The sequence below is a fragment of the Phoenix dactylifera genome, unplaced genomic scaffold, assembly GCF_009389715.1.
Source record: "Phoenix dactylifera cultivar Barhee BC4 unplaced genomic scaffold, palm_55x_up_171113_PBpolish2nd_filt_p 000551F, whole genome shotgun sequence".
Taxonomy (NCBI): Eukaryota; Viridiplantae; Streptophyta; class Magnoliopsida; order Arecales; family Arecaceae; genus Phoenix; species Phoenix dactylifera.
Genome location: NW_024067959.1, coordinates 279,156 through 343,170, shown reverse-complemented (window position 1 = coordinate 343,170; position 64,015 = coordinate 279,156). Strand labels below are relative to the sequence as shown.

At 37.6% G+C, this 64,015-nt stretch overlaps 1 protein-coding gene across 1 annotated transcript; it reads right to left on the bottom strand.

Annotated features, from left to right (window-relative positions):
- Positions 1–3,323: 3,323 nt before the first annotated feature.
- On the bottom strand, positions 3,324–18,744 carry LOC120106512 (cAMP-dependent protein kinase regulatory subunit-like). Its single transcript, XM_039119440.1, has 4 exons — positions 18,687–18,744; positions 18,509–18,601; positions 17,131–17,198; positions 3,324–3,482 (listed from the first exon to the last, which is right to left on the bottom strand). The coding sequence occupies exons 1-4, from the start codon at positions 18,700–18,702 to the stop codon at positions 3,339–3,341; spliced, it is 321 nt and encodes a 106-aa protein (XP_038975368.1). The 5' UTR covers positions 18,703–18,744; the 3' UTR covers positions 3,324–3,338.
- Between the last annotated feature and the right edge of the window lie 45,271 nt (positions 18,745–64,015).

Genomic DNA, 64,015 nt, shown 5'->3' with positions numbered 1-64,015 from the left:
CTATAAAACAATGTTCAAGAAATATCAATATTGCTCAGAAAATAAGAAAAAAGCTTCCAAGATATACTTGGAAGGGTATTTATACATGAAATCAAGTAGCTTTTGCAAATAAGATGATCAGAGTTATATCAGAGAGCTCTAGTAACCAAATTTCAAGGAAGTTCCTTGTTGATCATTGCCATATAAATAGCCAAATTAACATCAACTAGAATATCTTTTGCTTGTCTAGATATTTCTAGATGCAATTTGCCAACATATTTCGTTAGTGGTTTTATAGTTGCAATCATGGTATGCTGATCCGGCCCGTACCAGCTAATTCAGCTCGTACCGAACCGGTCCAGTGGCTTACCATTACGGGGGAGGGAGGGAGAAGCAGCTGCCGCGGACGCTTGCGGAGGGCCGCGAGGGGCCAGCGGTGGCCGAGGCCACAGCCGCGTTCCCTGTTTCGAAAAAAACAGAGGACGCAGCTGCGGAAAAAAATTTGGAGATTTTTAAGTACGGCCCCTACTTCAAAAGAAACAGGGGATGCGGCCACGGCCTAGGCCATCCCCCCCCCCCCCGGCGGCCCTCCGCTGGAGTCCGCGGCCTCTCCTTCAACCTCCCTCCCCCGCTCGCTCGCTGTTTCTCTTCTCCTTCTCCAGCTTCAGCTAGGCTCTCCCAGTACGGATCCGGTACCGAACACGCTGAACTGGTCCGATCGCCGACCGGTACGGCTTCGATACCGATTCAGCATGCCTTGGTTGCAACATTCATTGCATGTAGGGAGGGGAGCTTCTAAGGAATGAGCTTGACTTGGCTGTCTCACTGCAAGCAACAACCTATCTTCTGATTGGCATGTCAGGCCATATATATATAGATAGTCAAGACTCAAGCCACCCCAACTAGAGATTATGTACTTCAACCTTGGTTTTCATGTGGTCCTCTATAACATGACTTGATGGTCACCCATCTTGCAACCATAAGGATGAAAACATGGCAAGAAACTAGTTGCCATCTAAGATAAGACAACCGAGCCCACCCAAGAATAACTCTTTAATATTTTCAGAACGCTCAAACTTATATAACTCATGCATGTATCTATGACTATTTGTGTTTATGCATCACAGAAAGATGGTTATAAAGGAGATTAGATTGACCGAGTGGATACGTTGTCGCATGCAATAACCTATTGACAAGAAAAAATACAGACATCTGCTGGGCATTTGCCAAAACATGTTTAAAAAATAGATTATTACATGCAAGAGAAATCTATAGTTGCAAGCTAGCATCGTTCTGCAATAAAAGTGCAACACATAATGTGATCAAGAAAACTAAATCTAATAGGTTTTATCAAGACAATATAGGAAAATGGATTGTTTGATTAGGTAGTTATCTCAAGTGAGGAATGAGAAGTGAAGGAGGATTCAGAAATCCAACCCAAAATTTATGTGATTAGGCACTAGATATATGATCTAAAGAAAAACACTTTAAAATTCAAGGAGCATTGTTTTGAATAGCAATAGTTCTATTGCTAGCATAATGTTAAAAAGCATTTGATATTGCAATAATACAATGAGTCCAACAAGGAAGATAGTGTTATATAAGGGACAGGATATAATCCTATATAAAAAACCAAATAAGATAAATGGTATTTTGCCCATGTACATAGTAAATACAGTTGTATGGTCCTCGATAAGATGTGCGAACCTCTAATACTTACATGAAGTACCATGAGTCCCTATAAAGCAAAATGAAGCTTCTTAATAGACTCTACAAAGGTTCACCATACCGGTTGGTAGCGTACCGTACTAGTACCAAACCAGTATGCACTCTCGAACTGTACTGACACTCGATATACCTCGCCGTCTCGTACCGTACCACGTAACGACACTATAATAGAATGGTACCAGTATGGGGTCCAATACCGAAATGGCAAAACTTGCTCTACTTCATGAAACACTGAACTATGTGCAAAGCATTCACTCATTGCTTCTTCAATTGCAAGTTGGGAACCATAATAAACCTTTTAGACAGTACTTTCAAGACCAGAATATAGGTACTTGGAGCAGCAAGAGTAAACTGGAAATCAAGCAAGCTTAACAACCTTCATAACACTTAACCCCAAGTTTAGAGCAGGATACAACATATTACTGTCACTCTATGAAAAAACCAAGTCTTCACAAAACTTCAAAGAAGCTGACCACAAAACTCTGATATGTAAGATTAATGGATTTCACATATCTCTTATTTCATAAATCCTGCTACCTCCAAACATTCTAACCACCAAAAACAAATTAAATAATATGTCACCATTTATTGATGAGTTGGAGGAGAGAGTGGTTTTACTAAAAATTGGGAAAGAAGGTGCCAGTTAATGACAAGGAGGTACTTTTGAAAGCATTAACCTCATGTTGCATAGGAAATGCCTTTAAACATCTAGAGATGAGAGATGGGAAGAATAGGGATATGTAGAGAAGTGCATTAAGAGGGGTCATTTTGAGCAAAAGTTGATTTATGTCCTAGATGTGATAGTGTCTTCTGAGGAGAGCAACAATGAAGAATGAGATCCTTTAGATGTTGGGATTGGATTGCTTCACTAGAGCCAGAACAAGAGCATTGACGGTGGAAACTCCAATCTCCAGAACCTCCAAAGAATTTGATTAAGATTGTTTATAACAAGGGCCGATTTATTGTTGTGAGAAAAAATTAATCAATTGTTGCACAAAAGGAGACCGGCAAGGTAGAAGTCTTCTTAGCACAAGAGTGGCATGTGGTGGAAAATATTGCACATATACTATTTTGAGGTCCACCTGTACAAAAATGTAGACCATCCCTAATCCATTCTGCATCACATTACCTACTTGATACCCATATCACTTGGACAATTGTATCGTGTATGTGCAAGATTGTTGCTTATTAAAAATATAACAAGTGGTTTTGTTTGTCAACACATGCACTTTACCTCATTCCTCGTCAACTCCACATAGAGGCAATTAAACATTTTAAAGGATTTTCACAATTTTATTTCACTTTTTAGCTTCATTACTTATTCAACTAACTTCCTTTATCTGTAATATTAGATTCTCAGTCACCATGTTTAATATCTGAAGTCAGACTTATCATCTCCAAGCACCCCCTCTTACAATTGTTTGCATCTCTTTCCCTTTCATTTTCCTAAAACACAGAGTTTACCTTTACCCTGTAATTGTCCATGTTAGTCACCTTTTCTAAGAGACTGTATTATAGGGCTCCTTGTTCCTACTCTAATATTTCTCCTCATTTACGAAGAATCATTCATTAAAAGGAACAAGAGGAGGGTCAAAAAAAGCAGCTCCTTCAAATGGAAGGATCTGCAATACTTAATGACAGAAAAGAAGCCTTAAATATAGGCGAAAAATGCATTGACAGGTCAAAGTTATACCATAGCCAAAATAATCATACTGTTTCAGTAGGAACTCTGGCCGATGCCCTTCCTCTGCATTAACAGATCCAGAAACCTCAGCCTGTTAAGCATGAATATAGAATTCAACAAAGAGTAAAATATAATGACAACACAATACTGGTAGTTGCATAGATAAAATTGTAAAATGAAGGAGAACCAAGAAAAATGAATTTGTTAATTATCAAAAAGAACAAAAAAAATCTAACTTTATATCAGCTATATATTTACTGATAATGTTGCATAAATGCATTTGCCACTTTCTGTACAAACAGAAGAAAATTCACAAATGTCAATTATCAATATAAGAAACTTCATTTCATGCCCTAGACAATATATATTTTCCTAACTCAAAGAATGAAATAAGATGCCAAAACTAGGTACATCATTCGTACAAACTTGAAAATAACTTCAAGACTAACTTGAAAGAAACATGTAACATCACCTTATCACGTAAATTGGAATAAGATAGCGGGTAATTATCATTGGATTCTTGGAACAAAATTAAATTTTTATAAACAGAATTAATCTCCTCGTTTTAAGATAAAAGCAAGCCTATGTAAGTTGGTTAATGTAACAACAAGATAGTCATATATCACTAAATATAATATGATACAGGTAGCTTTAAAAATTTATGATAAGTTAATAACCTGTAGAAACTAGTTTCTTACAGCCTCAAACAAGTGCTTCAATCTGAATAATTGTTAATATCTGGCCTATAACCTTAAAATATGACAAAAGAGAAAGGACAATGCATGTGCAACAACATACAAGATCAATACGCAGATTAACTGCCAACAAATTTTCGCCAGATGTGGTCTCATGGAGTCATAACGTGCATTTGACATTTTCTAGGCTTCCAAGAGAATTATGAACATGACTTCTGGGCAACAAAGAGTAAAGTCTTGGACCTGAGCTATGACTTTACAATTTCTCCCTTCTAGAATCCATGAACTCACGACCTGTTCAGGTTGGTTTCATAACGAGGTGATGGCATGATACTCTTTAACCCATTAATGAGGTCAGTTTATTCTTCTTTCTGTACATATTTGAGTGTATGTACCTAAGATCCATTAGAACATAATGGATAACTCAGTCAGTCCAGGCAATTGATGGATTATTGATAGTCATATCTAAGGTCGAGAGTCCTAATCAAAAACAACTACCAAATACATATGACTATGAGAGGTTGGCAACTGATGCAGGAGCAAAGCTTGCAAATTAAATTTTTGATTTTAGTCTATAATTTTAATTTAGCTGCTGTAGTTGACTGTCATTTAATGAATCTGGTTTCACTGACTTTTGGTATGCTCTGTGCGCTTAGGAAGTTGTAAACTAGGATGTATTTTGCATTTATTATGAAGCTTGACCAATAAGCCATGTAATCACTATAAGTACATCTGTAGGGATGAATGATCTTTTTGAGTTCCTGTAATTATTCTCAGCAAGTTCCTGCTTCTGGAGTGAGTGATTCCTCTTACAAAACAATTGGTTGGCTTGTCGTATGGATGATTCCGCGATTAGCAAAGTTGAGTGGTGACATGCCTGAATGAGTGAATTCCAGATTATCTTCTGTCTCCCTGGTTCAGATTTTAGTCTAGCCATCCATGCAGACTTTCATCCTGCATCGAACTGGTATAAGCAGATTTCACTACCACTAGAATTTGCTGCAGAAGCAGAATTTAAACTCTGTTTCTGACCAGATCTTACCTGTTCTCAGAACTTCTTGTGAATGCTATATATCATTGGAAAGCTGTGCAAATTTAGTTTCCAGCAAAAAAGATGGTTCATCAATTGCAGTTTTCTGCAGGGAGATATATGAGAAATATCAAAGGAGTGTCACTCTTCCAGCAATTCCAGATCAGCAGTTTCTTTGTTATTGGGTCTCCAGATGCCTCCTGGCACCGAAGGAACTCAGAGGAAGCTAATTTGAGGGATGAAATTGCTCAGTTGTGTCAGTCCAATGAGGGCCCTTCATCAATGATGAATGAATTGCTATGAAGATTTCCAACTTCTTCAACCCAAACCAAAGGAGCAATTTCTCAAGGCTCTGGAACTGAAATTGGGTTAAAGAAGTGATTTTTCAAGTTCCTAAGCATTTCAGAGTCAGAGGATAGGTGGTCTATGGAGTGGTTGGCTAGAGCTCTTGAAGGGGCAAACAGAAGCATTCAAGTTAGTGTTTCTGATTTTGAAGGAAAACTCAATCCAGATGAGTATTGTGACCAAGTAGCAGCCTTGGAAGCATTCTTGGAGTGAAAGGATCTTTCAGATGAAAAAAGCGTACAATGTTGCAACAAAGTTGAAGGGATGTGCTCTGGTTTGGCAGTAGCAGTATCAGCAAAACAGAGATAGGAGAGGAATTGCAAGGGTCAACCAACAGGTTGAGATGAAATTGAAACTTGATGACAAATTTCTTCCTCTTGACAGATCTCAAGCAATTTATTAGAAGTTTTGCTAACTGTACCAGTGAAATGATCAAACTGTAGTATACAAAACAATTTACAAATTTCTGAGTTGTTTAAATTTAAAATTATGATGATGACCAGCTTATGACTCAGTATACAAGTGGTTTGAAGTCTAGCCTTCGAGGGGAGCTTATGATGCCATTCTATTCATTCCCTGAAGAGGTTATTAGATGGTACTCAAGGTAGAGGAGAAACTTAAATGCAACTCTTTCAAGAAGGGTGAAAGTAATTTGAAAAGTATGAAGAACATGGCAGCACAACAAGCAAAGAAAAATTCAGCAACCACTGCTGAACATCCAGTCACGTGTCACATGATGAGGGAGGAGATAAGGAGCATAGAAAATCTGATTCCTCATTAAAAGATAAATGTTTCAGGCAAAGTTCGCTATCTCGGTACCCGGAACCCCATACCGGTGCCACACTAGCACAATGTCGATACGGTACAGTATGAGATTTTTTTGCTATACCGAGTGTCGATACGGCACCCATACCGAGTACCAGTATGGTACGCCTCGTACTGTCCGATTCGGGCCGGTACGGCATACCATGATTTAGGTGTGGAGAAACAACCATCCCAATCCATACAAAGAATCATGATTTAAGAAGGGCAGAAAATTATGGTGCCACAACATGTGGATTAAATTCCGCATTGTCAGGTACGAGGATCAATTTTGTTTTGATCTTTTGTCTATGGATGCTTGTCAAACTCTTCTTGGAAGGCCATGGCAGTTGGCTCAAAAAGTGCAGCATGATGGGGACACAATACTTACACTAGTCAGAAATGGAATGAAATATGTCTTGAGTCCTTTAAGAGATCTTCCTACTTATGCTCATCCTAAAAGCCAATTCAGACTGCTGTCTAGTAAAGCTTTCAAGCACCCTTGCAAGGAGGAACAGATGGCATATGCTGTTTGGATAAAGTCAAGAAGGTGCAAACGCAAAAGAAGTTTTCAGAGCTGATGGACAGATTTAATGGCCTGGCTCCTCAAGAACTATCAACTAGTTTTGACTCCTTAGAAGGCATACAACATTAATATTTAAATTGACTTCATTCCAGCTGCTACTCTTCTTAGCTAGCCTAATTATTGAATGTCTCCTAAAGAACATGCTGATTGCAAAGACAAATAGAGGATTTGGTCAGAAAAGTCTAACTAAAATCTCATAGTCTTTGTGCAGTTCCGGCCCTCAACTCCAGAGAAAGATGGAACATGGAGGATGAGCATTGATAGCAGGGCTATGAACAAAATAACAATGAAATGCAGGCTATGAACAAAATAACATGGATGATATGTCTGATGAGCTTGCTAGTTCAAATGTCTGTCTAAAATTGGCCTACACAACCGCTATCATCAAATTTGAATCTGGTCAGTTGATGCAGCCTTACTAAAAAAAGGCCTTTATGTGGCTTGTTATGCCATCTAGTCTTTCCAGTGCTCCAAGTACTTTCATGAGTCTTATGTATCAGATTTTGAGGTAGTTTATAGGGAATTTTGTAATTTTGTTGTTGTATGCTTTGTTGACATTTTGATCTACAGCCAGGATAAAAAGAAGCACTAAGAGCATTTGGCGAACATGTTCAACATGCTTCACGATAACTAGTTGTACATAATCTTTATAAGTGCTCTTTTGTGACTAATAATATTGAGTTTTTGGGCTATACTGTGAGTGTAGAAGGAATAACCATGGATGAGAAGAAAGTTCAGGCTATCCTTGAGAAGTTTCCATGGCCGAGCTTCATTCCATTGGTGATTTATCAGAAATTTCAGCATAATAGTTGATACTATACTGAATGTTTTGAAGAACAAAGTGTTTGAATGGACTGACAAATCTGAGTAGAGTTGTCAGTTTATTGAAGAAGAAGCTTGTTGAGGCACTGATGTTAGCTTGACCTGATTTCATGATGGGGTTTCAGGTCGAATGTTAGCTTCTAATGCGGGTATGGGTGCTGTCCTCATGCAGAAAGATGGGCCGATTGCCTAGAGAAGCTTAGTGATGCTAAGATAAAATACTCTACATGTGACAAGGAACTACATGTAGTGGTCCAAGCTTTACAGCATTGAGAGTTGGAATAGAAATTATATTCTATTGGTGACCATCAAGCCTCGATATTTTTAAAGTCGCAGAAGAAACTGGATTCTTGTCATGTTGATTGGGTATCTCACTTGGAAAATTCATTTTTATTTAAATCACAAGGCTGGTTCTTCTAACAAGGTGGCTGATGCTTTGAATAGAAAATACTGCTTGCTAACTACTATTTCTTATGAGATTGTTGGCCTTAACTCCTTACTAGAACACTGCGCAACAGATCCTTTCTTTTCTAAAGTATCGCAGGACTAGAATGGTGGAAGAACCAGGGATTTCATGATCATGAATGGCTTTCTTTTTAAACGAAATAATATATGCATACGTAAAAGCAGACAAAAGCTTTTGGTTGTTAAAGAGCTGCATGGAGGTGGTGTTGGTGGACATTTTGCAAGACAAAACTGAAGCACTAGTAAAGAAATGCTACTTTTAGCCATCTTTGATACATGATGGTGCTCACCTTGTGAAATGTGTTTTATGCATCAAAGGGCCAAAGGAGGTCCGCAAGTTTGATACCAGCCACTTCCTATTCTAAATGCTCCTTGGTAGGATATTTCTGTGGACATTGTTCTTGGTTTGCAAAAAACACAGCATGGGTATGACTGCATTTTTGTTGTTGCTGATAGATTTTCCGAAGTAGCTCAGTTTTATACTCTGCAAGAACTCTATAGGTGCTTCTTGTGTTACTATATTGTTTCAGGAAGTAGTGTGCGCTTACATGGGGTTCCAAAGTCCCTTACATCAGATTGAGATTTGAAGTTTATAGGTCATTTTGAAGGACATTTACAAGCTTTTAGGGCACCAAGTTGAAGTGTTCTGGTGTTTATCATCCCCAAATAGATGGCCAAACAGAATTTATGAATAGATCTCTTAGAAATCTATTAAGAAGCTTGGTGGCAGAAAATCCAAAGAAATGGAAGTTTAATATTCCTCAAGCTAAATTTGCTTACAATAGTTCTTCGATTTCTTTTCATTGGTCTACTAAGTCTCCATTTGAAGTTGTTTATTGAAAAAATCATCATCAGGTTTGGGACTTTTAACCCATGCCAAATCCTAGCGAGTGAGCATGAAAGCTGAAGAATTTGGTGCCCACATCAGAAGAAGGTTCAAAAGCACTTGAAGCAAGCTTCTCAAATTTACAAATCAAGTGCCGATACTTGTAACAAGCTGAAGCAAATGAAATTTGGACCATGGCAGATATTGAAAAAGTTGGGACCCAATGCTTGTTGCGTAGAGCTTCTAGAAAGATCATAAATCAGTCCATTGTTAAATGTTAGTGATTTATATATCCTTATTATGAAGGATCAGATAGGAGTACACTGAAGTTGGGAGACTTTTCTGCCATAACCACAAGAGGCAATTGATATCTTCGACATGCAATCTATCATTACATGCCAAGAGGAAAACCAACTTCAAAAGATGCATGTGTTTCAAGTGAAGACTTGAAGATGATGGATGAGCTACTTTGGGATGATCTGATTTTCAACTTGAAGTCAAGTTCTTCTCAAGCTGGCAGAATTATGCAAGAGCACAGCTTGCAAATTAAATTTCTGATTTTAGGGCCTGTTTGGCATCGGTTTTATTTTTTATTTTTTATTTTTGAAAATAAAATTACAAAATCGAGGCAAAAAATATGTTTGGTGCTATTGATTTTATTTTCTTTTTTCAAAAAAAAACACTATTTCTAGAAAATGATAGTAAGAAATTCTTAATTTCACTATTTTTTTAAAAAAATCATGCTTTTTACCACCACCACCACCTCGGCTGCCACAGTTGTCACCATCATATCCACCACTGCCATCGCTACCACTATACTCGTCATCATTTCCACCATCACTAGAGCTAGAATCGGGTTGGATATAATCCAACCACATCCATTTCTAAATCCGGTTCAGTTCAGAATCGGATAGCAACTCTAGTATCCGACCATATCTGAATCTGAATTCGGATATTAGCTTATTAGATTCGGATTTGAACTAGTGACCTGTGACTTATATGTCAAAGTCCTCAACCACTAAAGTACAATATGCTTTCTACTTTATATTTGTAGCTTATTAAACTTATTCATATAAATTCAGGTAATTAAATAACAATCTGATGTATATTGTGATATTTTACATTTTGATCATTATTTTTATAAATAAATCCTTTTCTCTTTGATAAAAAATAAAATTAAATATACTTTGTTTTATTTTGTGCGATATAATCTATTCATGAGAAAAGTCCAGAAGACTTTGATTTCTCTTTCAACAACCATTATCATGGGAGTTGCATATGAGAATTCATACTAATCAACAAATTGGTTAATATTTCAATATTGATTCAAATTATTTATTCAGTATGAAGTAATTTGAAGTACTTATTCAATATGAAAATATTTATTATTAAATTAAATTAATTCTAAATATATATACATATATTTATAGTAATATAACAATCATAAATAAAGATAATAAAATTGTAAATAAAAATAAAAAATCATAATAGAATAATATTAAATAAGGATTTAGTTATTATATAATGTATTATATAATAATATGATAACTATAATAAAATATTTAAAATAATATATAAAATTAATTCTGAAAATTAGATTAGAATAAATTTTGATTCTATATAAAATATCAACTAGTCAAAACTTTATTTTTAAAAATATTTAAAATACTAATAACTTCTATGTTTTCCTACATTTATATATGATTTTTCTTACAAGATGTCAAAAAATATATAATTCATGATTATTTTATTTATGCTAAAATTAAAGAGTAATGATGGAATTTGACATAAAAAAATTATCAATATTTTCACATATTATTAAAAATAATTATGATTTTCAATATTTTAATACGAACTCGATCGAACCAGTAACCTAAATGACCATATCAATCTCAATCTAAGTTTAATAACTATGCCTTAGATCCTTAGTTACTTATGTGTCACATGCGATTTGCATACTAAATTCTATACCCATCCATATGATTATATAATTAATCATATATTTCGCTAAAATTCAACTTATATTCGAAATTTTGAATAATATCGAACCTATACTCATGTTTGGATAAAAAAATATGGATATAACTAATATCCGACTTTTATTCATATCCGTTCAAAATAAATATGGATATGCTTAATATCCAATTCATATATGCATTCATTTAGAATAGATATGAATATTAATTTTTGTATCTGTTTAATCGCTACTATCATCTATGCCGCTATCACAACTATTATTTCACCACCGCCACTATCTCCACTGTTGCCGCCACCACCACAACCACTACACCGCCCTCACCACCTCCACCACAATATTACTGCTACCACAATCTTTGCCACACCATCATTGCCACTACCACATTGTCAATGTCCCAACAACAATTGTTGCAACCTGCCACCATCATTACCACTACCGCCTCCATTGTCTTCACCATCACTACCACTGCCTTGACTACCATCATCATGTTATTTTTTAAAATAATTGACTATATGAAACATGTTTATATTTTTTAAAATCTAGAAACGAAAGAGAAATAAAATTTCTACTTTTCTACTTCTGAAAATAGAAGAAATTTAAGTAATGCAAAAGGGCACCTTGGTTCAGAATTCTCTTTTAATTGCTGCTAGTTGAATGTCATTTAATGATTTTGGTTTGACTATCTTTTGGTATGCTTTGTGTGCTTAAGAAGTTGCAGCCTAGGAAGTTGTTTTAATTTACTATGATGCTTCACTGGTAAACCTTGTGATCGCTATAAATACATTTCTATGAATGAACGAAGGGATCCTTTGGAGTCCTACAAACTATTCTCAGCGAATGTTCTTGGTCCCGAAGTTAGTGATTTCTCTTGCAAACAAGTGGAGGGCTTAGTCATGTGAGTGATACCATGATCAGCAAGGTTCGCCATACTGGCCCGAACCGTGCAGTACAGTCGGTACCAAGACGGCGAACCTTAATGATCAGCAATGTTGAGTTGTGTCTAATGACCACAGTGACTGCTTTCAGGCTGCATCAGCAACCTTTCTTCATCACCTAAACAAAGACTCCAAATCAGCACTTTAGATTGGACATGACACATTGACAGGTTGACCTAAGAGCATGTCTAGTTGACACGACATAGTCAAAATAGATTGTATTCTTATTATATGATTATCTCTGTATGTCCCCTTACCTAGGGGATACATGTGGACTAGTACAAGATCACTTTGACATCAGAACCACATACATCAAGATAGGGGTTGATATCGTCTAGTAGATTATTGTAAGGTGTTCATAGCTTATACTAAGGATATGTGATATGACATGGGATCCACCATCTGACATAGGAACAGCTCATCGGTAATAAGGATTGATCAGACAATAATTTCGTGCCTTGAAAACTTTACTTTTCAACAAATAAATATGATTATATTTTCAGTTTGAAAAAATGTTTCTAGAGAAAGAGTTTATCCATTGTCTAATCGAAGTCTAGAGTGCATAGATGTATCTTGTGATTATGGTCTGCTAGTGTTGTTATTATATTACGGGAGTTAAGTGAGTTGTTGAAATATGGAAAATAATATGGGATGCAAGTGCAAATGGATGAGCTATCATAGGGAGGAAACCAATACACAATACTTTAGATCAAGGTTGGGGAAACGGATATCGGACACCGTACCGGTTCCTCGGTGGGACGACTCGGTACGGGCCGTGTCGGGTCTGTACAGAGAGAGATTATCGGTACCATGGAAGAGAAAAAGAGAGAAAAAGAAGGAAGAGAGAGGGAGAGAGGCTGGCGAAGGACCGCAGGGGGCGGCAGGGCTGCAGCAGGTGAAGCCACAGCTGATTCTCCTATTTCGAACGAAACAGAGGTCCGGCCGCAGCTAAAAATTTTTGAAATTTTTAAGTGAATTCAGCAAATCGCTTAATTTCAAAAATTTTAAGTGAAGTCGGCAAGCGATTTGCCAACTTCACTTAAAAATTTCAAAAAGTTTTAGCCACGACTGGACCCCTGTTTCATTCGAAACAGGAGAACCGGCCGCAGTCTCGCCTATCGCGGCCTACGCCAGCCCTCCATGGCCTCCGCCTCTGCCACCTCTCCCTCCCCCTCCCTCCTCTGCTCTCTCTTTCCTTTTCCTTCTCCGGCTTCAACAACAGGTCTCGTTTTTGTTGCCGAAACCGTACCAATGAGCCACTGGTATTACTCGAGTCGACCGAAACCATCCGATTCGGGACAGTTCCACCGACCTTGCTTGAGATATTAGATTATTTGTTGTAATATTGTTTTCACAAGTCACTTACAACTAAGGTTTAAGGATTAATAAGATGTAATAGGTCTCATTAGCTAAAATTTATTACCCCGAATGGAATCTCATATATAACCTATTTATGTGATCTCTTATGCTCTTATCATGCTTTGGCTTAAGTCTAGGCCCATCTTTGCACCTAGACAAGATTTTAAATTAAATACATAGGCGTAAAATAGTCTACTAGCGTATCCAAGGTTAGAGAAGAGCCAATCATATCATGTTATTCATTAAGGTTCGTCATATTCGTGCATACCATACTATATTGGTACTGAATTGAAACTTGGTATGCGAGGTATACGAAATCTTAGTATGCCGAACCGACTCCTTATCGGGCATACCGACATTGTACCAAGATATGGGGATCCGGTACCGAGATTGCAGACCCTAGTATTAATATTGTCCATGTTAGATGAACCAAACCATAATCTGGAGGTTTTCAAATAAATGATTATGTTACCTTCGAGCATTTTAGACAGTAGATCACATCTAGTAGTTCAAAACTTTGTTCTAGTATTACTATATTCAAAATTGACTCACAAGATTTGGCCTCAAATGTTTTAGGATCAGTTTACAATACCATATGTCTATGTCTTTAGGTATCCAACATTCATGATTATCCCTCTAGATTTATTGGCAAATGTAAAAGTGGTGTCTAACATTAGGGTTTCTAAAAAGGAAGAGAAAAAGAAAGCTTCAAAGAAGGTTTTTTAAGAAGATTTCTGCCAAGATAAAAATAAATAGGGCTCTTCCTAGGATTTCTTTTATCACTTTAGCAAAAATCTCTTGTTGCTTTCATTGTAATATCTGGCAAGGAAAAGGATCATCCAAAGGAGTGGGCTGATTTACTCAAAAAGATTGAAGATTGTAACAGGTTTTGGCACTCATATTTTTTTTTCACTTTCAAATGAATTCCTTGGCATCTTCAAATTGCCAACATAGCTTGGTTTTGGTTGACAACATAAAATCTTCTCCATTCAATCACTATTAATTTTTTGTTTGTGGTGTCTTTATTGTGTCTTTTACATTAATTGCAATACATCTTAGGGATTACTTTGATATAAGGAGAAAAGTATAGCAGCAAATACCAATCAATACATGTTTTACTAACCGAGAACCAACACTGGGCAACCGTCAACACCAATGCCTACCCAAATTAGACTATTGACCTATGTCGAACTAGCATCTACATGTACAACTCAGTACACCTTTTTCTTGTAATCATTTTTTGGCTCATATGAACTGATAAGTGTTGGCCCATGGCCATGTACAGGTGCCACCTCTTAATTCTCACATATTACCTCATATCCCAGGGACCACTTCTTCTGTTCCCAAATTTCACATGATGCTATACATGTTTTACACTAATATAATACCAAAATAGGAGATATTAAGGACCTAATTAAAGCCACCAGGCCCATCTTTCTCTATTCAACAAAGCACCCACATGGACTCCTTAAAAAACAGACAGGGTTAATTTAACTTTTTTTCTCTCTCTTCAAAGAGGCAAACACGGTAAATACAATTTGGGTTAGACATCCAGGTCTGATTAGGTCATTCAAAGTTTCAAACAAACCCATTGGCCAGATCTATACTTATAATGTCAATGCCAACCTACTGGTGGGTCAAGTCAGGTTTGGTTAAGCTAGATCTAGAAAATCTGTTGGTTGACCTAAAAACAAACCAGCATGCTGCTGCAACTAAAATAAAGGAAGTGGTAAGTGAGTGGGAGAACGTTGCTCATTGTGCCATATATGCAACAATTGAAATAATGCAAACAATGCTTAACTTATACGGTTTTTTTCACCTGGGAGCCTCCACCCCCGAGTTTCCTCAAGGTCAATTTGATGGCTCTGTCCTGGATGGAGGCAAGAGGGGAGCGGCCGGTTTTGTCATCAAGGGCCCGAGTTCGAGTGTGGTGGCAGCGGGGGGGGGGGGGGGGGGTGTCAGATCTTCGATACCTCGGTTTCAGGAACAGAGTTACGGGCGGCTTAGATGGAATTGCGTTATGCGCGGCACGTGCTTCAGGCGACCTTCATCCTCTTGGAGGGTGATTCGGCCCACGGTGATCGGCTGGGTCTAACGGAGCACGAGCAGGGATGGAGGTGTTCATCCCCTGCTCCGTGATATTTGATTGATAGTGAGGGAGGGCATTACATTTCAGGCTATGCATGTATATCGTGAGGCTAACGGGGTGGCGGACTGAGTCGCGGCATATGTAGCGAGCCACTCAGGAGGCACCCCATGGGTTAGGGAGGGTGAGATGCCTGTTGCATTACGGGACCTTTTGTTTGCCGATTCTATTGGGTGTATTCGTACCCATGATGAATAAAATGCCTGTTTCAACAAGAAAAAAAATGCTTAAAACAAGTGATTTTGGCATATTTCTAACTAAAAATGAGACAAGAAAGGGCAACCCAGGGCACGAGGCTCTGCCACTACAGCTGTGAGGAGAGTCAAATATATAAGCCTTGGTGTCAGATCTTCGATATCTCGGTTTTAGGAACAGAGTTACGGGCGGCTTAGATGGAATTGCGTTATGCGCGGCACATGCTTCAGGCGACCTTCATCCTCTTGGAGGGTGATTCGGCCACGGTGATCGGCTGGGTCTAACGGAGCACGAGCAGGGATGGAGGTGTTCATCCCCTGCTCCGTGATATTTGATTGATAGTGAGGGAGGGCATTACATTTCAGGCTATGCATGTATATCGTGAGGCTAACGGGGTGGCGGACTGAGTCGCGGCATATGTAGCGAGCCACTCAGGAGGCACCCCGTGGGTTAGGGAGGGTGAGATGCCTGTTGCATTACGGGACCTTTTGTTTGCCGATTCTATTGGGTGTATTCGTACCCATGATGAATGAAATGCCTGTTTCAACAAGAAAAAAAATGCTTAAAACAAGTGATTTTGGCATATTTCTAACTAAAAATGAGACAAGAAAGGGCAACCCAGGGCACGAGGCTCTGCCACTACAGCTGTGAGGAGAGTCAAATATATAAGCCTTGGTGTCAGATCTTCGATACCTCGGTTTCAGAACAGAGTTACGGGCGGCTTAGATGGAATTGCGTTATGCGCGGCACGTGCTTCAGGCGACCTTCATCCTCTTGGAGGGTGATTCGGCCACGGTGATCGGCTGGGTCTAACGGAGCACGAGCAGGGATGGAGGTGTTCATCCCCTGCTCCGTGATATTTGATTGATAGTGAGGGAGGGCATTACATTTCAGGCTATGCATGTATATCGTGAGGCTAATGGGGTGGCGGACTGAGTCGCGGCATATGTAGCGAGCCACTCAGGAGGCACCCCGTGGGTTAGGGAGGGTGAGATGCCTGTTGCATTACGGGACCTTTTGTTTGCCGATTCTATTGGGTGTATTCGTACCCATGATGAATGAAATGCCTGTTTCAACAAGAAAAAAAATGCTTAAAACAAGTGATTTTGGCATATTTCTAACTAAAAATGAGACAAGAAAGGGCAACCCAGGGCACGAGGCTCTGCCTCTACAGCTGTGAGGAGAGTCAAATATATAAGCCTTAACCCTGCATGCGGAGAGGTTGTTTCCATGTTTCAAACTTGTGACACTCTGGTCATAATAGAGCAACCTCACCATTGTGCCAAAGACCGCCCTCTAACTATAAACAATATAAGAATAAAATTGATTGGTAAAGAAAGCACTAAATGTAGCTTCTGATCCATTATTCATTCTCCTATGCACATTGCAGTTTCCTAATTGGTGTTTGCATGCATCATATGACTGCACAAACAAGCTGTTATAAAGTGTCACTGGAGGTGAATGGACTACAAAGGAAAATGTTCAAAATGTGGACTCCAAGTTACAATAGTTTTCACATTAAACTTGGGGTAGAAGAAGAGAGTGAACATTCATACCTGGCCTTCCCAGATAAAGTAGAGGCCCTCTCCAGTTTCTCCCTCATGAACCACGTACTCACCACACTCTACAAATGAAAAAAAAAATACAGATATTCCTGAATGATTTCAAAACTTTCATTCATAAGCATTTGAGCAACTCCACAATAACCTATGGTGGTTAAAGAACTATGCTGAAAACAAGCTACAATCTATCAATTGAGCACACAACTTATCAGAAGCAACATTTCCAGAAAACAGAGGAGACAAGATGCCAACTTTTGAATTATCAAATAAATTTCTTCAGCCATAAATCATCAAACAAAATGGATCTTCTTATAACTGTGCTAGACACCATTATCAGATGTCCATGTTAATCTATGGTTTTTATGAACTGGCTATGGTTTTTCCATATTTACACAACAAAAAAGAAAACTAAAATTTTTAACGTATCATCGAGTGCTTCACTTCTCATGGAGACCAAGATACCACAGATAAACCAACAAGTTATAGAATAAACAATATATATCAAAGCTCAGAGCAAAGTCGGCGGAACCATCCCGAACCGCCCGGTTCGGGGCGTCCCGAGCCGTACTGGCGGCGGACCGAGACGGTTCCGGCAAAAAAACGAGACGTCGCCGCCGAAGGAGGAGAAGGAGAAGAAAAGAAAGTGCAAGCAGAGGAGAGAGGAGGCCGGCAGAGGGTGGCGGAGGCCGATGCTGGTGTAGGTGGCGGAGGCCGCGGCCGGATCTCTGTTTCGAAGCTGGACCTCTGTTTCGTTCCAGCCGCGGCCTCCGCCACCTGTACCAGCATCAGCCTCCCTCTAACTCTCTCTCCCTCTCCCGCTTGCTCTCTCTCTCCTTTTCTCTCCTACAGTCTCTTGTGTCGATACAGGGCCGTCAAGGCACGGCACAGGCCCGTACCGACTCATGCCGCCGGACAACTGGTATGGTAACCGGTACCGGCACAGCAGACCCCAGCTCAAAGCAAAGTTCTACTAATCCTCGAGAAATAATCTTTATCCCAAAAAACTGCACACAAAAGACTCATCTTTTGAACCAGAACAATCAAAATAGGGAAAAACTGCACACAATCAAAAAAGGGAAAAAAATCCATTATGCAACTTCAGCAGTACACAAACGCATCACATTATCATTATTTCCAATCTCCGTCTACTCCAGTTTATGAATTCTTTCCAAAAGAATTTATTCCTTTTAACCATGGCATTGAAGAATAGCGCAGAATATCCACCAGTTTCAAAACACCTATGTACATTTTATTCTTCCGTCTCTCTCTTACATCATGTGCTTCTATTTTTTGATTTAATTGAGTGGGGGAAGTGACTCACTTCTTCCATATTCCTTCAAAAAAAAAGCTCTAAAGAAACCAAGAATCTCACCGTAATGCTTCACTTGAACGACCTCCGCTATCTTTCGGAGAGAAGAACTGGGGAGCCGCTGCATCAATGGGACTTGCCCAAGAAACTCAAACACTAGATCCACAGAAAAGATCAAATTCTTCTCAAGATTCGATAGATTAAAAAAAGAGAGGAAAGTAATCGGGTTTTAGAGTTCCACCTGCTTCGCGATCCATACGACGAAGTTGGAGAAGGACGGGAGAGGGAAGGAGGCAGAATACGACACTAAATCGCCCTACAGAGCCAATTCCATTGGAGTCGCGACGCAATTACCTTGCTCCGCCGCCACTATTACTTTGCTCCGCCGGAACGTCAGAAGATAAAATATATACACAATTGAGGGGCCTATTTTTGTCACGAGGGTTCTATGATCCGTTGGATATGGCAGCATAGGTTGAGCACAAGAAGATTATACGATTTCGCAGGGGCATTAGAAGTCTCGCGGAGAGTCAAAAGGCCCATGTGAGTCTCGTCATCAGGGCGTTTAGCCTAAAATAAAAAGAAAATGGAAATAAAATAGGTCCTCGACCAAGCAAACCAATACCAAATTAGATTTTATATCCACCCTCACATTATAAATTGTTCATCATTTAATACATAAACTATGAATCTTCAAATTATATAATTTTTTTAAATAGTTTAGAGGTCCTAAACTATATTCAATAGCTCAAATTATTGATATGGAATCTCATCATTCAGTTCAAATATATATATATATATATATATATATATATATATATATATATATATGTATATACATACGTACATGTAAAAGTTATATTAGATATAACTTAAACCTAACTTTATGGGATTGAATAAGTCTTTCACAAGCTCCACCCTTGATGCCATTGCAAATCCTAACCTCATGAGAACCGTTCAGATATCTTCTATTTGGGAGCAATCTTTGACTGTGTTCAAATCCTCTACAATACATATTTTGCACCGCAGTAACTAGTGCATTTTTGGATGGACAACACATCACTCATCTAGAAAGTGGATATGCCTATTGCACTAGCATGCCAAACAGGGCAGCCGATTATGTTGGGGCACCAAACAAGGTTGACTTGACAAACATCATGGGTTTGAGGGATAACAGACTACCATCTTTTTTTAAGATGAGCAACATGTTACCCATCCAAAATGTGCCAATCTCTACCGTATAAAACATGCACCGTAGAGAATCTCGACTCTATTTAACCACATTTTTTCTTCTTTTTATCTTTGCATGGACTAGCTCACCTGTCCTCAATCACCAAAAACAAACATGTAGCCTGATAGATTCATAGGAACATCGGCCTTGATTGCTCTCTCTCTCCCCTCTCCTATAAATAAAGATCCAAACCAACTATGCAAAGTGAAAAGCCCCATCTCATTGCTACAATGCTGACAATCTAGGGCCAAGGTGTTTTCTTGCTCGATGTCGAGGTGCCGTCGTGGTTGAGATTCATGGTAGATCTGTTAATCAAGTCTCCATAAATATGTGTGAAAATCTTATATATAGCATAGCCCTAGTCTCATAAATCAAAGGATCAACATCCGGCCTTCATTGTCGCTTCATCATGCAGCCTACAAAGGTTGCTTGCAAGACAATCTATTTCAAAAAGAGCAGTCCCCTGCTCAATCTTTTCCTTCATAGTGAGCAATCGACTAGTTAATTTCTTTTTTTATAAAGAGCAATCTACTTCTCAATCTTTCCTTGAGTAGTTCATTGACTATGTCTTATATCCATAGGTCCTAATAGGTTACAAGCAACCTAACCTCGAAAGGGCTTTTGATGTGGAAATTAGCAAACCAAGTTCATGGCAGTTTCAAGTCTAGGGATGCAAAGTCTTCAGATTCGAGCTTTTGTGGACCACGAACCTAATTTAGATGATATTGTGATTCGCAATGGGCAAAGAATTCATGGCAAATCTGATTTGGAAGCATAGAGGGTCAAAAATCTAAGAAGGCTTCAATACATCCTCCGAACTTTATCTTCTTCAAAAAGAATAACTACCATATGATATAGATATCATGAATAGAAAAGAAGAGATTACTGGCCTCTCTCCTACTAAGCATGATACAAGGAGAATTTTGAAGCAATCATTGAATGATATTCCTAAAAGGAGGAACTTTACTAGTGTTAGATGATGAGAGCACAAAAGTGCAATCCACATGCTGCTTAAATTAGTATTACTGCTAACATGTAATGATAAATTCACTGGATTAATATTATATTTATGTTTGGCACAGATTATCATTAGAGATAAAATGCACATTGAGTACAAATTGACTTCAGAAGGATGCCAACCCAAGCCGAGCCATCTATCTTCCACGAAGCCCATCTTGACACAGCATCCCAGCATCCGTGCCGTCCATCGGATCATCTTCCAAATCAGCATCTTCTTCTTCAGCCTTCAATCCCAACGCTCCCCATCAAGCCGCGTGATGTCTGTTTCTTGACATCGCAGCCGTCCATCTTTCCCCTCCGCGATCCACCCAACGAGCCCGTGATCCAACCACTCCTTTCGTTTCGACTTCATCCGGATCCACGCCTTCCTCCCAGCCCCACAGCCAGCTCTCGGAGATCCGATCCATCGATCATGCGTCCATCTCCCCGCATCCGTGATTCACCTCCCAGCCTCACACGTCCGTTCCAAGCTGCATCGCATCCCCCTCTTCCGGATTTGAGATGTCCTCTGACCCAGCACTCCCACCCTTTCATGGTCCAAAGAAGGAATTCCATGAAGCTCTCGGAGTCCCAGCGATCCCGTGATCCAACCATCTCCTTCTGTTTCAGCCTCCGCGTCTCTCATCCTGTGGAATCATGCGTAATCCCAGCCATGCAATCAAGCCTCCTGTTTCACATCCAGCGCTCCCTCTTCCGTGATTAACATTCCCAGCGATCCCACAGCACTCTTCAACCTCCCGCATCCGTTCCCGAGTTCGCCTCCCAGCAGCCCAAGATTCCATCAGCATCCCGTGATCCCAGCTCCTCCGGATCGTCTCCTCCAGCAATCTCGTCTGCAATCACCCATGATTCAGCCATCCGTGAATCACCTCCCCCATGCGCATCCGTTACACGTCCATCAGGGGATCCATCACCGGCTTGAAGGGGTAGGGGAGATCCATATAAAAGGAGGAGAGGCCATAGGCTGAAAGGAAAAGAGGGAGCTGAGATCCGAAGAAAGAAAACAGAGTCATGCTCTGTTTTTTTTGAAAGAAGGAAACAAAAGAAAATGAAGAGAGAGAGAGAGTTCCACCATGAGAAAAAAATGCTTTGTTTTCTTCTTTCCCTTTTTTTTATTTTATTTGTAGAAGAAAAGAAGCATTAGGCTTCCGATCTCCATTTTTTACTTTTGTAATCATTTTCTTTTATGCAATCTGTGTATTTTCTTTTATGCAATCCGTGTTATAAGTTTTGTTTAATTTCTATTTTTTTATGCAATCTATTAATTTTTCTTTTATGCAATCCGTGTCTAAGTTTTAATTTAATATTCTACAATTTATTTTATGCATTCTGAAATTCTTATTTTAATTGCAAAGTTTCTTTCTTCCCTTATGTTTATTTTTGAATAGAAAACTAGCTCTGGTTGGTTAGAGATTAATCAAATATTCTCAAGAAATTGTTCTATATATATATATATATATATTGCCATGAGTCTTAATGGAATTTATATTTTTTATTTGTGTGCTCCAATTGCCTTTTTGTGGATCGACCTCCTACAACCACTATTCATCGAATAGAGGATGGTAAGAGTAATAAAAAAAAAATTGTTTGTTGGTTATGATTTTGACAATGACATTCTTTTTAAGTCATCCTCAGGTCTACCAAAAGAAAGCCGATAACAAATTTTGGCGCCGTTGTCGGGGAGGCAAGGCGAGTCACAAGGAAGATCCAACAAACGCCACTAAGATCAGGTGTGAAATTTTCAATTCTAGCCTTGATTTATTTTCTTAGATTATTTTAATCTTGCCTTATTTAATTCTTCCTAGATTAAAGTTAAAAAAAGTTAAAAAATTAATAAAAAAATTGCTAGTAATTGATAGGGTGCAATCCTCCGAGGTTATCATACCTCTATTGGGGCTCCTCATAGAGTAATCTCTAGAGCTTATTCAACGGGCATTCGGAGATTGACTGACGCATAAGGATTAGTTTTTAGTTTACATTCAAGTTATTCCTATATAAAAATTTAAATAAACCAAAAAAATATAAAATTAAAAAATAATATATATATAATTTGCTTGATTATTTAATTAAAGAAATTTAATGTCATGCCATAAAACTTTAAAAAAAAAATTTATGATTGTTGCATGTAGTGTAAAGCATTTGCAAAAAATATTCTAAGGACAGAATCCACTGTTGGACATACTCGGCCGCTGTGCGGGCCATACCCGCGGGGTCCCTGAGCAGCACAGGGAGGGTCACTATCAGCATGTCCTGCCGCCTGCCAACGGCGATGGCCTGGTTAGTAGGTGGGTCATACCGAGGGTCCCTGAACCCATGGCGAGGCCAGGTCGGAGTCCGGGGTTGGGCGAGGCCTTGGTCGGAGTCGACTCGTGGCGCTGCCTTTGGTGGGGTTTAAGGAAATAGAGTTGCGCCTTCACTAACACCGGCCGGTTTTGGTGTAATGGTAGCGCTTGATCCTGACAATTGGTATCAGAGCCAGAGGTCTCGAGTTCGAAACCCAGGCATCGCGTTGGGGGGGGAGGGAATGTTGGACATACTCGGCCGCTGTGCGGGCCATACCCGCGGGGTCCCTGAGCAGCACAGGGAGGGTCACTGTCAGCATGTCCTGCCGCCTGCCAACGGCGATGGCCTGGTTAGTAGGTGGGTCATACCGAGGGTCCCTGAACCCATGGCGAGGCCAGGTCGGAGTCCGGGGTTGGGCGAGGCCTTGGTCGGAGTCGACTCGTGGCGCTGCCTTTGGTGGGGTTTAAGGAAATAGAGTTGCGCCTTCACTAACACCGGTTGGTTTTGGTATAATGGTAGCGCTTGATCCTGACATCCACTAAAAAGATAAGATCGGAATTTCATCACTCGTCCTTAGCCCAAAAACCATCATAGTGCATAAATATCCTAAGCCTAATCATATTAAAAATAATTAGATATTGGTCATAGGGTTTTCGAGCTCAATAGGCTCTTGAAAAGAAGCGACTGAAGGCCACTCCAGTGAGAACTTTAGTAATTGGTGATGTCTAGGCAAGTTTTATAACAGTGAAAACTGTTACGAAAATTGTGGTACTTAAGTGAGCCTCATGCACTACCACACACCCTGGGACTTACCTGGTCACTAGTTACTAGATCTTCTTAACTGGTATGCTCAAGTTTAATCTGAAAGGGAGATTAGGAGCTGTCTAATTTAGGAGAGAATTTTAGAAATTTTTACCTAGTAATTCTCCACGCAACTAGATTTAAGAAGCTACTAAACGTCACTTAATTCTATGACTAATAGAGTCAATTTGTTGTGCGGTGTTGGTTGTGGTCATCTATATCTAGCCCTTCTTTTCTCTTAGGATCTCGTTCATTTTAGGAGTCAAATCTAATGAATTGTTGATAGTGTATGCATGGTAGAAGGTCATTAAGGGGTAAGTTAACACCATTTTGATCCTGAGATTGACAGAACTTTTCATCACAACCAGCGAACTATAAGCGAACCGTCAATCTCTATAATGGGTGAACATATTAGAACTTTGAATGAGTTGTTCGCACCCGCATCCGCTAGTCCCCCTACTTGCATAGTGTTACCAATTAATAATGCAGCCCAATTCGAGATTCGGGCTGCAACAATAAACATGTTGCCCAAATTTCATGGGTTTGAGAGTGAACAACCGTATATTCATCTAAACAAATCTTTGACAATCTGTCAAACGTTTAGAAATCAAAACTTACATGAAGAGGGTATTAAATTAAAGTTGTTTCCCATGACTTTAAAGGATCGTGCTGCTGCATGGTTGTATTCTCTTGCTTCAAATTCCATCACATCATGGGAACAACTATCTAGGAAGTTCATGGCTAAGTTCTATCCCATGGTAAAGACTGAAAAAATTAAGGATGTCATCAGAACTTTTAGAGAAAAATATGAGGAGAAATTTTTCCAACTTTGAAAAAGATTCCATGATTTTTTGGTCAAGTGCCCGCACCATGGGCTTGACAAGGCTGATCTAGTACTTTTTTTTTACAAAGGATTACCTCCAGCACACAGGAACATGATTGAATCCATGCATAAGGGTAGATTCATGAACCAAACCCCGAATCAAGCCTATGAGCTTCTTATGGACTTAGCTGAAAATGCCCAAAATTGGAGTAGCTATGGTTAGGAGGTAGATAGAGATGATTATGGGTCTAGAGAACCAAGTACCTACGGAATAAAAACAAACCCAGAACTCAAGAATGTCATGTCCAATCTGGTGAATGGGGTGAACAACTTGAGCAAAAATTTGGATGCTTTCACTGTTTCCACTAATTCGAACTTACAAAAAGAGTTAAATCCCATCATGAAAGTGGAACATGAGCCACAGAGCTTATGTATCTTATGTAACAGTTCTGAGCATCTAGTGGAGTGTTGTTCTAGTTTACCCAATACTAAGGCCGAGTAGACAAATGCTCTAAATTCATATAATGTCTTTAAGAAACCCACTCCCAACTCATTCAGCCCAGTTTATCACCCTGATAATAGGTTTTACCCGAACTTCTCATACAGGCGGACTGAACCTATTCAGCATCAGGGTGGTCCACCAGGTTTTCAGAAGAACTTTTATAAGATAGGTCCATCACAGATGAACCAACCATTGGCTCCACCTATTCCTCCTTATAGTGCCCCTATCCCTCAGCAATATACATCATTGGAAGCCATAATGGCTAACATGATGAAGCAACAACAAGACTTCATCCAACAGCAACAACAAACCAATATGGCTCAAACCCAAACTAACCAATTCCATGCACAAGCAATTGCAAAACTTGAGGTTAGTCTAAGCCAAATAGCTAACTCTCTATGGGATAGGAAGAGAGGTGAATTACCCAGTCAGCCATTGCCTAAACCTAGTAGGTAACAGAATCAAGGGCCGAGAGGCCAGTTTTAGATTGACTCAAATGAAAACCCAACCCATGAAGTCCAGGCAATTACTACTTTATGGTATGGCAAGCAAGTGGACAACAAAGTCCAACTTTCTGTACAAGAAAAAGAAGAAAAGCATGAACCGAACCCCACTCGAAAAAAAGGACAAGAACAGGGAACACAAGGAATAGAGAAGAAACCAATAGAGATATACACACCCAAAGCTCCTTTTCCTAGTAGACTGCAAGACTCCAAGAAAAAATCTCAGTATGATGAAATCATGGAGGTTTTTAAAAATGTCCAAATAAATTTACCCTTTCTAGATGCCATCAAACAGATCCCCTCCTATACAAAATTTTTAAACAACCTCACCACGGTGAAAAGGAAAATCAGTATTCGTAGGCAAAAAGTGATGGCGGCATAAGCCTCATCTCTCATTCAACAACAGATTGCCCCAAAATACAAGGACTCTGGTTGCCCCACCGTTGAAATTAAAATAGGAGAAACCATCATTCGGAGAGCCTTCCTAGATTTAGGAGCTAGTGTAAACTTGTTACCCTATTCTGCGTACACAGAGTTGGATTTGGGAAAATTAAAACCCACCAATATCACTCTTTTGTTGGCAGATAGGACTGTAAAGTATCCCAAAGGAATTGTAGAGGATGTGATTGTAAAAGTCAATGAGTTTTACTACCCTGTGAATTTTGTAGTCCTTGAAACTGACCTAGTAAAAAATTTAGAAAGTCACATCCCGGTTGTTGCCCAAGGTGACAACCCAAGAGGGGGGGGGGGTGAATTAGGTCTTTTAAAAACTTTTCAACTACTTCTAATCTTTTAGAGTTAATTAAGCTAAGTTGTATGGATGCTTAGTGGAATTTAAACTTAGCAAGAGTATGATTCTAATCTAATCAACTATTAAGCAGCAGACTCAATAAAAGATTAGTCTAAGTTTGCCCAAGTATGCAATTCAATTGAATGAGACTTGATTAAGTAAATTGAATATGCTTGCAACTAAAGGATGCACGGAGAAGAGTTAAGCAAGCATAGTATCTAAGTAAGTAAGTGAGTGAGGAAGTCAGACAACAAAGAGCATCACAAACACAACAAAAGTATAGTGGTTCGGTGCATCCCAGCACCTACATCCACTCCCCAAGACCTCTTGGGAATTTCACTATAATCCCTCAGATTACAGCCGGTTGTTTTACAAGCTCACAACCCAACTTGTTGTTTTGCGAGATCACAACGAACTCGGTCGGTTTTCACAGGCTCACCGACTAGAACCTACCGATTGTTTTCACGGGCTCACAATCCAACCCAGTTGGTTTTCCCAAAGGCTCACCAACCACAACCTTACAACGATTGTTTTCCGGGTTCACAATAAACCCAGTTGGTTTTCCCCCAAAGGCTCACCAACCACAACCTTACAACGTTGGTTTTCCCTTTGGCTCACCAACAAACCTTAACACCGTTGGTTTTTCCTTTGGCTCACCAACAAACCTTAACACCGTTGGTTTTTCCTTTGGCTCACCAACAAACCTTAACCCCTTGATTCAATCCCTTGATTGAATCAAGTTACAAGATATTAGATAAAGAATTTAAAGCAAATACAAGCTTCTTAACTGAGCAAATATATCAAATATAAACAAATGGAGTAAAGAGAAGCTCTCAAACGAATTTTGAAGATGAAGGAACTCGGCTTCTTCTTTACTTGACCCTCTTCTGATTTGGCACGAGGTAGAGGATCATTGAGGCAGCACACGGATGGAGAGGAAGCTTTGGGATTCACTTGGATGCTCTTCTTCTCTCTATTTCGCTTTGGATGGCCCTTTTGTGCTTATGGGAGATTTCCCTTGTAATCTCTTTGAAAGAACTCTTCCCTAAATGTTCTCTCCCACTTCCATACACTCTTTCCTAGCTCTCCTCTTGATTTTATAGCTTTTGAGGGAGTGGAAACAAAAATCTAGCCATTAGAGACAAAAATAGAGTCGTTGGAATCAAGAAAAAACTAGCCGTTATGCCTTCCAGCGTGCTCGAGTCAACTCGGCTGAAGTAGGAGTCGACTCGGCTAAAACAGGAGTCGACCTGTGAATAGTAGTCTGCCGGCACTGTAGCTGGGAGTCGACTCCGCACTGTAGCACTGAAGTTGGAGTCGACTCGAGATCACTGTAGCGCTGAAAATCAACTCTCTGTCTTTCTGTTTGTTCTCAGTCGGAGTCGACTCGTAGAGTATCGGAGTCGACTCGAGCACTGTTTCTTGAAACTCTAGAGTGCTAGAGTCGACTCTAAACTTTCCGGAGTCGACTCGAGGACTATTCTTTTGAATTTTTCTTTAAATTTGCTCTTTCAACTTGAATCCTTTGAACTTGAAACTTGGACCAATGAAGTGAAGCTTTCTTCCAACTTTTTTTGAGAGCTTTTGAAGGCCTTCTTGTATTCTTCCAACTTACTATGTTCCTTGCAAAATAAATATCTTTCTCCTTGCAACACAAACATTAGTAATTATACTTCAAAGTTTTGTGATCATCAAAATCAATCTTTAAATCAATCTTTGGATCATCAGTCTCCCCCTTTTTGATGATGACAAAACTTGGAGTATATGCAATATAAAATATATTGTGTTCTAGAAGTAATGCATAGCTAAGTTGTTTGAAGTAGAAAATATATATCTTTAAAATATACTTCATGATAATGCTTTAGATTTAATCTTAACATAATCAACACATAAAGCATTATGAGCATATACTCAGATATTTCTCCCCCTTTTTGACAACATCAAAAAGGTTGTAAGATAATGAAACATTAAGCACAAAGATAATGGTACTCAAATATATTTTTTATAGTATTCTGATTTTCAGTTAATGCATGTCAAATTATTGCAAGAATATGAATCATATAACTCAAGGCAATAATGTCAGAATAAGATTAATTAGCATAGATCAGAGCCAATTAAGATGATTTCAGAGCAAATTATGATGAGAGCACATCGAATGTGATTCCAAGGATAGTTTTCAACTCAAGTGTAAGTGGAATCTTTCTTAAGTTAATTCAAGAAGTACCACAAATGATATTCAAGGAAAGCACGAATGGAAATCTAACCTCTCTTCAATAATAAGTATGAAAGCTTGTTCATTTAAGATCTTTTGCCCAATATATTAAGTATTTTAGCAACATGAGAGCAATTTAACTAATTTTCAGAGTATAAGAGCAATATATTAAGTATGATTGCAAAGTTCTTTTATGGTGTAAAAATATTGTGGCATAAATACCAAAACATGAATTCATGCAATTTATGATGTATCTTAGAGTATACATAAAATTCAAAGCTTTGAAGGTTCTTTTAAAGCTCTTTTAAAGACTTTATTCCTTTAAAAAGAAGCACATTTTGGTACATATAATAATGAATTGGCACAAAATTGAAGTTCTAAAGAATAAGCCAATAAGAACTCATTAGTGAATTCCAAAAATAGGTTTTCTAAGAGATACTCAAGAAAATTCAACACATTATTCTCCCCCTTTTTCATTAAGTTAGAGACTCTTAAGATGAACTGTTGAATTGAAATTTGGTTCATGATTTATGCATAAGATATATTAACCAAATAACAAGCCTCAAGGTGTATCATAAAGATTTTCAAATTTAGATTTCAGATGATATATATTGGAGAGTATTAGGATCACTTTTCATTTAGTATTCTTTCTTTCTCCTTTAGTTATAGATTTATGCGATTAAGTTCCATAAGATCTCTCCTTCTGAAATTTTATTTCTCCCCCTCAATTGATCATTCCATTTAAGAGTTTAGAATTTGAAGATAATGTTCAATAAAATTGTCAATCTCAAAGAAAAATATATTTTCTATAAGTTTCAGCTTATTTTCATAAGACTCAATGTTTGAGATAAGACAACCTTTGTAGAACTCATTTCAAGGTATAAACTTATTATATAATTAAAGCAAGTCTTGCAATATAAGGAGGTTCATCAAAATCAATCCATAAAAATCAAGGTATGCATCAAATTAAAGTAATTTTTAGGATAAGATACTGAATATCTAAAGCTCCCCCTCAAAAGATGCGTTCTTCGTAATCATTCTTTTCTATTGTTGAATTTCAGATTTTAATGATAAACGTGAATAAAACTGAAATTCTATGATATCGAGAATGTAGAGTAATCTAGCATTATTCAAAATTTGTAGCAATTACTCTTTCTAATCCTTCAAGAACAAGTTATGCTTTCTCTTAATCTTAGAGAAAATGTATAGAAATATTAATCAGAAAATGATTCATTTGAAGCTCAGTTTCTTTCAAAAGCATTTACATTTTTTTTTTTTTAAAAAATCATTTGAGTGAGCTGAAATATTTCTAGCTTTAAGATCATTCACTCTATATATATATTCTGATGGAAGTCTTTAAGAATGTAGGAGAGAAAAACATATAGATGATCATTGAGGTATATATATTTATAGAACTCAATTTCTTAATCATAGTTTTTCAGCAATGTATACATGAAACACAATAAATCTTTTTAATATCAAAGTAAAATCATATATTTAGGAATTTTTGTTTGCAATCAAGATCATCGAAAGACACATCATTTGGACCAATATTAGTACACTTTGAAGATAAGAAATGATATGTTTAGGATGCGTATCGGAGCAATCAACCAAGGTATCAAAATTAATTCTATTTTTCTTAAATTAAGATTTTATTTAGAAATCATATTGAGTTTAAGCTTTTATACAAAATCAGATTCTGAATTTCATAAAGATTTTCAATAGAGGCTTTCAAAGTCATAATTTGAGATATGTATCTTCCACATTGTAGCTCATCTTAAATCATTACGATTGAAAACACATATTTCAAACATATAAGAGCATATTCAGAATATTTGTATTTATGTTGAGTTTTGGTATGAATTAGAACATTATATACCAAAGTTAAGCAAGTTGAAGGATAAAACAAACTCAATTCATTTTGCCTAAATAGAGATATCCTTCTCTTCTCCTTTTTACAAATTTATTCACCTTTCAGATTTTAACGTTGATTGTGAACGACAAATCTGAAATTTCTTTTCAATAATACCAAACAAAAAAAAATTATGTAGTATTCCAAACATTCAATCAAATTATCCAAGCATGAAGCATTACAAAATATTGAGAACCCATAATTCAAGACATCATGCCACATGCAAAATATATTATGTGTTAAGTCATGCATTAAAATAATAAGAACAAGCATGTCAAGGATCAAAATCAATTCTTTTCAAATAAACTCCCCCTATTTAAATATAATCTTGCATTGATTTCATCCTTAAATTCTGTTTTCAAGTGATTAAAAAAAAATTGACTTGATTCTTCTTATATACTTTCATTAACTTTGTCTTTCATTTTTACTTTCTTATGCTCTATACTCTATTTGCTCCCTATCCGATTCATGAGTGAAGGAAAAGATCAGATGGAAAGGACTGGTGGAGTTGGGAAGGGGCACGAGGTACTACCACTAGCCTCCCTCTTGTGTCGTCCCTAATATGCCCTACACCGAATAGTTGGGTCAAATAGTGCCGGGTACTACCACTAGCCTCCCCATTGGCACCATCCCTATGATGAGCAATATAGAAAGGTTAAAATGTTCACTTCAAACTCTCCCTGTTTAAGTGTAATTAATTACGGATTTTATCCCTTTCACAAGTCTCATAAATGTGCCAAATATATTATGCTTGTTTTGCTTTTCCTTAAGATTGAAGTATTTGCCGTTACTTAGATTTTACTTCTCTTGAATAATATCCATTTTCTTTTCTTTATCTCTCTCTCTTTTTGTTATTCTCAAGTAATTTACGTGAAAGAGCAGAATAAAGAAATAATCTTATGTATCATATAGATGTATATCATGCAAACAATATTTTCATTGTGCTCAAGGATTCATAACTTCTCACAAGTTATTTTAAATCAAAATTTTAAGCATTTACTTGTGTATTTCATGGTTATGATATAGGCAAAGAAATATTTTAGTTTGAGCAAACCATGAAACAATTTCTAAAAGCATAAGTCAATTAATGCATATATAGACATGATATCTAGAAATTAATATTTAAAGATTTTAATCATGCCACAATAAGATTTAAGTTATTGACTTTGCTTAGCTAATTTATGAGAGAGGTATCTAAAATTACCGATTCATTCTGCATTCTTCAAGTCAAATACCTACTAGATTTCTTATGTATGAACTTTTGGCTGAAGAAGGTCCTCTCTCTTGTTTGCATGTGAATGTTTATTGTATCTTACATGGAGATATCCTTCAAGTTGAGATCTCTCATTTTCTTGCCCAAGGATCCTGCATTATTAACAAAATTCTTTTCTTTCTTGAAGAAAAGTCATTAGTTTCTTCAAGATACAAAACATTCATATAGCATATTTCTTAACTGGGTGACTCAATCATAAGATATGACAATAATTGAATGTTGAGTCACTTTACTCAAGAGATTGCCTAAATATAAGCAAACACATGTCACTTGAACTTAAGAGATAGTTTCATTAACCAAGAAGGTTCAAGGACAAGCGTGTGAAGCAATAGGAAGATTTATCAAGGTCAAATTAATTTTTTATTTTCAGAATCAATTTAGCTTAGATTCTATTTGCTTAAGATAATTATCAATAAGACATGTTAGCTAAGTTTTAATCAATTTATCTTAAACAGTTGTTTCTATCAAAATTCATATTATGAATCATTAGAGTTAGATTGAAGTCTTGCACAAGGGCACATAATGAGCATACAATCTGGTCTACTAGCTGTATGATAAAATAATTATTCTATCATGCTTCAATACAGCTTTAAAATAATAGATCTACTTTGCTCATCCTTTTCAAATTTTACAAGATGGGGTCATAGACATACCTTCTTCATGCCAATCTTCTATAAGAGTTTTCTTGTGGACTAACTTTGGTCAATGAAGATCTCCTTTCTTGTTTGTCTTAATTTGGAGTTTGAGAAAGAAAATGTTAATTCATTCATTATACATATTTCAAACTCACTTTGCATGAGCTTAGTAAAATCTCCATATAAATTTTCATCAGTAGAACAAAAATGATGCCATCAATGTGTGCTTTGAGCAAGCAAGATATCACAGATTCATCTTTTTAATGTATAGATTTATCATTATTACTTTTTATCAAAAAGTTACTCAAGCTTTTATATATCATGCTTTTGATGCTTGTTCCAAATCACATATTGCTTTATCATATATGTAATGAGTGTTTTTAAATAAGGTGGTTATTTTACATAGATCTTTTCTAATGAAATAACCACATAGGAGTGCATTCTACACATTTATTTGACAGAATTAAAGTTCATAAAGCAAGCAAATGATAATGGTGATCTTTACTTCTAATCATGCAAGAATCTTATCAAGATCTATTTCATCTTTTCTTGATTTAGTTTTTTAGTAGTCATCAATTTTTCTTCATTAAGTGCATTTCTGAAAAATCCAATTTGGTTCTAATTATTAACAAGTTTTTTTTTCAGATTGTTATATGTAAAAGATTAACCATATACATATATAATTTGATTTTAGTATTTTGATAATAAATCATTAGTCTCATAAAGAATAAAATGAATTGATACTTCTACAACTAGAATCTTTTCATGAATGTTCTATATGCATTGCTTGATGAATGATATCCAAGGATAGAGATATCTTTATCAGATTTGGCATTATTTTCATAAGAACATATCAAGCATAACGTGTATGACTGAAAAATATGAAAGATATGCAATGGTTCATTTTCCATTTTTCAGAAGATCAAAAGGAGTTTTCATCAAAAATAGATCTAATAGAAATCATATGTATGACAAGCAGTGATGATAGCTTTTAAAAAATATTTAAGTAGATGACTATCATACACAATTGTCTTTTTCATTTCTTCAAGAGTTCTATTAACCCTATTTTACTTAAGGTGTCCTTGGTGCTGAAATAATTAATTTCTGTATAAACTTTATCAGAATTTTGGTTTTCAACACTGTGCCATGATACTCTTTATCTTCACAGTTTGGAAATCTTTATCATTTGAAACACTTTTACAAGATTTAGTAAATACAGAAAATATTTCAATTTTATTTGCCAAGAACAAATCCAATGTAAGCTTTTAAAAACTTAGTGATGGAAACAACATCTTTAGATTTAGAAATTAATTTTTGTTTATTTTCTTAGTTAGCATGCATAGCAAACTTTGACCTTTCAGAAGATAATCTAAGTAAGCCAATGGCAAGGTCTTTTGAGATTAAGTACATACTAGCATGAGTTGATTTTATATGCCAAAGATGGTTTCTTTAATCTTGGTATTCATAGTGCATATATTCAAAAGCACACCAAGTACACATTATCATATCTATGATCAATAAACAATAATGCCATGGATAAAAACTCTCAATCAAGCATATAGAGAATTCATAGAGTTATTCTTAATAAATTGATTAATCATTTAGCAACTTATCCAATAGTGAGTAAAGTATACTATAAAATGAAGTGATTTGATTATATTTCCAAAAGTATTTTCTATATCACAAAATTGATCAATACTTGCAATTCATATTTTAATCAAATACTAAAGCAAAAATAATGATGAGATGCAAGGATTACTGATTTCATTATTATTATTATTATTATTTTTATTTAAAATTTTTTTTCATAAGTATGTTTTAAGTTTCATTTTTTGACGTGTGTCTAGAACACCCATTTGTATGAATCTATTTATTCCATGGGTATCTTGGCACATCTATGTCTACATCCTCATATTTTCATTTTGGGTACCCAAGCTTGCTTGGGTCCTTGAGAGTTAGGACATATGGTTCCTTTTGGAACCCAGATTTGTTTAATTGTAATAACTTTACCACTTGATTTAATTATGTTAGAACGATAGGTAAAGTTGTTATGCCCATTCTTTTCATGTTTGAAATAAGTTATCTTATTTAATGGTTTGCTTGGTGAATTGATAACCTTTTTCTCTAGAGATTTATTATTAAGTAAAGGAGTCAAGCCAAATTTTGATTTATCATAAGCAACATATTGGCTTTCAAACATTATTTTTAATCTTTCTGAACTTACAGTGAATTTGTTAATAAAAGATTTTAATTGGTTAATTTCTTCACTTAAGTTTTGATTTTTTTTAATTAAATTCTGATTTTTCTGAATCAATTGTTCTGAATTTAACCTTAAGCTTTCATTTTCAGAATTTAGTTTGTCATATATTTCAGCAATAAAATTTTTTTCTTTTGAGATTTCGAGATTTAGCTTTTTAAGATTTTTATTTTTGATAGTTAATTTTCTACATTCACTATACAAATCATGAAAAGCATTTAATAGTTCATCATAAGAATATTCTTCATGAAATTCATTAGATTTAGATTCTACTTTATCTTCTAGTGCCATAAAACATAAGTTAGTTACCTCTTGTAGTTCATTGTTGCTTCTAGCTTTCAATTTCTCGCTTGACTCTTCCTTGGTCAAGACTTTCTTGCTTTTTATCTTTTTCTTCCTTTCTTCTTGCTTCCTCTTCTTCCTTGTCTTTAGGAAGCTTTTGAATCTTTCGGTGTTTGGGAATGGATCCTTGTTTCCATCACCGGACTCTTTGTTTTTTGAACTAATCTGCCTCAGAGTCGACTCGAGCCTTGTTGGAGTCGACTCGGCTAACTTGGGAGTCGACTCGGAAATACTTGGAGTCGACTCGTTCACAGGGTCTTCAAGACTGTGTCTCTGCCTTTCAGACTGTTCTTCTCTAGGAGTCGACTCGGACAAACTGGGAGTCGACTCAGCTACTGTGGAGGATTCTGCAATCTCATTGTTAGTACGCAATTGAAGCACATGTGAGCTAATCTGAGATTTATCATAAATAATTATTAAAGTATCCCAAATTTCTTTAGCAGATAAGCATGCAGAAATCTTATGAAATATAGATTCATGGATAGCACAATATAGAAAGTTCATAGCGTTAGCATTCAATTGTGCTAAGTCTTTTTCATTGACATTTTGAGAGAGTGTGTGAGGTCCATCTATAATGATATTCCATATTTTATAGTTTTGTGATTGAACAAAAATTTTCATTCTAGCTTTCCATTGAATATAATAAGTTCTATCAAACAGTGGAGGTCTGTTTATGGAAAGTCCCTCGGCAAATAATATGTTATGTGGAGTTGTCATAATCTTTAGCTCTAGTCGGTTAAGACTATAATTAATAAAAAAGAGCACCTGCTCTGATACCACTTGTTGCCCAAGGTGACAACCCAAGAGGGGGGGGGGGTGAATTGGGTCTTTTAAAAACTTTTCAACTACTTCTAATCTTTTAGAGTTAATTAAGCTAAGTTGTATGGATGCTTAGTGGAATTTAAACTTAGCAAGAGTATGATTCTAATCTAAACAACTATTAAGCAGCGGACTCAATAAAAGATTAGTCTAAGTTTGCCCAAGTATGCAATTCAATTGAATGAGACTTGATTAAGTAAATTGAATATGCTTGCAACTAAAGGATGCACGGAGAAGAGTTAAGCAAGCATAGTATCTAAGTAAGCAAGTGAGTGAGGAAGTCAGACAACAAAGAGCATCACAAACACAACAAAAGTATAGTAGTTCGGTGTATCCCAGCACCTACATCCACTCCCCAAGACCTCTTGGAAATTTCACTATAATCCCTCAGATTACAGCCGGTTGTTTTACAAGCTCACAACCTAACTTGTTGTTTTGCGAGATCACAACGAACTCGGTCGGTTTTCACAGGCTCACCGACTAGAACCTACCGATTGTTTTCACGGGCTCACAATCCAACCCAGTTGGTTTTCCCAAAGGCTCACCAACCACAACCTTACAACGATTGTTTTCCGGGTTCACAATAAACCCAGTTGGTTTTCCCCCAAAGGCTCACCAACCACAACCTTACAACGTTGGTTTTCCCTTTGGCTCACCAACAAACCTTAACACCGTTGGTTTTTCCTTTGGCTCACCAACAAACCTTAACACCGTTGGTTTTTCCTTTGGCTCACCAACAAACCTTAACCCCTTGATTCAATTCCTTGATTGAATCAAGTTACAAGATATTAGATAAAGAATTTAAAGCAAATACAAGCTTCTTAACTAAGCAAATATATCAAATATAAACAAATGGAGTAAAGAGAAGCTCTCAAACGAATTTTGAAGATGAAGGAACTCGGCTTCTTCTTTACTTGACCCTCTTCTGATTTGGCACGAGGTAGAGAATCATTGAGGCAGCACACGGATGGAGAGGAAGCTTTGGGATTCACTTGGATGCTCTTCTTCTCTCTATTTCACTTTGGATGGCCCTTTTGTGCTTATGGGAGATTTTCCTTGTAATCTCTTTGAAAGAACTCTTCCCTAAATGTTCTCTCCCACTTCCATACACTCTTTCCTAGCTCTCCTCTTGATTTTATAGCTTTTGAGGGAGTGGAAACAAAAATCTAGCCGTTAGAGACAAAAATAGAGCCGTTGGAATCAAGAAAAAACTAGCCGTTATGCCTCCCAGCGTGCTCGAGTCGACTCGGCTGAAGTAGGAGTCGACTCGGCTGAAACAGGAGTCGACCTGTGAATAGTAGTCTGCCGGCACTGTAGCTGGTAGTCGACTCCGCACTGTAGCACTGAAGTTGGAGTCGACTCGAAATCACTGTAGCGCTGAAAATCAACTCTCTGTCTTTTTGTTTGTTCTCAGTCGGAGTCGACTCGTAAAGTATCGGAGTCGACTCGAGCACTGTTTCTTGAAACTCTAGAGTGCCAGAGTCGACTCTAAACTTTCCGGAGTCGACTCGAGGACTATTCTTTTGAATTTTTCTTTAAATTTGCTCCTTCAACTTGAATTCTTTGAACTTGAAACTTGGGCCAATGAAGTGAAGCTTTCTTCCAACTTTTTTTGAGAGCTTTTGAAGGCCTTCTTGTATTCTTCCAACTTACTATGTTCCTTGCAAAATAAATATCTTTCTCCTTGCAACACAAACATTAGTAATTATACTTCAAAGTTTTGTGATCATCAAAATCAATCTTTAAATCAATCTTTGGATCATCACCGGTGATCCTAGGTAGACCATTTTTGGTCACTTCAAATGCTATGATCAGTTGCCGAAATGAAATAATGACTCTAGCCTTTGGGAACATGACTGTCCAGCTCAATATTTTTCACAGTAGTAGTCAGTCAACTGAGATGGAGGATTTAGAAGAAATTCACATGATCGAGAACATAATTAGCAGTTCTTTTGAAGAGTCAAGTTATTCTGATCCATTAGAAAGATGCTTGGCTAATTTCGGTTAAGATTGTGAATCAAGTCAGGAGGTTAATGCATTATTAGATTTCATTCCTGTGATGGACACTAGCAGATGGGCTACCAAGTTCGAACCATGCCTATTTCGGAATCTCAGCTAGTGCCATCGAATGTCAAACCTCCCCAGCTAGAACTTAAAGACCTTCCCGAAAACTTGAAGTATGCATTTCTTGGAGACAACAAGACCTTACCTGTTATAATTGTAACGAATCTGACTAAAGAACAGGAAGAGAAGTTGTTAAGTATCCTTCGGAAGAATCAAGAAGCTATCGGTTGGTCTATAACTAATATCAAGGTGATTAGTCCTTCTCTGGTCCAACATAAGATCCATCTAGAAGAGGATGCAAAAATCTCTAGAGAACCACAAAGGCGACTTAATCCAGTCTTGAAGGACATAGTTCGAGCCGAGGTCATCAAGCTTTTAGATGTAGGGATTATATATCCTATTTCTGATAGTCAGTGGGTAAGCCCAGTTCAAGTCGTACCCAAGAAGTCTGGCATCATTGTAGTAAAACATGATCATAATGAGTTAGTCCCTACTCGAATCCAAACGGGATGGCGAGTATGCATCGACTACAGGAAGCTTAATGCCATGACTAGAAAAGACCACTTTTCTCTATCCTTCATTGATCAAATGCTCGAACGTCTAGCTGGCCACTCTCATTACTATTTTCTCGATGGTTATTCTAAATATAACCAAGTTCCTATCGCACGTGAGGATAAAAAAAAAACCACGTTCACCTATCCTTATGGCACTTTTGCCTATCGTCACATGCCTTTTGGGCTATGCAATGCACCGGCTACATTCCAGCAGTGTATGATGAGTATTTTCTCCGATATGGTAAAAAAATTTTTAGAAGTTTTCATGGATGACTTTTCTGTATTTGGATCCAATTTTGATGAATGTCTGCACCACTTGACACTTGTTGTAAAATGCTGTAAAGAGAAAAACTTAGTTCTTATTTGGGAGAAGTGTCATTTTATGATAGAATCAGGTATTGTTTTAGGACACATTGTGTCACAAAGGAAAATTAAGGTGGATAAGGCCAAAGTAGAATTAATTGCTAAATTGCCACCTCCCAAGACTATTAGGAAAATTCGATCATTTTTAGGGCATGCGGGTTTTTACCGCCGCTTTATCAAAGATTTTAGCAAAATATCGAAACCCTTATGTGATTTGTTGGCCAAAGATGCTATTTTCAATTTTTTGCTAACTTGTGTAGCTTCTTTCGAAAGACTAAAGTCTGAATTGACTTTAGCACCCATCATAAGGTCTCCTGATTGGAGTCATCCTTTTGAAATCATGTGTGATGCATCTGATTATGCCATAGGTGCCATCTTGGGTCAGCGAGTGGAGAAGCTTCCCCATGTTATTCATTATGCGAGCAAAACTCTGAATGACGCCCAACTCAACTATTCCACCACTGAAAAAGAATTATTGGCGGTTGTTTTTGCTCTAGATAAATTTCGTCCCTATCTGATAGGATCTAAGGTTCTTGTTTATTCTGATCATGCCGCCCTTAAGTACCTTCTCACAAAGAAGGATGCCAAGGCAAGGCTCATTCGTTAGATCCTATTGCTCCAGAAATTTGATCTCAAAATTCGAGATAAAAAAGGATCTGAAAATGTAGTGGCTGACCACTTGTCCAAATTGATTGTTGAGTCATCTGCAGAATTCTTACCTGTATCCGAAACTTTTTCGGATGAACAACTAATGATGATGTTCCATACCAATGTTCCATGGTATGCTGACATAGTCAACTACCTCGTTACTGAACAAATGCCCAGCTCTTGGACCAAGCAGGAGCAATTTCATTTCCTAGCTCATGTGAAGTGGTATTTTTGGGATGAGCCATACTTATTCAAATACTGCCCTGATCAGATCATCCGACGGTATATCCCTGAATACGAACAAAGGAAAGTCCTTTCTTTTTATCATGACCACGCTTGTCGTGGTCATTTCAGTGTGTTGCCCAAGATGACAAGCCAAGAGGGGGGGGGGGTGAATTGGTTTCTCTTAATTTTTACTATCTTACTTATGTCAATTGATGAGTTAGTGGAATTTAACAAAGCACAATACAAACACACAAGAAGTATAGTGGTTCGGTGCTCTCCTAAGCACCTACGTCCACTCCCCAAGCGACCCCTTGGAAATTCACTATAATCCCGTGGATTACAGTTGGATTGTTTTCCGGGCTCACAATCCAAAAATCTTTACACTTTGGTTTTCCGGGATCACCAAAAACCTATGTTGGTTTTACGGGCTCACCAACGAACCTATGTTGGTTTTCCGGGCTCACCAACGAACCTTTACAATTGGTTTTACGGGTTCACCAATAAACCTACACCGTTGGTTTTGCGGGCTTACCAACAAACCTTTACAAGGTGATTAATAAAAGAAGTAAGAAGATTTAAGCTCCTAGATGAGCAAATATAACAATTATAATCTACAAAGAAGAGTTTAGAGAATAGTTATCGCTTGATGAGACTTCTCTCTTCTATGTCAAGGATGCTTCACTCTTCAAGGGTGGATGGAGCTCTTAATGACTCTTGGAATCTGCTCAACCACTTTCTTTTAACTCTTGAATGAAGCACTTGGATGAAAAAGATTAGGACACTTGTCTTTCTTGTGTACTCTTTGATATTTTGCAAAAGGATGTTTTCTCTGATGAATAGTGCCACTTTAAATAGTTTCCTTCATCCATTGGACAAGCCCCAATGGTTAGAATTCAAAAACTAACCGTTACTCACTGTTGGAAGGTCAAAAAGTACTTCTGCAGAACTAGCCGTTATGCTTCTGCCCGTGTTTGGGTCGACTCAACTTTTACTGGGGTCGACCCAACTTTCACTTGGGTCGACTCAACCTTTCCTTGGGTCGACCCTCTCAGAACCACAGAACCTTGCATTTCAGCCTTCCTTCACTTGAGTCGACTCAACATCTTTTTGGGTCGACTCAAGGTTCAGTTGGGTCGACTCAACTTCCACTTGGGTCGACCCTCTCAGGGTTTCCAGAGAACCTATTTTGAATGTCATTGCCTTTGGGTCGACCCTCTCAGTGTTTGAGTCGACCCTCTCAGTGTTTGGGTCGACTCAAGTTTGGGTCGACTCAACTTCCTCTTGGGTCGACCCTCTCAGTGTTTCCAGAGAACTGTTTTCTTGAGGCTTGAGAGGCTTGAGGTTTGGGTCGACCCATCCTTTCCTTGGGTCAACCCAACTACTGTTCATCCGTGCCATTTTTGCAGAAGTGTGCCAGATGCTTTCTTGATGTGCCGGGGTCGACCCAATCAACCTTGGGGTCGACTCAATCCACACTTTGCTGCAACTCAAGGTTAGATTCATCCATATAAACAATGAAATGCATCTTTATCTTATTATACGAATTGTACTGAGAGTAACAGACTTATAAATGATGTATCGAATTAACTTGTAACATACTCTTGATTATTGTATTAATCATCAAAATACCACTATCATCCTCAATCTCCCCCTTTTTGATGATTACAAAATATAGAGTATGAGCCTATTGATACTTATCTTAAAATTAGTTTTAAAAGGGCTCAAGTTGCTGAATTTCAGCTTTTCAAATTTGAGAGTGAAGTCTCCCCCTATTTCATCCAAATGTTTCCAATTTGACTTTTTGAATTACTCCCCCTTTCTTTTATATTTCATTAAAGATGAAACTTCAAAAATTTGAGATAAAGCATGAGTTTCAGATTATGTATCGAGGTGTGAAAGGTATGTGCCAAATTCTGAAATTCTATGTGCCAAATTCTGAAATTCAATATAAATTTTAGATTTGATCATTTTTATTGTTACAAATTGCCCCTCCTTAAATGTATATGCTTTCCTATTATAATTTTCAACTTGTTTGTCAACTTATTTCTCTTTTCTTGCTCAACTTATTTCTCTTTCCTTACTTCTCCCCCTTTTTGTTATCATCAAATAGGTGCATGGGAATAGACACAATAATTAACAAACATTTCAACTTCATAGATCAAAATGGAACATTGTAGTACAATAATGCCAAAACAAAAACAAATACAATGTTCCTCAATCAAAGTTCAAAGTACATGATCAACACAAAATACATATGAGAACTAGATATATATCCTAGGCTCTAATCAGAAATGCTAATATCAGCCTAGGGGGTATCTAATGGCTGTGATCTAGTCCTCATCCTCCTAGCATAAGTGGCGAGGGGAGGTCGAGCCTGATGGGACTGAGTCTGGCGTGGAGCTCGGTGAGCTGGATGACTCTGTGCCGAAATCTCTGACTCAGCTGCCTGTGGCACAGATGGTCCATGAACCTCTCTCTCTCCGTAGAGCTCCTATCTGCTCTCTAAGATCACTGATCTCAGCAGTCATGATATCTAGTCTGCTTGTCAGCCCATCAGTGATAGTCCTCGCCTGAGCTGACATAAGCTCAGTCATCCTACTCCAAAACTCATCTGTGTCTCCCGCAGGAACAGATGACGAAGGTCCAGCCTCTGAAGTTGCAGTAGGTTGATCCGTATGCTCCTCATCCTCAGGGATAGGGTCTTCAATATCTGGTGCATCACCCTGAATCCCTGCTCCAGCACGTACCCACTGCCCGTTCACCTTCTCATAGCCCATGCGAACAAGGGATCGTGCAGTGTATGTGTCGGTGAAAAGTAGATGCCTGGAGATCTCTCCCTCTACAGATATATCGTGCTGTCGGAAGATCAAGGTGAGTATCATACCATAAGGCAGGGAGACTCTGGAGTTGCATATCACCTTTCTTATCTGCCTCAGTATCCTAGCCGGGAGATTCAGGAGAATACCCTGAATAATATGCTCCATCACAACCAGATCTCGCTATGAAATGAGATCAAATCTCCCGCTCTTCGGAAACAAAATCCGACCAATAAAGTTGTGCAACAACCTCATTTCTGCAGAAAGAGAGCTTGCTATCACATTTTCTGAGTAGTCGAAGTCTTCATTCTCAAGAATCAACTGCAAGGCTCTCAATTTGTTTTCGGGCTTTTCTGGAGTTGCTCCTTCGCAGGGGAGATGAAGCAACTCACTTAAACTCTCTTCGGAAACTCGAACCCTAACTCCTCGATCTTCCGATATAAGCCCTCCCATCCCAGTTTTGAGGAAGGCATAGAACTCACGGACTAATCCCGGGTAGATCACCACATCTAGGGAGCAAAGATACTCCCATCCTTGCCTTCGGATCCATTCCCCCAAACGGAACCCTTCTTGATCCAAAAACTCGGAATGGATCCTTCTCCCCATTGTAACCGGTCTTCCCGCAAATTTTGCAAGTTATACTGAAGGGGAGGGAGGAGGAGGTGGCTCTACACGTGTCTCACATTGTGGAGACACTGTAGATGGCTCTGTAGCATCCCTATCCGCACGTGTGATCCGTGAAACTCTCCCGGATCGCTTGGCTACGGCTCTCTTGGGTCCCATTTCTCCAAGATCTTGATGTAATCTACTGTTTGGAGATGATTGGAGGAGATTGGAGAGTGGGGAATAGGGTTTTCGGAAGAGGACAAAGTGAAAACAGTGCCCTAGATAGCTCACGGGTCCCCCTTTTAACAGTGGGGTCCCGACGTTGGGTCGACTCAAGATTTTTCTTGGGTCGACTCAACGTTGGGTCGACCCTATTCTGGGTTGGGTCGACCCAAGTTCAGAAATTTTTCTTTCTCTTCCTTTTCCCTTCTAAAAATTTTCCTTGCTTCCAATCCTTACAAATTCTTTCTGGGACAATGATACATGAGTAAGGAATCTATAGATGACAAGTTTGACTCATGTTTCATGGGTTTTTAGAAATGGAAGGAGTGTATCATGAGACTGCTTGCTCCCTTTTATATCTCTTCAATAAAAAGGATCACATATGCCTAATTCCCTCCTAAGCGTGCAAAATCTATCTTCACTCAAGGATTTTGTGAATATGTCAGCTAATTGTTTCTCAGTACATACATGCTCAATACATATGTTTCCATTTTGCACATGATCTCTAATAAGATGATATCTTATTTCAATGTGTTTGGCTTTAGAATGCTGAACCGGATTTTTAGTAAGGTTGATGGCACTAGTATTATCACACTTTATAGGAATGTTATCTAGCTTAACTCCATAGTCCTCTAGTTGTTGCTTAAGCCATAGTACTTGAGCACAACAACTGCCGGCAGCTATATATTCAGCTTCAGCTGTCGACAGTGCCACTGAATTCTGCTTTTTGCTAAACCATGATACTAAGTTATTTCCTAAAAATTGACATGTTCCACTAGTGCTCTTCCTATCTAATTTGCATCCAGCAAAATCAGCATCTGAGTAGGCAAGCAAATCTAGACAGAAGTCTCTCGAGTACCATAATCCTATGTTTGTAGTTCCTCTTAAATATCTAAGGATTCTTTTAACAGCACTTAAATGTGACTCCTTAGGATCTGATTGGTATCTAGCACATATTCCTATACTAAACACGATGTCTGGTCTACTAGCAGTAAGGTAGAGCAAGGATCCAATTAATCCTCTATAAAGCTTAATATCAATACTCTTTCTTTTCTCATCTTTGTCTAGCTTACTAGTAGGATTCATTGGAGTGCCTACTCCCTTGTGATTTTCATTCTCAAACTTCTTTAGTATTTCCTTTGTATACTTAGTTTGATGAATGAAGATACCTTCTTTAGTTTGTTTGATTTGTAATCCTAGAAAGAAACTTAGTTCTCCCATCAAACTCATCTCGAATTCTCCGTGCATTAAATCAGCAAACTCTTTGCAAAGATTATCATTTGTGGCACCAAAGATTATGTCATCTACATATATTTGTACCACTAGCAGATTTTCGTCCTTTCTTTTGAGAAAAAGTGTTTTATCTACATTTCCTCTACTGAAGTCATTATTTAGTAGAAATTTGCTTAATCGATCATACCAAGCCCTAGGTGCTTGCTTCAATCCATATAATGCCTTATGTAGTCTAAATACATGATTTGGCAATTCATGATTCTCAAAACCAGGAGGTTGCTCTACATATACTTCTTCCTCTATAAAACCGTTTAAGAATGCACTTTTTACATCCATTTGATACAATTTGAAATCCATGAAACATGCAAAAGCTAGAAGTAATCTAATAGCCTCTAATCTAGCTACAGGAGCAAATGTTTCATCAAAATCTATCCCTTCTTCTTGATTGTATCCCTTAGCTACAAGTCTAGCTTTATTTCTTATAACTAACCCATTTTCATCTAATTTATTTCTAAAGATCCATTTTGTTCCAATTACAGAGTTATGCTTTGGTCTTTCAGTTAATGTCCATACATTACTTCTTTTGAATTGATTTAATTCTTCTTGCATAGCATTTATCCAATTGGTATCTTTTTCAGCTTCTTCATAAGTCTTAGGTTCTAACTGTGAAACAAAAGCAAGATAATCATTTAAATTTCTAAGAGAGGATCGAGTTCTTACCCCTTGAGATGGATCACCAATGATTAAGTCTTTAGGGTGTCCATATACATACCTCCATTCCTTTAGCAAGTCTTGAGATTGTGGTGGCACGCAATCATTTTCTTTATCTTGAATTGGCACGTCATCAAGATTTAACTTTTCAAAGTTAATAATTCCTGCATCATCATCAAGAATATTTTCTTTCCTAGCAGACTCACTATCAGACTCATCAAATATGATATTAACTGACTCTTCGACTACAAGAGTTCTTTTATTGAACACTCTGTATGCCCTGCTAGATGTGGAGTATCCTAAGAAGATACCTTCATCTGACTTGGCATCAAATTTACTTAGATCCTCCTTGCCATTGTTTAAAATGAAACATGTACATCCAAATACTCTAAGATATTTAGCGGTTGGTTTCTTATTCTTCCAAAGTTCATAAGGAGTTTTCTTAGTTATAGGTCGTATTAAAACCCGATTTAGAATATGGCAAGCAGTGCTTATAGCTTCAGCCCAAAAGTACTTTGGAAGATTTGACTCGCACAACATCGTGCGTGCCATTTCTGCCAAGGTCCTGTTTTTCCTTTCAACAACCCCATTTTGTTGAGGCGTTCTAGGTGCTGAAAATTGATGTGAGATACCGTTTTCATTACAAAATTCTTCAAAGTGTTGATTTTCAAATTCAGTTCCATGATCACTTCGAATTGCTATTAAGGTGAGCTTCTTTTCATTTATGATATAATTATAATGTTTCAAGAATTCTGAAAATGCTTCATTCTTATGTGCCAAAAATGAAACCCATGTATATCTTGAAAAATCATCTACTATAACTAGTCCATACTTCTTCCCTCCTAGACTCGCAGTTCTAGTGGGTCCAAATAGATCCATATGTATGAGTTCAAAAGGCCTAGTTGTTGATACTATATTCTTTGATTTGAAGGATGATTTTGTTTGTTTTCCTAATGAGCATGGTCCACAAATTTTGTCCTTTTCAAAGATCAATTTTGGCACATCTTTTATTAATTCCTTCTTGACTAGTTTTGATATTAATTCCATACTAGCATGTCTAGTCTACGATGCCAAAGCCAACTTGTTTTATTTTTCTTTTCTTCATTAGTAATTAAACATAATCCATTTTTCTTGCCTAATTCATGAAGATGTACCATGTAAATATTTCTTTGCCTTTGTCTTATAAGTACAATGCTATTATCTTTAGGATTTGTGATTATGCATACTGATGCTTCAAATGTGACTTTAAACCCTTTATCACAAAATTGACTTATGCTAAGTAGGTTATGTTTCAAACCATTAACTAATAAGACATTTTCTACGAAGATAGATGGAGTAATGAAAATTTTATCCTTTCCAATGATATACCCTTTTCCATTGTCTCCATAGGTTACTACTCCACCATTCTTAGATTCCAAGGTGACAAATTGGTCTACGTCACCGGTCATGTGTCTTGAACAGCCGCTATCTAGATACCATTGTTTATCCACTTTATTAGATGCAAGACACCCCTGCAATCAAGATCAAGAATGAGCTTTAGGTACCCAAACTATGTTGGGTCCTTTAGGGTTAGTACTTGATGTTCCTTTTGGAACCCAAACTTTCTTGAATTTAAGCTTATGATTATTACTCAATTTGTTTTGGCTGGACTTTCTATAGTTACATTCATATGCTTTATGTCCTAATTTATTGCAGCAATGACAAGTAATGTTTTCATTTTTAGCTTTTACAAAAATGTTCTTTAAGTATTTTTGTTTCCTATTTGTTTTATATCCTAATCCAGCCTTATCATATACAGCTTTTTGACTATCAAGAATCATATTTAATTTGGTTGAACTAAGTGTAAACTTATCTACTAAGGATTTATATTTTTCAGCATCTTCTTTTAACTTGACATTTTCAGCAATTAGATTCTTGGTTTCATTTGTGAGTTTCCTACTTAATGTTTCATAGTTATGAGATAGTTTCAACTTATCTTTGATAAGAGATTGATTTTCTTCTTTTAGAACTTTATTTTTATTGATTAGTTTTTTTATGTTCTTCCATGAGTTCTAAAAATGCATCATGTAATTCATCAACAGTAAAATCACATTCAAGTTCAGAATCTACCTCATCGTCATTGGCCATATGGCATATTTGGGCCGTCTCTTGATGATCTTCCTCTTCCAAACTTGACTCCTCACTTTCACTCCATTCAGCCATGAAGTTCTTCTTTTTAAGTTTTCTTGCCATCCACTTTAATTCCGGGCAATCTATCTTATAATGCCCGGGCTTGTTACACTCATAACAAATAGGTGTTTCCTTTTTCTTTTCTTTATCCTTACCCTTTTCTTTGCTTGAGCTACCTTTGAAGAAGGGTTTCTTTTTATGAAATCTCTTCTTACCTCTCATAAATTTTCTAAATTTTCTTCCAAGCATAGTCATTCCTTCTTCATCAAATTCATCATCATCATCAGATTCTTCCGACTCAGTTTTTTGTTTTGGAGTGGTAGACTTTAGGGCAATGGTCTTTCTTCTCTTGACCTCATCTTCTGAATTTTGCCTCATGGTCAACTCATGGGTCATGAGTGATCCTAGAAGTTCCTCTAATTGCAGTGTATTGAGGTCCTTTGCTTCCTGAATTGCGGTTACCTTGGCCTCCCAAACTCTTGGTAGAGACCTGAGAATTTTTCGCACCAATTCAGAGTTAGTATAAGACTTTCCTAAACTCTTTAGCCCATTTATAATTTCAGTAAAACGAGTAAACATATCAGTTATGGACTCAGTGGATTTTATTTTAAACAATTCATACTTATGTACTAATATGTTTATTTTTGACTCCTTAACTTGATTAGTTCCTTCATGTGTGACCTCTAGTTTATCCCAAATTTCTTTTGCAGAGATGCATGTAGATATTCTATTGAATTCACTTACATCTAATGAACAATAAAATACATTAATAGCTTTAGCATTTAATTGTGCTAATCTTCTATCACTTTCATTCCAATCCATTTCTGGTTTGGGTATGATAGTGCCCTCTATACTAATTGTGGGTGTGTGAGGTCCTCTAGTTATAATATACCACAATTCATAGTCTAGAGCTTGAATGAATATCCTCATCCTAGCTTTCCAATATGTGTAATTTGTGCCATTAAATAGAGGAGGTCTATTTGTGGATTGCCCCTCACTCATAGAACATCCCACTTGGGTTGTCATGATCTTTAACTCTTGATTGTGAGATCAACAAATACTATAGGAGAACCTGGCTCTAATACCACTTGTTGCCCAAGGTGACAAGCCAAGAGGGGGGGGGGTGAATTGGTTTCTCTTAATTTTTACTATCTTACTTATGTCAATTGATGAGTTAGTGGAATTTAACAAAGCACAATACAAACACACAAGAAGTATAGTGGTTCGGTGCTCTCCTAAGCACCTACGTCCACTCCCCAAGCGACCCCTTGGAAATTCACTATAATCCCGCGGATTACAGTTGGATTGTTTTTCGGGCTCACAATCTAAAAACCTTTACACTTTGGTTTTCCGGGATCACCAAAAACCTATGTTGGTTTTACGGGCTCACCAACGAACCTATGTTGGTTTTTCGGGCTCACCAACAAACCTTTACAATTGGTTTTACGGGTTCACCAATAAACCTACACCGTTGGTTTTGCAGGCTTACCAACAAACCTTTACAAGGTGATTAATAAAAGAAGTAAGAAGATTTAAGCTCCTAGATGAGCAAATATAACAATTATAATCTACAAAGAAGAGTTTAGAGAATAGTTATCGCTTGATGAGACTTCTCTCTTCTTTGTCAAGGATGCTTCACTCTTCAAGGGTGGATGGAGCTCTTAATGACTCTTGGAATCTGCTCAACCACTTTCTTTTGACTCTTGAATGAAGCACTTGGATGAAGAAGATTAGGGCACTTGTCTTTCTTGTGTACTCTTTGATATTTTGCAAAAGGATGTTTTCTCTGATGAATAGTGCCACTTTAAATAGTTTTCTTCATCCATTGGACAAGCTCCAATGGTTAGAATTCAAAAACTAGCCGTTACTCACTGTTGGAAGGTCAAAAAGTACTTCTGCAGAACTAGCCGTTATGCTTCTGCCCGTGCTTGGGTCGACTCAACTTTTACTGGGGTCGACCCAACTTTCACTTGGGTCGACTCAACCTTTCCTTGGGTCGACCCTCTCAGAACCACAGAACCTTGCATTTCAGCCTTCCTTCACTTGGGTCGACTCAACATCTTTTTGGGTCGACTCAAGGTTCAGTTGGGTCGACTCAACTTCCACTTGGGTCGACCCTCTCAGGGTTTCCAGAGAACCTATTTTGAATGTCATTGCCTTTGGGTCGACCCTCTCAGTGTTTGGGTCGACTCAAGTTTGGGTCGACTCAACTTCCTCTTGGGTCGACCCTCTCAGTGTTTCCAGAGAACTGTTTTCTTGAGGCTTGAGAGGCTTGAGGTTTGGGTCGACTCATCCTTTCCTTGGGTCGACCCAACTACTGTTCATCCGTGCCATTTTTGCAGAAGTGTGCCAGATGCTTTCTTGATGTGCCGGGGTCGACCCAATCAATCTTGGGGTCGACTCAATCCACACTTTACTGCAACTCAAGGTTAGATTCATCCATATAAACAATAAAATGCATCTTTATCTTATTATACGAATTGTACTGAGAGTAACAGACTTATAAATGATGTATCGAATTAACTTGTAACATACTCTTGATTATTGTATTAATCATCAAAATACCACTATCATCCTCACAGTGGTAAAAAGACGGCTGTAAAGGTTTTGCAGTACGGATTCTATTGGCCCACACTATTTCATGACTCACACGAGTATTGTAAAATATGTGATCGATGTCAAAGACTAGAAAAAATTTCAAGAAGAAATGAGATGCCCCTGAACCCGATCTTAATTGTAGAAATTTTTGATGTTTGGCGTATTGATTTTATGGGTCCTTTTTCTATGTCATTTGGGCACCAGTACATACTCCTTGCTGTTGACTATATGTCCAAGTGGATTGAGGCTGTCGCGTGTAAGACCAATGATCACAAAGTGGTGATCAAGTTTCTTAAGGAGTCTGTCTTCGCTCGTTTTGGCATCCCTCATGCTATCATTAGTGATGGGGAAAAACACTTTTGCAATAGAATTTTTAAAGCCCTTGCTAGAAAGTACAACATCACCCACAAGATCGGTACACCGTATCATCCACAAATGAATGAACAAGTTGAGATTTCCAACAGAGAAATCAAGACCATCCTTGAGAAAACTGTCAATCCATCGCGAAAGGATTGGTCCCTTAGGTTAACAGATGCATTGTGGGCATATCGTACGGCCTACAAAACACCAATTGGAATGTCCCCATACAGGATTGTCTACGGCAAGGCTTGCCATTTACCTGTTGAGTTAGAGCACAAGGCCTATTGGGCAATCAAATGCCTAAATTTCGATCTCGACAAGGTGAGAGAGCATAGAAAGCTTTAGCTCAATGAGCTTGAAGAAATTAGGAACAATGCTTACGAGTGCGTTAAGAAGTACAAGGATCGCATGAAGGTCATGCATGATAAAATGATCACTCGTAAGGAATTTCACCGAGGATAAAAAGTTCTTTTATATGATTCTCGATTACATCTATTTCCTGAAAAACTTAAATCTCGCTGGACTGGCCCAAACATGGTAGAGAAAGTGCATCTGCATGGTGCAGTAGTAATATGCAATACCAAGGATGGTAGGTCGTTTCAAGTCAATGGACATCGTTTAAAACCATAGCTTAAGTATCTGAGTCCAGAAGTCGAGGAGATACTTCTGACCGATCCTGTCTATCATGAATGAATTAAAATTATCTGGCTGAAGGCATAAAACTCAGCGCTCTTGGGAGGCAACCCAACATGTAAAGATTAAAATTCTTATTAATAAGTTACTAACATACAGGTTTGGGGGTATTTTTTCCAATCTTCAAGTTATTCAGCCATATCAAGGTTCAATATCAGGTAATGTCTCCTCTGTCCTATTATTGTGTTAATTTTCTCAACATTGAGGACAATGCTGAATTTAGGTATGGGGGTGAGAATATTTTTGATTTTTCTGCCTAAAAAGATTTTTGTGCCTAAAAAAAAAAGAATTTCAAATTTTTAACTCAAATTCTAATCTTTTTGGCTGTAAAAACTAGGAATTGCTTTGACAATAGCTTTGAGTTAAGAAATATAATAGTAGTTCTAGCTTGAGTTTTCGTCCCACCTGTCTCCTGCTAATATGATAGAAGATGATTTAACACCTACACATAAGCACATGAATAATGGGGTATGTAAACTTGCAACTAATATGAATACTTCTAATCTTCCAGATAATATAAAGTTATATGTGTAATGCACACCGAAAAAAATAAAAAAAATAAATAAAATAAAATAATGAGTCTTCTCACTGAATAACCGGGCCTCTTGCCTGGCAAGCAGTAAGTGTTCGCGTAAAAAGATGAGGATGACTGAGAATAAACTCTGAGTAACTAATTCAGCCTTGGAGCCTAGTTGACTTAAGTTATTAAGCCTGTTAGGGTGTCTTTACACCTAGTGCCCTGAGCCATCTGGATTGGGAGTCATTGACCTAACACTCGCTACACGGGTCAGCTAGAAAGCTTAATAAGGCTAGATATTGCATAAGTCATTCTTCTTAGCATTCAGTCTGATTAAAAGTTAAATCTTGGGTGTTCATTACCATTTAACTCCAGAAAGTCTAGGAAATTAGAGTGATCATATTGAAAGTAAATGAAAGCTCATTTATATGATACTATCTTGCACCTCACTACATTCTTGATTTGTTAGCAGATAGATGGGATGTAATGGAACTTGAGTTAGAGACTGCTTAAATATGATAGCAATAAATCTCTATTGTCCTTGCAATTCTAGGTTCATACAGTAATACTTGTTCAAATTTTAAGTTAAACATTGGAAATTCCTGATAGATAAAGTTTGCGGGTAACTTCACTGCAAACCCTCATGAGACAACACTCGTCCACTAGGGTAACCTAGGGGTTTAAAGGCTAAAGGCTTGTTGCACGTGCTAAGTGCAATCGTGATCCCCTACGAAAATAGGTATATATCTCAGTTTTGTGTACTTAGCTTTAATAAAAAGTCATAAGTTAGACTACATCTTTTGTACTCTCATTTTATCGTATGCTTGTTAATTGCTAGAGACTAGTAATAAGCTAGTTGGGGGGTGTGATGAGAGCACAAAAGTGTGATCTACACGCTGCTTAAATTAGTATTACTGCTAACATATAATGATAAATTTACTGGATTAATATTATATTTATGTTTGGCACAGGTTATCATTAGAGATAAAATGCACATTGAGTACAAATTGACTTCAGAAGGATGCCAACCCAAGCTGAGCCGTCTATCTTCCATGAAGCCCATCTTGACACAGCATCCCAGCATCCGTGCCGTCCATCGGATCATCTTCCAAATCAGCATCTTCTTCTTCAGCCTTCAATCCCAACGCTCCCCATCAAGCCGTGTGATGTCTGTTTCGTGCCATCGCAGCCGTCCATCTTTCCCCTCTGCGATCTGCCCAATGAGCCCATGATCCAACCACTCCTTCCGTTTGACTTCATCCGAATCCACGCCTTCCTTCCAGCAATCCTGCAGCCAGCTCTTAGAGATCCAATCCATCGATCATGCATCCATCTCCCCGCGTCTATGATTCACCTCCCAACCTCATGCGTCTGTTCCAAGCTGCATCGCATCCCCCTCTTCCGGATTCGAGACATTCTTTGACCCAGCACTCCCACCATTCCGTGGTCCAAAGAAGGAATTCCACGAAGCTCCCGGAGCCCCAACGATCCCGTGATCCAACCATCTCCTTCCGTTTCAGCCTCCGCATCTCTCATCCCGTGGAATCATGCATAATCCCAGCCATGCAATCAAGCCTCCCATTTCACATGCAGCGCTCCCTCTTCCATCAATGTTCCCAGCGATCCCGCAGCACTCTTCAACCTCCTAAGTCCGCCTCCCAGCAGCCCAAGATTCCGTCAGCATCCCATGATCCCAGCTCCTCCGGATCGTCTCCTCCAGCGATCTCGTCTGCAATCACCCATGATTCAGCCATCCGTGAATCACCTCCACGTGCGTCCGTTACACCTCCATCAGGGGTTCCATCGCCGACTTGAAGGTGTGGGGGAGATCCATATAAAAGGAGGAGAGGCCATCGGCTGAAAGGAAAAGAGGGAGCTGAGATCCGAAGAAAGAAAACAGAGCCATGCTCTATTTTTTTTGAAAGAAGCAAACAAAAGAAAATGAAGAGAGAGAGTTCCACCGTGAGAAAAAAAATGCAATTGTTTTCTTCTTTCCCTTTTTTTTATTTTATTTGTAGAAGAAAGAAGCATTAGACTTCCGATCTCCATTTTTACTTTTGTAATCATTTTCTTTTATGCAATCTGTGTATTTTCTTTTATCCAATCTGTGTGACAGGTTTTGTTTAATTTCTATTTTTTATGCAATCTATTAATTTTTTTTATGCAATCCGTGTCTAAGTTTTAATTTAATATTCTGCAATTTATTTTATGCATTCTGAAATTCTTATTTTAATTGCAAAGTTTTCTTTCTTCCCTTTGTTTATTTTTGAATAGAAAACTAGCTCTGGTTGGTTAGAGATTAATCAAATATCCTCAAAAAATTATTTTAAAAAAGAAAAAAATATATATTGCTATGAATCTTAATGAAATTTATATTCTTTATTTGTGTGCTCCAATCGCCTCCTATGGATTGACCTCCTACAACCACTATTCATCGAATAGAGAATGGTAAGAGTAATAAAAATAAAAAATATTTGTTTGTTAGTTATGATTTTGACAGCCACATTCTTTTTAAGTCATCCTCAGGGCTACAAAAAGAAAGCCGACAACATTAGATATCAAGAGTCATATGGCTAAAAGAAGAGATCGGAACACATCCTTTTGCTATAAGGCTACCTCTGGTAGGAAGAAAAGAAATCATATAGCCTCTCTTGTGGAAAATGGGATCGAAAACAATGCATAAAGAGATATTGCCTAAAAGCTCTATGCCTACTTCAAAAACTTACTTGGTAAATCCACCAACCCGGTCATCTCTATTAATTGGAGCTTACTCTATTGGAACTCTTTTGTTGACCTCAGTGAGGACTTCTCTCTAGAAGAAACAAGGCATTTGTTTTTTCATCAGGAAGTTCAAAGGCACCAAGGCATAATGGATTCTCTCTCGCTTTCTTCCAAAGATAATGGAGCCTAATCAAAGATGGCCCCAAAAGAGACTCAGACCTATCAAGGCTCAACTTTTCTTATATTACACTCATCCTTGTGAAGGACAACCTCCTTATTTTTTGAGATTTTCAGCCTATTAGTTTATTGAATAGTCTCTATCAAATGATCTCCAAGATATAAGCAACCTAATTGGTTAAATTCCTTGCCTCTGGTTGATAAGTCTTAATCTACTTTCATCAAAGAATGATCAATAATTGAGAATTTTTTGAGTGCTCATGAAATTCTAGCTTATTGCAATAGGTCAGGGTGTAAAGGAGTGTTGTGCAAACTAGAGTTTGAAAAAGCCTTCGATAAGGTCGGCTAGGACTTCCTATTTTTGGTATTGCAAGCTAGAAGCTTTCATGGACTACAGATTGGTTGGATTCAAGCTCTTCTTTCATTTGTCTCGATTGCTCTTCTTGTAAATGGGATGCCACGCAAGTAGATAAGGAACAAGCAAGGACTAGTAGCAGTATGATCTATTATTACCAACTCTCTTCATCCTTGTCACAAATGTCTTGATGACCCAAAGATTGATTTAAAGATTGATTTTGATGATCACAAAACCTTGAAGTATAAATACTAATGTTTGTGTTGCAAGGAGAAAGATATTTATTTTGCAAGGAACATAGCAAGTTGGAAGAACACAAGAAGGCCTCCAAAGCTCTCAAGAAAAGTTGGAAGAAAGCTACAATTTATTGGTCCAAGTCTCAAGTTCAAAGAATTCAATTTAGAAGAGCAAGTTTTAAGAAAAATTCAAAGGAAAGGCACTCGAGTCGACTCCTACAGTTCCGAGTCGACTCCAAGGAGCAACAGACAGACGGACAGAAAGATTCATCTCAGAACCTGTCAACGAGTCGACTCCTGAAGAGCGCGAGTCGACTCCGATGCTTGCCGAGTCGACTCCAGGGTAGTATGAGTCGACTCCTAGGAGTCACAGGCAGAAAAGTCAGAGAGCAGTTTTCGGGTCTGAGATTCGAGTCGACTCCAGTGGAATGCGAGTCGACTCCGATGGTTGGTAGGTCGACTCCAAAGAAAGCAAGAGTCGACTCTCAGCGGAACACAAAGAAAAAGTCAGAGAGCATTTTTGGGACTCTGAGATTCGAGTCGACTCCCGCATTGCACGAGTCGACTCCGAGACTCCGCGACCATCAACAGACAGAAAAACCAAGTTACTGCCTCTGAGATTCGAGTCGACTCCCAGACAGCTCGAGTCGACTCCAAGGCAGCGCTACACCAAGATGGCAGAAGGCTGTGTTTCGCAAACTGAGAGCCGAGTCGACTCTAAGGAAGTTCGAGTCGACTCCAAGACTGGACGAGCCAAAAGACAGAGGATCGGGAGTTCAGGCTCTGAGATTCGAGTCGACTCCCAGGACAGTCGAGTCGACTCGAGAGGACAAAATTCAAAATTGGATCCACGGACTTCAGTGGATGAGCCGACTCCGAAATTGCCAAGTCAGCTCCAGAAGTTGGCGAGTCGACTCCAGGTTAAGACGAGTCGACTCCCAGTCGAGGCAAGCACATTAATTCAAATTTGGAACAGTGGCCGAGTCGTCTCCGGTAAAACACGAGCCGACTCCTGCAACAGGCGAGCCGACTCCTGATCGCGCGAGTCGACTCCAATCCCAACGGTAACATTGTCAGGAAATGCAGACTGTGTCCAACGGCTCTTTTTCTTGTCTCTAACGGCTATATTCTTGTTTCCACGCCATCTAAAGCTATAAAAACAAGAAGAGAGCTAGGGGAGAAATTATGGAAGTGGGAGAGATCATCTAGGAAAGAGATCTCAAAGAGATTACAAAGGAAATCTCCCATAAGCACAAAAGGGCCATCCAAAACGAAATAGAGAGAAGAAGAGCATCCAAGTGAATCCGAAAGCTTCCTCTCCATCCGTGTGCTGCCTCAGGGATCCTCTACTTCATGCCAAATCAGAGGAGGATCAAGTAAAGAAGAAGCCGAGCTCCTCCATCTTCAAAACTCGTTTGAGGGCTTCTCTTTACTCTATTTGTTTATATTATCATATTTGCTTGTTTAAGAAGCTTTGATTTGTTTTATACTTTGTTTTAATATCTTGTAACTTGATTCAATCAAGGGATTGAATCAAGGGGTTAAGGTTTGTTGGTGAGCCAAAGGGAAAACCAACGGTGTAAGGGTTTGATTGTGATCCCGGGAAAACAATCGGAGTGGTTCTAGTCGGTGAGCCTGGGAAAACCGACCGAGTTCGTTGTGACCTCGTAAAACAACAAGTTGGGTTGTGAGCTTGTAAAACAACCGGCTGTAATCGGTAGGATTATAGTGAAATTCCCAAGAAGTCTTGGGGAGTGGATGTAGGTGCTGGGGTGCACCGAACCACTATATGTTTGCTGTGTTTGTAATGCTTTTTGTCATTATCTAACTCACACACTTACTCACTTAGATAAATTGCTTGCTTAACTATTATCCGCGAATTCTTTAGTTGCAAGCATACTCAATCAAGTCACATTCTATACATCAAACTGTCGCTAAGTTTAACTTTCACTGCGCATATATACAACTTAGCATAATTAATCAAAAAGTTTTAGAAGTAGCATAAAAGTTTTAAAAGACCCAATTCACCCCCCCTCTTGGGTTGTATCTACTGGGCAACAAGTGGTATCAGAGCAGGTGCTCAAATATTATTTGTAGTCTTAACCGACTAGAGCCAAAGATCATGACAACTCAAATAGATAGTTTTCTAGGAGAAGGACAATCAATTGATACACCTCCACTGTTTAATGGTATAAACTACCCACATTGGAAAATACGCATGCGCATTTTCATTCAATCACAAAACTATTATCTATGGAAAATCATAATAAATGACCTTCACACACTCTCTCATATTAATGAGAAGGACTTAGCACAATTAAATGCTAATGCTATGAACATATTATATTGTGCTATTCAAGAAACAAAGTTTAATGAAATTTCTGCATGCCTATCTGCTAAGGAGATCTGGGATACTTTAGAAAATATTTATGATAAATCTCAGATTAGCTCTCATATGCTTCAATTATATACTAACAATGAGACTGCAGAAAAGGGTGATGAATCTCCCTCAGTCGAGTCGACTCCAAGTAGCTCAGAGTCGACTCCCAAGTTAGTCGAGTCGACTCCAATAAGGTCTGAGTCGACTCCAAGGCAAATCAGCTTCCTAAAGACAAAGAAGAAGAGGAAGCAAGAAGAATGGAAGAAAGAGGTAAAGCGCAAGAAAGCCTTGACCAAGAGAAAGTCAGACAAGAAATTGAAAGTTAGGAGCAACAAGAAACTACAAGAGGTAACTGACTTGTGCTTTATGGCACAAGAAGACAAGGTAAAAACTGAATCTACTCTTACATCAAATAATTTTCAAGAAGAATTTTCTTATGATGAATTATTAAATGCTTATCATGATTTGTATGGTGAATGTAGAAAATTAGCTGTAAAGAATAAAAATCTTAAGAAACTAAATCTGAAAATTTCAAAAGAAAGAAATTCTAATGATGAAATACAAGAAAAACTAAATTCTGAAAATGAATGCTTAAGATCATTTTCAGAAGAATTGATTCAGAAAAATCATAGCTTAATTAAAGAAAATCAAAACTTAAGCGAAGAAATTAATCAATTAAAATCTTGCATTAACAAATTCACCGTAAGCTCAGAAAGATTAAAAATGATGTTTGAAAGCCAACATGCTGATTTTGATAAATCAAAATTTAGCTTGACTCCTTCACTTAGCCATAAATCTCTAGAGAAAAAGGTTATCAATTTACCAAGCAAACCATTAAATAAGATAACTTATTTCAAAAATGAAAAGGATGGGAATAACAACTTTACCTATCGTTCTAGTATAATTAAATCAAATGGTAAAGTTATTATTATTAAACAGATATGGGTTCCAAAAGAAACCATATGTCTTAACTCTCAAGGACTCAAGCAAGCTTGGGTACCCAAAATGAGAAAATGAGGATGTACACATAGGTGTACCAAGGTACCCATGGAACATAAAGAAACTTAAAAAGTTATTAACAAAAAAAATAATAATGAAATCAGTAATTCTTGCATCTCATCATTATTTGTGCTTTAGTATTTGATATGATTTGCTAGTAGTGATCAATTTTGTGATATAGAAAATACTTTTGGAAATATAATCAAATCATTTCATTTTACTCACTAGTGGATAAGGTGCTAAATGATTAATCAACTTATTAAGAATAACTCTATGAATTCTCTATATGCTTGATTGAGAGTTTTTATCTATGGCATTATTGTTTATTGATCATAGATATGATAATGTGTACTTGGTATGCTTTTGAATATATGCACTATGAATACCAAGATTAAAGAAACCATATTTGGCATATGAAATCAGCTCATGCTAGTATGTACTTAATCTCAAAAGACCTTGCCATAGGCTTACTTAGATTATCCTCTTAAAGGTCAAAGTTGTACTATGCATGCTAACTAAGGAAACAAACAAAAATAATTTCTAAATCTAGATATGTTGTTTCCAACACTAATTTTTCAAAAGCTTACATTAGCCTTGTTCTTGGCACTCAAATTGAAATATTTTCTGCATTGGCACAAACTCACAAAAAGCGATCAGATGATAAAGGTTTGCAAACTATGAATCACGGCATAGTTTTGAAAACCAATTTTTGTGTTAAGTTGTGCAAAGAAAATAATATTGAATACAATTCTTTCTGCACCAAGAACACTATAGGTAAAATAGGATTAATAGAATCTTTGAAGAATTGAAAAAGGCAATGTTGTATGATAGTCATCTACTTAAAATAATTTTTAAAAGCTATCATCACTGCTTGTCATACATATGACTTCTATTAGATCTATCCTTGATGAAAACTTCTTTTGATCTTCTGAAAAATAGAAAACGAACTATTGCGTATCTCTCATATTTTTCAGTCGTACATGTTATGCTTGATATGTTCTCTTGAAAAATAATGCCAAATCTAATAAAGATATTTCTATCCTTGGATATCATTCATCAAGCAATGCATATAGAACATTCATGAAAAATTCTAGATGTAGAAGTATCAATTCATTTTATTCTTTATGAGACTAATGATCTATTATCAAAATACTAAAATCAAATTATATGGTTAAATCTTTTACATATAACAATCTGAAAAACTTGTTAATTAGAACCAAATTGGATTTTTCAGATATACACTTAATGATGTCTACTAAAAGATTAAATCAAGAAAAGATGAAATAGATCGTGATAAGATTCTTGCATGATTAGAAGTAAAAATTACCTTTATCATTTGTTTGCTTTATAAACATTATATCCTATCAAATGAGTGTGTAGAATGGACTCCTATGTGCTTACTTTATATATGTTAGATAACTACCATATTTGAAAACACTCATTACAAATATGATAAAGCATTATATGATTTGAAACAAGCATCAAAAGCATGATATAAAAGCTTAAGCAACCTTTTTGATAGAAAGTAATAATGATAAATCTATGTATCAAAAGGAAGAATTTGTGACATTATTTTTGGTTCTACTAATGAAGATTTATATTTTTACTAAGCTCATACAAGGTGAGTTTGAAATATGTATGATGAATGAATTAACATATTCTCTCAAACTCCAAATTAAGACAAACAGGAAAGGGGATCTTCATTAACCAACGTTAGTCCACAAGAAAACCCTTATAGAAGATTGGCATGAAGAAGGTATATCTATGACCCCATCTTGTAGAATTTGAAAAGGATGAGCAAAGTAGATCTATTGTTTAAAGCTGTATTGAAGCATGATAGAATAATTATTTTATCATATAGCTAGTAGACCTGAATGTATGCTTATTATGTGACCTTATGCAAGACTTCAATCCAACTTTAATGAATCATATTTTGAAAGAAACAACCGTTTAAGATAAGTTGATTAGAACCTAGCTAACATATCCTTTTGACAATTATCTTAAGCAAATAGAATCTAAACTAAATCGATTTTGGAAATAAGAAATTGATTTGACCTTGATAAATCTTTCCATTGCCTCACATGCTTGTCCTTGAACTATCTTGGTTAATGAAACTATTTCTTTAGTTCAAGTGATATGTGCTTGCTTATATTTAGGCAATCTCTTGAGTAAAGTGACTCTGTTGCCCAAGGTGACAAGCCAAGAGGGGGGGGGGGGGGTGAATTGGTTTCTTCTAAATTTTGGTGCTTTAAACGTTTTCTTAATTAAGTGCGGTGGATGCTTCCTTAAACTATTTGAATGATTTAAACTAGTGCAAAGATAGAAGATGATGCAAGAATAAACGTAAGCACAAGCACAACACAAACACAACAATATATAGTGGTTCGGTGCTCTCCTTAGCACCTACGTCCACTCCCCAAGCGTCCCCTTGGGAATTCACTATAATCCCGCGGATTACAGTTGGATTGTTTTCCGGGCTCACAATCCAAAAACCTTTGTTGGTTTTACGGGCTCACCAACGAACCTATACACTTTGGTTTTCCGGGTTCACCAAAAACCTTTGTTGGTTTTACGGGCTCACCAACGAACCTATACACTTTGGTTTTCCGGGTTCACCAAAAACCTTTGTTGGTTTTGCGGGCTCACCAACGAACCTTTACAAAGTGTTTAATAAATAAAAAGAAAAGATTCAAACTCCTAAATGAGCATATAAAACAATATGAACTACAAAGAAGAGTTAGAAAGTATTTATCGCTTTGAAGTCGCTTTGCTCTTCTTTGTCAAGGATGCTGCACTCTTCAAGGGAGGATGGAGCTCTTGATGACTCTTTGAATCTGCTCAACCCCTTTCTTTTGACTCTTGAATGAAGCACTTGGATGAAGCTTGCCTTGCTAGGGTTCTCTCTTGAATGCACTTGATGTATTTTCCCAAAAGCTTGCTTCCTCTGATGAATACTCCCTCTTAAATACTTCTCCAACCTCCAAATAGTCCTTTCTGACCGTTGGATTGAAGAAACTAGCCGTTTATAGCCGTTGGGAGTCCAAAAAGCATTTCTGCACAACTAGCCGTTATATTCAGCCCGTGTTTGGGTCGGCTCAACCTGTCCTTGGGTCGACCCAACCTTCACTTGGGTCGACTCAAACATTCCTTGGGTCGACCCTCTCAGAAACCACAGAAACCTCAATTTCAGCCTTCCTTCCCATGGGTCGACCCAACCATTCTTTGGGTCGACTCAAAGTTCACTTGGGTCGACTCAACTTCTTCTTGGGTCGACCCTCTCAGTAATTCCAGAGAACCATTTTCTGTCTGTCTTTCTGTCTTGCCTTTGGGTCGACCCTCTCAGGGTTTGGGTCGACTCAAGATTGGGTCGACTCAACCACTGTGTGGGTCGACCCTCTCAGTAAATCCAGAGAGCATTCTTCTGTTGTGTTTTGAGGTTCTTTGGAGGTTGGGTCGACTCATGCTTACCTTGGGTCGACCCAACTCACTGTTCATTTGTGCCATTTTTGCAGGAGTGTGCCAGATGACTTCTTGATGTGCCGGGGTCGACCCAATCAACCTATGGGTCGACTCAAATCACACTTTGCTGCATTCTCAAGGTTAGATTCATCCAAATGAACAAGGCCATTTATCCATTTTCAATTAAACAAATATACTGAGAGTAATGAACTTATAAATGAAGTATCAATTTAACTTATAGCATGCTCTAGATAATTGCTTGTTAATCATCAAAATAACACTATCATCCTCAATCTCCCCCTTTTTGATGATTACAAAATAAAGAGTATAAGCCTATTGATACTTGTCTTTAAAATCAGTTTATAAAAGGGATTAAACTGCTGAATTTCAGCTTTTCATATATACTTGTGAAATCTCCCCCTATATCATTTAAATGTTGCCAATTTGACTCTTTGAATTGCTCCCCCTTTCATTTATAATTCATTAGCAATGAAACTTCAAAAATTGGAGATAAACTCTGAGTTTCAGGTTATGTATCGGGGTGCGAGAGGTGCGTGCCAAATTCTGAATTTATATGTGCCAAATTCTGAACTTTGATGGAAATTTTTGATTTAGTCAATTTCATTGTTACAAATTGCTCCCCCTTAGATGTATAAGCTTTCTTATATGATTTTCAATTTGTTTGCCCATTTATTTCTCTTTTCTTTACATAACTTTTATCTTTATTTCTCCCCTTTTTGTTACTCTATTTACTCTAAAGATATCTTTACTTCTCCCTTTACTTCTCCTAAGATACTCTTTCTTTACTTCTCCGCCAAGATGATCTTTGCTTCTCCTAAAGTACTCTTTCTTTACTTCTCCCCCTTTTTGTTATCATCAAAAAGATACATGGGAAAAAATGCAATAAATGATAAACTTCAAACTTCATTGATCAAAATAGGAATCATTTTCATACATTCAGACCAAAAACAAAAGCAGATACAATGTTCCTTAATCAAAGTTTAAAGATGCATGATAAACACAAAATACATATGAGAACTAGATACATATCCTAGGCTCTAAACAAGATCATGAGACTCTCCCGGATCGCTTGGCTACGACTCTCTTGGGTCCCATTTCTCCAAGATCTTGAAGTAATCTACTGTTTGGAGATGATTGGAGAAGATTTGAGAGTGGGGAATAGGGTTTTCAGAAGAGGACAAGGGCAAACAGTGCCCTAGATAGCTCACGGGTCCCCCTTTTAACAGTGGGATCCCGACGTTGGGTCGACTCAAGAAACTTCTTGGGTCGACTCAACGTTGGGTCGACCCTATTCTGGGTTGGGTTGACCCAAGTGCAGTATTTTTCTTTTCTCTTCCTTTTTTGCTTCTAAAAATTTTCCTGGCTTCCAATCCTTATAAATTCTTTCTGGGACAATGATACATGAGTAAGGAATCTATAGATAACAAGTTTGACTCATGTTTCATGGATTTTTAGAAATTGGAGGAATGTATCATGAGACTACTGGCTCCCTTTTATATTTCTTCAATAAAAAGGATCACATATACCCAATTCTCTCCTTAGCGTGCAGAATCTATCTTCACTCAAGGGTTTTGTGAATATGTCGGCTAATTGTTTTTCAGTACATATATGCTCAATACATATGTTTCCATTTTGCACATGATCCCTAATAAAATGATATCTTATTTCTATGTGTTTGGCTTTAGGAATGAGATATTAAGGATGTAAGCCAGAAGTGATCTCTAAATGTAGATTCCAAAGATATTTTTCAAATCAAGTGTAGATGGAATCTTTTTCAAGTTATTTCAAGGAGTATCAAGAATAATATTCAAAGAAGGCACGAATGAAAACTCAACATCTTTATATATATATATATATATTAAGTATATAACAAGATGAGAGCAATCTAATTAATTTTCAGAGTATAGTATAAGAGCAAATAAAGATCAAAACTTATATACTCGAAAAACATAAGATTATGTTGAATCCTTAATTCTTAATGACTTCAAAGTTCTTTCATGATATAAAAGTATTGGAGCATAGATACCAAAATATGAATTT

Bases quoted from the DNA above. Each gene is read 5' to 3' on its own strand.
- LOC120106512 (XM_039119440.1), bottom strand. The intron at 17,199-18,508 runs GTGAGATTCTTG...TTTCATTTGTAG, and splicing joins CGTTCAAGTGAAGCATTACG to AGTGTGGTGAGTACGTGGTT. The intron at 3,483-17,130 runs GTATGAATGTTC...CATGCTTAACAG, and splicing joins ACTTTATCTGGGAAGGCCAG to GCTGAGGTTTCTGGATCTGT.